Here is a 63,028-nt window from a genome sequence, read left to right on the forward strand (position 1 = left end):
CAAAACACCAAACCTTTGGTCTTTAGTGAATGATCTTTTTTTTTCCCCTGTGTTTTGCTCTTTCCTAGTCATTATTTTTGCTTGATGGTCAAATTCCTGTTAACAAAATCAGACAAACATGGTTTATTTCTTGTCAAGGCCAATAATTTTCTTGGCCTCTTGCTTCACATCTCAAAAACTTCATTTGCCATCACTCAGCCAAACACATGCCATGTAAGGAATCCATAACTGTTAATGTTGCCTTAAACTACTTTTTGGAAGTGATGTACTAATTATGTGATTCCCATTGTTTTTTATCGTTCTGATCATAAGCTGATATAAGTTTCAAAAAGCCATGTTTCTTGTTCATATCATTTGCCTCGTAGATCATTCACTAGAAAGACACTTTGGCTGTTAGATACTATTTTTATGAAGTGAGCAGTTATATGCCTCATGTTATAAATATAAACTGACTCCCTTGCTGGCCAATTAGAATCGTTTTAAGAACATTGACCCTTGCAGCATATCATACTAAAACTTTTACTATCATCAAATTTCAACAACTAAACAGGCCAAATATACCTATTATGGACTGTGTGATAGGACTTCTGTGAAGTATAGAATATAGTTTCTTGACTTGTCTTTTTCAGGCAGTATTTTAAGGTGGATTGTATCAATGATCTCTTTATCGTACAGACTTGCAAGTCTTTGTATTGACTCTCTTAAATGGCAATAAAGAGATCTGCAAGTTGTGGCACATTTCTCTAACAAGACAGTTTTTGAGAGTTATTATATGTATATTCTAGCAATTTTTTTTTATTTATGGTGTTAAGCTCTATCATCAAAAATAAAAAAGGTCCTCTTGATTTCTGCTTTTTTAAAAATCAAAACAGTAACAAAAGACACTGTTTTTCTGAGCAGCATTTGTCCTGAACTGTACACAAATATTGGATTACTAGACCATTAGGCCAAAACTATTTCTATTAAAACCATCGACCTATTTATATATTTTTATCATGCTGTGGGGTTTTTCACTAGTCACTGTACTAGGACAAAAAGTATCTACATATATCAACACATAAACCTGCCTGATCCTGCCAAAGGGAGCATAAATACCCTGTCACTTAAAAAACAGGTGCGGAAAACCTACAAACCTACAGAAAAACCTACAATTAATGATAGAGGGGAATGGTCTCAACACATTATTTTCTTCTACAGCTTTGAGCAAAAGTCATAAAGCCCTTTGAACTTCATAATACCTCCCTGCAAAGGGAACCTCCCCTTCTGAATCTGTGTTTCATAAAGCCTCACCGAAGGGAAGTACTCACCCAGATAAACACCCAGCGCTGCAGTTCTCACATTTATCTGTCACTCCTCAAGATACAGTATGTGTCTCCCCCACCCCTTCTTGAGAGCTTCTGCTTAGCCACCCTTCTCCATACATGCATCCACGCATGCAACAGCCATTCCCTCCACCCAACAGCCACCTTGTCCCTAGGGAGCATAGGAAGAGGCAGCCACATTCACCCTTTATGTCCCAGGCAGTCTGGAGCTGCCTGTGTGGCAGCCAAAGCTCCGGTCATACTTCCCTAAATGGTCTTGGTTTTTCCTGACCTATCAGCCTGAGTGAGGCTACAATTTCTCCTCCAGTTAGGGAGCACACATCCTTGGAAACTCATCTGCTTCTTCTAAAAAACACTGGAGTTGGTCATGGTACCCTTTCAATTGCCTTTTGTTATTTAACAGAGGAGAGGATTCGGGTTCAGACCAAGAGCCCAGGTCAGTCGGGTGGGCACCAAGCACTGTGGTCAGTGGAGTCCAGCCAGTAGTCCCAACGGCGCGTGGCTCTCGTTGCTATTTGGTGTCCCATGCATTGGCACAGGTCTGGCAGATGCAACACAGGATTCACATGAGATCTGCACCTCTTTGGAGCAAGAACAAATAGTTAGTCGGGACATACACCACAGTGCTTAAAATTACACTAGATATTTTTGTTTAAGCAACTATAATCTGCTAAAACTAGCTATGTTAGTGGCTAGACAAGCCATGCTCTAGGCTGTGTCTTATTTAGATCTCCATGGACTACAATGGGAGCTTTAGACAGTTTGTGACTTTGTAGATTCCTACATGTAGACACTCACGGGCAGGTGTCGTAACCTCCAGACTATGAACCTCTAAACTTTGAATCCTGTTCAAACTATGTTTACTTAGGGGCAAAGCCTTGAGACAGCGCAGTCCCTTAATTAAGTCAATTTATATTACTGATGTTACTGATAAAAGCAGAATTTAGCTTTAATTACTCCATTTTTGTAATGTGTACTGAAATATACTTAAGGTAATAGAGAAATGTAGAATACTTGCTGTTATTATCGGGGGAAAAAAAAGATGCAAAACTGAAAGAAGAAGTGAACATGTTTTTCTGTAAATGATGGCTACTAGAAATGGACAGATTTTCCCTCTTCTCTGGTGCCAGGTGTAGGTCTGCTATGTTAACTTGAGCTCCCCCTGATCTCGTGCTGTTGCTTATTGTCCTTGCTACAGCTGAGCAAGCTTGCTTGCTAGCAAAACCCACAATAAAAGGTGTCAGTCCTTGGGTCTCCACTGCAGCAGCTGTAGCAAGTCGAAGCTGTGATGGCTGATGTTTACTCCAGTGCTATTTACCTTTGAGGTCTAGAGGTTTAGGCCAGCGGAGTCAGCCCTTTATCACTATGCATGCCCAAGGGAGCAGAGCGCAGACTTTCGTCTGGTCAGTCCAGCCGAGTTCCCACATCAGAACAGTTCTCTTCTGGGAATTTGCCTCTCCTTTCCCTACATAAGGTGATCAAAGGATCCACAATTCACTTAAGATTTGGTCTATTATAAATAAAACCAAAGCCTTAACCACAAACACTTGATGTGTGCTGTTTAGCAGCATGTAAGCTACATCCCCAGTCCTTCTGGCTTTTCACAACTTGTCCAAGATTCATTTGTTACCATTCCATGTGTCTAATTCTACCCCTATCTAAAGAAACAATAAGTTGCAAGAAACAATCGAATATCACACAATGGCCCTACTTTTGTAGCTTAATGCATTATCTGACTCATTTATGTAACTTTAGTAAAGATCTTCTTGAGACAAATAAAAAGAAATTAGAGATCAAAATTAGGTACTTATGGGGACCATTCCAACAGATCATAGATCTTGGTAGTTAACTGCAGAAAATTATAACCAAAGTGGATCTGAAAGGAAGATGTAAAAGAAAAAAAAAAAAAGAATGCTGAGTTATTTTAAAGATTAGCCTATTGAATAGATTTAAGAAGAAGCATGATGGTGTACACATGAGGAAGTAAGTGCTTTCTCCCCTTTCGGTTACTGGAGGTACCTATGAAGAATAAATATTTAAAAACAGAAAACCTCATAATTCCTACCTAAAAGCTTGGAAGACTTGTCTAAAGAGGTCTTAAATGTTTCTAATGTTAATTTTCAATAAACCTTTTAACTTTGGAGAAATTCCGAAAAGCTGAATGTCAAGAGAGCTAGGTACGAAAGAGGGCTGATGAAGAAAAATAATATGTAGCCTACTGCCTCAGAGTAATATAGGTAATTGCTTTTTTTTTCAGCATTTTAAAGTATTTAGGCAAAGCTTTTTAGATGAACTTGAACATTTCTAGAATTAGCTGATCTCCTTTTTTTCCATTGCCTAATATATACTCATCATCTTCAGATCTCAAATGATTTTTAAATGATAGGAGATCAAACCTTATGAACACAAGTTATTCTTGGTGATGATGACTATAGACCAATTTAAGAAATTATCTGGGGCAGTGCTTTATTAATTCACTGTGACAAAGGCAGAAAAAGTGATGTACTTACGTAAGGTTGCCATCCATGGCATCTCCACTCCCAGAAAGACAGATCTGGCAGGGAGCTCTCATCCCAAACATGTCATCATTCCAAACTTGCTTCACTGTCATCACTTGCAGGTGCTGTCAATAGCTAGTAATAAGGTGCTTTCATAATCCTCCTTTTCATGTTTATATAATACATATTTTGATGTATATGATATACAGGGGTTTGCACTATACCACTCCTTAACGATCTGCAGGGAACATTTAATTCTTAGCAGGTAAATGATTTGTTTACTGTAAAGTTAGGTATCAAACTTCTCATTAGGTGTTGGCTTTAGTGAAAGTTTTGCTTACCATCTGGCCAAGTGCTGATTCTGCCTGGCTATGCCCTAGGGCTTCAGCATTTCCAATTCACCTTGAAATCTACAAATCTTTGGAAGATGGGTTAAAACTCTTAATTAATATGAAGTTTGCTTACAAGAAAACACTCATGGGAATACACTTAATTTTGAATGGCATCCCCACAGGAAAGGTTCAAAAGAAGAGGCATGACCCCAATGATATTCTGCTCCAGAGAATGTAGTCACGAAGGTGGTTTTAAAATATCTGGGTCCCAGATAGCAGAGCTGCATGGGCTGTGAACAGATCTCTGGCAAATGATCCAGAGAACATTTTGAAGCTAAGCTAAAAGTACCTAGAAAAACATGGTTCTTCTGTATGCTTGCTTCAAATATACTAAGTGATTTGCCAACTATTTCATTTTAGCAAAATTAATCAGTTAATTTCACCTTTACCAATCATATCTCTGTTTGGGTGAGTAGCTTTAAAATCATGGCATTTTCAAAATACTTCTTTATTTCTTCCTTTCTTTAGTAATTGCTACCTATGTTTTGAGACTTGGAATGTACTGTTTAAACTTCTTCCCTGCAAGAGCTGGAAGCATTGCTTTCCTTAATGTCATGTAATCATGTGAATACATGGCTATGGCATCGAAATTAACTCCTCAGCTTTTTTTCCTTTGTTTTGAAAACTTTTATAAGATTCTGTGCCAAAAACTTTCTCCCTACCCCAAATTCCCTCCCTCAATAAGTCTCTACTTAGAATTAGCATTGTACAGTGATTCTACAGAACAGATTTTTGAAAAAAACAGGAACTGAATGTCTAATATAGGATAGATTTTTTTTTTTTTTTTTTAGATTTTAGGTGTCGTATAAGAACAATTAAAATGAAATATGCTTAGATTTCTGCAAATTCCGAATGTTTCCTTTTGTTAGGAGTTCTTGGGTACAGCTTCAACACAAGGAATACTTAAGACATCTCTTGTGTTTCCACCTAAGAATTGCTGTTTTTTTTTTCTCTTTGTGCCAAGTTTTTCTCACTGTAGTGTGTTATAAAAGACACATTCTTACTATATTCTCTCACCAAGCTTTTATTTTCTGCTTCTGTCATTTTCCTTAACTGAAATTAGAAAAGCTGTAGCTTGCAAGAACATGATTTGTTCCTTGTATATGGAAACATAATACCCTGGTAGGTCATCTCAGTAGGTGCACAATGACTGCAGTGCACCAAAAATGCTCTAGGAATAAAAGTAAATAAACGAGATGGTTTTACATTAAACAAAACAGTGGAAAATTATTTTTAATATAAATAATGGAAGCTCCCCCAAAAGACATGTTCCTTGTTCTTTGCCAAACTCCTCACACTTTATTCTGCTTAGCTAGAAAAGTAGCACTATACTGCTTTTTCCAGATTAGTGACCATGTTATTGTAATGATTCTCTCTTATTCAATCACAAAATGTTTCAAACAAGTAACTTTGAAAATTGTAATATTACAGATGGCCCATATAGTTGCCTTCATATCAGGATATATCACTATTAGCCACATAACTCAGCCTCAGAGTTATAGTGGAAAATAGCACTAGCCTGAAATTATTACAAACTTTTCAGGGTAAAAGGGACATTTTCATTTCCCACAGCTGAAATCAGCCTGATCATTAGCTGTGACCAATATAATAATCATTTCAAATTCAACTGTAAGTCTTCGGGAACAGGAACGAGCTGGTATATTCTATTTGCCTTTGAAATAGCAAAGTATATGTCACAGTCATAAATCATGGCCCTTTTTTACAAATACAGAACAATTGTGATTCCTGCCTTTATTTATTTATTTTTTTTTGGTGTAAGTTCCATGCTCTAAGTATAGGTGTTACTGACGACAAAGATCAGGTTGATTTCCTATGGGCTGTGCATGACACTGTCTAAAATATATGACTTCGAACCAGCTGTAGCAACTCACACCTGCCTGCAACAGGAAGTACTTAATGTAGAAAATTAAACACTTGAAGATTTGCTTTGAATCCCCACCAAAGAATGAACGTGAAACGTACCACTTTCATTCTGTTAAATCAAGAAGATTATCCCCAAAAAAGATTTAGATAACCAAAAGGAGTCAGAACTTACATGCTGTACTTTGAGGGACTTGAGTTGGCAAACCACCTATTTTTTAACAAAGAAAGTACATGTATTGCAGTGACCTTTACAGAAGTTCTCTGGCTGTGTAGAATAGTCCAAGGGCTTGAAAAAACCTTCCAAAGCCTGAGATTTGGAAAGTGCTTAGCAGACTAGACCAGTTCAAATCCTGTTGCGACTTCAAAGGAATTGCCATGATAATGACAAAAGCATAGAAATTCAAGTCAGAAATATTTCATACAATGGCTCATGTCAGCATCTAGAATTTTCCTCTTGCTAACTTTTCTTCCCTAGCTAATCCAGTGTTTGGTTTATTAATAAACAGAAAGCCTTATGTTTTGAATGCAGAAAAGGAAGGCTTATTTTCTTCTCTTTAGTTTGCAATTTGGTTATTCCTCACCTATTGCCACTATGATAAGTTTCTTATCATGAATGCTCAGAACACAGTGGAAAAGGGGCTTCCTCTTCAGGAAGGATGAAGTAAGCGCTCCAAAGAACCAGTCTCTGAAGCTGAATGCAGTTGGGAATGAGAGCTATGTCCTTCTGCAAGCCTGTTCTGTGACACTATGAACTTTTTCTAGCAGTTCCATCAGCCCAGAGCTGTCGTAAATGTTTTAGTACAGTGCTTGGCTTACTAGTATCATTTCCATACATATAGAGAAGTCAACTTTAATGATGGACATTCAGATAAACCTGTTCAAAATGAAATAATTTGCCGTGTTTGGCTTTTTGCTTCGCTAAAGTGTGATTGAACTGCTTGGTGAGAGGTAGAAGCCTGCTGTGCAACGAGGCAGCACACCAAATACTGCACCAAGATAACTAAACTGGTTTAATGAGTCCAATATTCTATCTCAGCCTAAAGATCAATGCCAGTTTCTGCTCCGAGGCAGCTAAGTACTCATGTTAGATACTTAAACCTGATTTAACTTAAGAAAACACCTGTGGTAGCTAAACAAAATAAATCCAGAGTCAAAAGGCAGGGAATGCATTTTCTCACATGCATGCAGGGAACTTCCTTTCCTGTACAAAACAGGGTGGTATCAGCTACTGTTTTGTGATGGGATAACCTGTGAGAGCATCTGATGACCGAGACAAGAAACACCCCAGGGCATACCAACAGTTAAGCAGTACCATGGGGCTATGTTCTGCTTTGTATAGTTTATTACTATAGATATAGTATATGTACCTAATTTACCTAATGTACCTAATTTAAGGAAGATATATTTTTAGATTAAACCAGTTAATAGTGTTGTCTTTTTACAGAGTCACAGTAGAGGTTCAGGGCCTTCCTATCTAAGGTGTTTGATGCTGAGATGAATGTGTCCAAGGCTGTTGTCTAGCCATAAATTCCTTCTGCCTATGTCCATATTACCAAACTCTCTTACCCTCCAAAACATGATACATTCATCCATATTTCTTATTTTAAAAAGTGAGTGCTAACTTCTAAATTTTGCCCAGGAATTGCTTGGGGAAGAGCTACTTGGCCTAAGTCAAAGCTTGACAAAAAACATTCTAACAATTTCACAATAGAGAGGATCTAGTTCCAATACCCAAGGACATTCTCCAGCATGGCTTAATTTATGAAGATAAATGCAGCTGTGTCTTGGGCTCTGAAGCACTCGTCATCCCTGGAGTGGGGCTAAGAGACTTTGCATTCGAACCTTTTGTTGTGCAGACCTTTCACAACTTGCAGAGGGAGCCAGTTACAACAGCTACAATGAAAAGCACGTTTCAGAGCTCTGAGCATCTCTCTCCATTGCATTGTCTTGGTATCTAGATAAACATACTAAAATTCCACACTATCCCTACACTGTAGTACTTTTATTATTCATTAGCAGTTAGAGTCACAACAGTAATATGTTTTTTTCTTTTTTTCTCTGTACCTCCTTTAGAGGTACATTCTCAGCCAAATGTATTCAAAAAAACAAAAAAACAAACAAAAAAAGGCCTTCAAATTCTCTAAAGCCACTCTGCTCCTAAATGCCTTTTCAAAAAGAGGAGTGAGCTAGAATGCTGTCAAAGCTGAAACTATTGGATTCTTTGAACTAAGTAGCCTTCCTGTTCACAAAATCCAAACATTGCCAGCAATGCAATGACCTGAATGTGCCCATTTTTATCAGCCAGATCCTCACCACTGTTTTATACAAGCTATTCCCTTTGAAGTTAGAAAAGATTGTTCCTTAACACTAGCCCTAGAAAGCCCTAGAAAAGTGTAGGGTTTTTCACAGAAGTGTGGTAATCCACTGAGCTGGCAAGTTCATGAAATGGTCCTCATTTACAAATTCTACTGAATGAGAAATGTGAAGAGCAAAGTTTCAAAGTAAGAAGCATAGAGGCTCTTATAGTCTCTCTTTCTAGGATTTCTAGGGAAAAAAAAAAAAAAAGAGAGAGAGATTTGAAGATATATGGACCTATAAGGAGCTATGGTGGCAATTTGCAACCTCTTGCCTTACATCTCTCCAGTGCAATCCCCAGTCTCAGTCACAAATACAGGAAATATTCAGATGCTTCACAGTACCCTGAGCTTAATTGTGGCCACACTCGGCTTTGAGTTATTTCCCCTTCCGAATACATTAATCAAGTAGAGCCACATACTGGGCTCTATTACCACGAGCGCAGTCAGCAGGTCAAGGGAAGTGATTATTCTCCTTTACTCAGCACTTGTGCAGCTGCATTTGAAATACTATGTTCTTACAGTACTCATGAGAGAACTTCTTCTATAAGAACTACTACGTTCTTCTTCCAGTAGCCCAGCACAATAGTGAAGAGGACAAATCAGAGAAGATAGAGCCAGACTCTTCTGCAAACTGCACAGTCAAAGTACAGGCGATGGCTGCAAGCTGCAGTAAGGGAAATCCTTATTAGATATGAGCAACACAGTGAGGGTAATTGAAAAAGATTGCCCAGATATGAGGAATCTTCTTCCTTCCTGAACTCAACTAGACATGCCATGCACAAAACAGCTCTACTGTCTAATCAGCTCTGCTTTGAGCAGCAGTCTGAACTAGTTTACCTGAATAAAAACCTTTCTAAATTCTGTTTTTGTGTGATTTTCCGATTTTAAGTATTTACTATGAAAATAAGCACATGAATGGCTACTATCTTGTTTGCTTATTCAGTTTCAAATAACTTCTATGGTAGACCATGAATGTCAATACACAAAGGTAGAAGAGAACTTCAGAGGCCAGATTTGGCATTTGACTGAGGGACTAGTATTTTCCCTGCTCAGCTTGAGGTCCCTCTGAAAGGCAGCAGAGTCCTCTGGAATATCAGCTGCTCCCCCCAGTTTTGTATCATCAGCAAACTTGCTAAGGGTGCACCTTGCAAGACCCAGGTCACTGGTGAATAGTGGAATAGGATTAGAGCCAGCATTGAGTCCTAGGGGTGCCGCTATCTACAGGCCTCCAACAAGACTTTGTGCAACTGATCATGACCCTCTGAACTCTGCTGTTCAGCTGGTCTTCAATCTGCCTCAGCTCTGATACTTTCTTGATCTCTTGATTTTCTCCCTTTTTTCTTCCACAGTCTGAAAACCTCTATGCCTTGCAAGTTAAATTCCTCTTCATCTGGGCATCTTTCATCTGAATGGGGCGCAATGGTATCATCTGTGTGCACAAGCAAGTAGCAGAATAACCAGCGTTTCAGTGGTGTTCTTTTGTTAGCATTTTTTTAGCCTCAGGTTTTCTTAGCACTCCATCATCTGAATTACAAGAGAAAAACAGAGAAACAGGCTTTGAAAGAATTCCAGAAAAGATAAGAAAAATTGTAGTAGTCAATACAATTGTCAGAAGTCATTCTAAAGTCAACACTGAAAAGACACAGACAGGTCTGATTTACAAAAATACATACCTGGCCAGAATTTTTGGGTTAAGAACACACCAGATTTATGTTTTAAAGGTACTGTTTTCCTCTGGCTATGTGAGAACTACATGCATGCTGTTCTGATGGTAAGAATCAATTTAGTTTTCAAAAAAATCTAGTGGACTCTGCACATGGCTTAGGCCCTTTATTCCATTTCAAAACAAGAGGATTTACCTGATTACATCATTCCCATATGACCAGAAACATAAGCCCTTAAGATGTGGTAGACCAAAAGAAATATTGCTAACAGGACTAAATAATCAACAGTAATGACACAGATTTTGGCAGCAGTTGAATACAATTTACAAAATGAATCTTACAAAAAGACATGTCTTCTATTATTTTTTGCCAACTTTTTAATTAAAGTGAGTCATACTTCATGTAAATGTGCTTCCTAATTTTACTGGCTTGCCAGATTCATTGGGAAGGAAAAGAAATACGTTATCTGAAAAGTTCAAAGACTTTCACACTTCAGTGTAAGACCCATAGACTAGATCTGATAAAGGGCATTGGAATGTGAACATTTGGTAGGAGGTCTTGGTAGTGGGAACATATATCTTAAGCTTATGTTCCCTGCATAGAGAGCTATGTGTTTATGAAGAAAATTTAAAATTAAAAGCAATTGCCTACAGTTAATCAGTAGGACTCCATCTAGGCAGGTGTTTACAAAAGTCTCTTATTTTCTGGAGTTGGATTCTTGATTGAGATCACAGGAATGCAGTATCAGGTATCCACAGCTCAGAACCATCTCCTAAGCATTTGCTTAAAAAATAACTATTCTTTAAAAATCTGGGAAGGGCCCACTCTTCTTTCAAAACAAAGAGGGAGGGTCCAGAAAGCAGGAAACCAGTTACTTCCCTGTGAAGGAAAGAAGATACATTGCCTACCTTAATTCTTTTGGAGCTGTGCAATTATTCAGCAAAGGGCAGACTGATGTAGTCACAAAAGGAAAAAGAAAGCAAGAAAGCAGGAACATAGCTCATGCTCATTTATTTGTATGAGTAGGCAGAAACAAAACAGGAAGATATATACGATACATGATGCAATGTTTCTAGCCAGGAATACAATCTAGTGATTAGAGCACTTAGCTGTAAAAACTCCTGGGAGTACAACTCCCAAGAAAAACACCAAGCAGAGGCCCCCAGTTACTGTCCTACAGACGCTGCAGAACCAGAGCTGGCAGCAGGGACTTAAACCATGACCCACGCTCGCTGATTCCAAGTGGTTTAACTCCTGACTAAAGAATAACTTTGTAATCATCTAGCTAAGAACACCATTTCCAGTTCTGGGCATTTCAATAGGCAGAAATTCACAAAATACGTATTTTCAGATTTTTTGCCGAAGGACTGGAAAAAAGCCAACGTCATTTCAGTCTTCAAAAAAGGCAAGAGGGAGTAGCCGGGAAACTACAGGCCAGTCAGCCTCACCTCTGTCCCTGAAAAGGTGATGGAGCAGCTTATCCTAGAGACTATCTCCAGGTATGTCAAGGAAAAGAAGGTAATCAGGAGTAGTCAGCATAGATTCATCAAGGGAAAGTCGTATTTGACAAACCTGATAGCCTTCTACCATGAGGTGACTGGCTAGATGGACAATGGGAGAGCTGTGGATGTTGTCTACCTTGACTTCAGCAAGGCTTTCGACAGTCTCCCATAATATCCTCATAGAGAAGCTCACGAAGTGTGGACTGGATGAGCGGACAGTGAGGTGGATTGAGGACTGGCTGAATGGCAGAGCCCAGAGGGTGGTGACAAATGGGGCCAAGTCTGGTTGGAGGCCTGTGGCCACTAGGGTCCTGCAGGGGTCAGTACTGGGCCCAATGCTCTTCAACTTGTTCATCAATGACATGGACGAGGGCACAGAGGGCACCCTCAGCAAGTGTGCAGATGATGCGAAAATGGGAGGAGTGGCCGACGCTCCTGAGGGCTGCGCTGCCATTCAGAGGGCCCTAGACAGGATGGAGAGTTGGGCAGAGAGGAACCTCATGAGGTTCAACAAGGACAAGTGCAGGGCCCTGCACCTGGGGAGGAATAACCCCAGGCACCAGTACAGATTATGGGTTGACCTGCTGGAAAGCAGCTCCCTGGAGAGGGATTTGAGAGTCCTGGTTGACAACGTTAGATATGAGGCAGCAATGTGCCCTTGTGGCCAAGAAGGCCAAAGGGATCCTGGCCTGCATCAGGAGGAGTGTTGCCAGCAGGTCGAAGGAGGTGATCCTGCCTCTCTACTCAGCTCTGGTGAGGCTGTTGTGTGCAGTTCTGGGCTCCTCAGTACAAGAAGGACCTGGACCTTCTAGAGAGGGTCCAGCATAGAGCCACGCAGATGATTAGCAGACTGGAGTATCTATCATAGCAAGCAAGATGGGCCTGTTTAGTCTGGAGAAGAGAAGGCTAAGAGGAGATTTGATCAACGTGCAGATGATTTTGTATCTGCCTTTGTGCATCTGTGTGAAAATGTCAGTGGTGGATATACTTTTTTTTTTTTTTTCTGAATGATGAGGAAAGGCTCAGTTTCTCTAAGTTACTATATTCCTAACTGAAATATGAAATATGTTCTCATATACACATGCTTGCCTTCACATTTTCAGGAAACAAACTCATGTCAAGTAAAAATAACAGCACATCCATTACATTACTTCCTATTGTATTTATTACTTCCTATTATAAACAGGATTGTCTCTTAAAAAAAAAAAAGCTATTGAAAAATAAATTATAAGCCAATGTAGGATCACCAGAACCATCAATAATAACTTTAAAAATGGCTAATGATATTGAAATTGTGAAAGAAGGGTACAAGTCAAAGGAATTAAAATATATTACCAGAAAGGGTCTTCATTGTTAAAGAACCAAACTGAAACTCAAGAACTTAGAAGTGTCAACCTGGTTCTGTTACAACCTTTGTGCAACTTCGGCAAGTCACGCTATTTATGCTATTTATGTTCCATTGGTAGAAATGAGATGATAGTATTTCCTTACTACATAGGAGTGTTAATGAAGATATGTAAGTTAGCGAGGAAGGTTACTATATTACTGAGAATTCTGGAAAACTCTTGAAGTAATTAAAAGAGAATTTGCATGTATTTTCTTCCTTTCAACTAATGTTTAACAGTTTAGTTATCAGCAACAGAATACTTGTGAACAAGTGAGATATGGACCTAGCAATCAAGTGACTTAGAAAAACATTTTAATTTCAAATTAGAGGTCTTATTTTTTGAATGTTGCTTAATAGTTTAGCCAAGAAAAGGTAAATGACATGAACAAAACAAATGATTTTAGTGAATTTCTTTTCAGTTTCTGAGGAGAACATTATCTTTTTCTGAAGAATGAATTCTCAGGAAATGCATAGGTGACACAAGACTTATTTGCTTGAGTTGACTTGACAACTGGCAGGCAGTCAAGGTGTGTTTGCTACCTGCAGTGCCTGTCCTGCTGGATGCAGGTCAGCTGTAAGCTCTACTTGTCAAAGATTGTGTAACAGGACAGTAGCATAGCAGGAAGTAGATATATGAAAACACAAATCACAGAAAAGTAAAGGTAAAGATGAAAGACAGTGTCTTTATCCTCAGCTAGATCTGAGGTACTGTAAAATTAAAACAGTTATTAACATCCATCAGTGTATCCAAAGATGCTTAAACTAACGATTTCCTTATTTCCTCATCCTGCAGCCTGCAGTAACAAGACATCACGTAGCTGTAGAAAACATGAGATTTCACCTTTTACACCAGAAATATCCATTTCCTCTTCCCTCTGGCAAAATCTGACTACCAGCACTTGTGCTTGTTTTCTTGTCTTTTCTTCTGTTTTAATTTTTGAAAAAGAGCAGAAGGTACTGACGCAAACTGGGGTTTCACAGTTCCTGTCTTCTGACACATTCTTGCTCAGACAGGATCCTTCCTTCAGCCTTATAGCTTCAGAAAAGAAATGGGCAATATTTAATGGCTTAATGATGAAAAGTGTGGTTGATATTCACCTCCATAACAGTTACATGAAATCACTATATGGTGAGAATTTACCTCTCTGTCTGTTCTACCACTGTCAGAAAAAAAAATTAAATGGCAGGATTTGAGAAGTGTGATTAACAACATAGGACTTAGAGTACTCTGAGTTCGGAAGGGAGGTGAGGAAAAAACATGCAATATTATACAAGGAATCAGAACCCAGACCCATGATACTAGGCATTGTAAAATTTAAGATTGATCATTGATATTCAGCCTTATTTGATAGCCAGCATTATTTCTTTTGTTCTGTATTTTTCTCTACTTTCCTCCCTTAACACTAGGTTTAATAAGATAATAGATTTTCACTGTGATTTCCACAAGTGGATTTCACTCACTTTTTTTTTCTCCTGAACCCTTTCTTATTCTAGAAAATACTGCCTGTTTTTAGCAGTAGCGGTCAGAAGCCTTTAGCAAAGAGTTGGGTCTTGCAGCCTTCTTCAAAGTCAATCATTCTGTTGCTCTGTCTGAACTCCTTCTACTTTGCTAGAATCAAAGACGATTTTGAAGAATGCACTGATAATACTCTCCTACAGTCTGACAGTTACAGTGAGCAATAGTTTAGCACTGCAAATAGCAAAATGAAAACGACATGCCACCAGCAGACTGCTTCTTGACATAGCTGGGGCTGTGAAAGCACACAAGGAAGCAGTAAAGCTTCATTTGAAGGAGATTTAGGATTTTTCCTTCATGCAACAGTGCACCAAGATGGAACCATAGACTGACCATGACAGCAATCCTGTTTATCAGAGTATGCGGTTAAAATCCCGCAATAATCAAGTTACTCTCGTGCTGGGAATCTCATGGACAAGAAGTGCTGGTCTTAGCAAATGCAACAGAAATGGTGCTGACAGAATCATATCCCTGTGTCCATATTGTGTAGATAACATTATTTTCTCTTGTATGTCTGCTTTTGTATACTGCTTAATTATGCTGCATACAGCTCTTCCCAAGCTTTGCTGATGATTAAATCAAGAGAAGAAGGTTCTTTTCTGTTGCAGCTTAATTTCCTGGGGGAGTTAGACGGTCTCTAGTGAATGAAGCAAGGCACTTCTGGAATAGAAATGCCGATCTTAAGGCAATTGAATTTTTTGTTTATCCGTTTTGCCTGCAGCCTCCCTGCAATTGTTTTCTGCCTTCATTCCTTCCACAGAACACCTCGTGATGTTAGGCTCTCCTTTAGCAAAGTTTTACAAATGATCACTACATTGTTGTTTTCTGAGTGTCTTTCTTAAGATGTAGACGCTTGGAAAAAATGCTAAATGCTCCCTTGTTGCATCCCAAGTCAATAAATATGGAACAACAAATCGTAGAATCATAGAATCGTTAAGGTTGGAATGGACCTCTAGAGATCATCTAGCCCAACCACCCTGCACAAACATAATTTTCAGAAAAAAAAGGCTATCAATATTTTTTACCTTGAATAGAAGACTGTATTTCTTCTTTACCTCATTCTTAGTAATAGGTTTCTTGGTTTTCCTAGAATATTCACAAACAAACCAAAATCAGCAGAAGACTGATACTTACCCCTTGGAGTATTAGTAAATATTAGTAAATAAAACACCCCAGAGTGTTCTGTAGCTCTGAATAACCAAGTGTCATAGTGCATCTTGCAAACTAAATTTTTGAATCTCTCAAAACAGAGTGGCCCCACCTGCCTACCTTCCTGGCTTGCACTGACTAAACTATGCCCCGAATCAACTGGGAGACTGCTGGTTTGCACGGGACAAACTTGTGCCAAGATGTAGGCAGACAATTAGGAGCAAAGTCAGTCATGTGCCTTGGCGCTATTTAGCCTCATGGTGTAGATATAGTTTGAAAGATTCAGCTCAGATGATTTATAAGTGCTAAAGTTATGAGCAATTGACAGTAACATCTGATCTGCACATATGATGCACCTGTAAGGTAGGAAGTGATGCAAGTGCTAATTATCCTGTCCAATGTTATTTATTCTTTTTCAAATGACATTTGTATATTCTCTGCGAAGTTGCTGTATGGGTTTTATAAATTATGATTAAAGCACTATGGGATCAGCTTGCTCATTTTTTTTTCTATTTCATTCATATATTTCATTCAAAAAGGAAACATGAATCTGTACCAATAAAGTAGTCTGAAGCCTGCATTACTATGACAATATCACCTGAAGTGCTGTGGATGATTTACATTGATTCCATTTTTATATTTCAACACCAGTATTATTAGAAGGATTTATTCCATGAAATGTCAGTAAAGCCAGATTTGTATAAAGTACTTGATTTAATCTGCTTCAGAAACATCTGGTGTTTAGACAAGGTAATAACAGGAAAGCAGATTTAACTTTGTTTAAGCATTGTAATTCCCATGGTATTATTCTTAATACTGTATCGACCTATCATAGCAAAAATATTGTACACCTAAACAGCACTTTTCCAGTGAAGATTGCTTAAACATTTTAGAAATTATCATTATTTTCACTACAGAGTCTTTCTGAAATTGCCTCAAGCATTTGACAAGAGCACAAGTCAGTCTGAGGAAGAAAAGAGTATCTTTCTGCTCAAAATGGGCAATAGTTTTCATATTCAGGATAAAGTCACAGGAATCAGACTCCAAAGCAGTCTCTGGAATTAGCATCTAGGACCGCACTTTTTGTCAGTCATACATGGCACAAAAGCCTTCATCTCATTTTGGGGTCCTTGCTTATTCCTGGGCTTCTGAGTTGCATATTACTCAAACCCGTACCTGAATAAATGGCCACTGTAGTTGCACTACTGATGGATTAACATGAACAAGAGCAGTATCAGACTTGCACAATCGCAAACACTATTTACAAAACCCTTTGATTTGTTTTCAATACGGTTAATGGATGCAAATCCCTTTGCCTCTGATACCGGTTAAAATCACAGTCTGATGTGGCTGTAGCAGCTCCAACAACAAAGTTACTGAAGAAGAGAGGTTATATTATTTTAAAAAATACATTTATTTTAAAATATAGTTTAAATCTTTTAATGGTAATTCCTGAAAGGTGTAAAATACACCTACCTACTTGTATGATCAGATGTTTACGGGCAGATTTCATAATGCCTACTTTAATGCTATAGTACTTGTGAAAGTTAGTGCAGAGTAAGAGTAACTTTAAAAGAGAAAACCTATGCTAGAACAAGGCATGTGAGGGTGAGTCACACAAGTTAGCTCATCAAAAGAGTTTAAGTAATTAAACCAAGTACAATCAGTAAGGTAGTGGCTGAGTAAAAAAAAAAAAATCTGTAACATTTCCCTTCCAGTTTCCTAAATTAATTACTGGAGGGCATTGCTTCATAAAAACTCCTGCTAACTAAGAAATGTATTATTATTTATGGTGTTATTCTTAATTCCCGTGGTGTCCCATTTCAGACACAAGGAGCCTGGGAATACTTTTACACTGGCAAGAAATGACTTTTATTCTCTGTATATATTAGAAATGCGAACAGTGGTAGTTTCAAAGAGGCTATTTATGCAGGGGGGCTACATACAAATAATTGATTAAGAAAAAATAGTATTGTTACCTACCTCTCTACAGTGAAAGTGGACATGGATTGCAGCATGTTACTTTATGAATGATCTGTGAGTACATTTGTAATTTAAAAAATGAAGTTGCTTACAAGCGATTTTCGGAGGATATCAAGCCAATGAGCTATGGTTTTTGTTTGTATGCAAACAAGCCAGTGCAGATTTTCTTGCTAAGCATCTGCATGAGCTCATGTCTGAAAGTCAAGTTAAAACCTACAACAATACCAAAACCCTTTCTTGTTCCCAGACGTGGTGGGAATGTGGTGGGATGTTTGTCTGAGATGTCAATCTCCAACACAATCAATTGTCATTTCAGTGCTCTCTGGATCTGGGTGACATCTTACTAGATTCCTTTCCTGTTTCATGCTTATTTGTAAGCGAGGTCATATGCAGCACAGTTAAACTGTTTCTCTCTAAAGGTTATTTTAGTTTATTTCACATTCAAGTATGCAAAAGTTCTACATGAATTATGAAGCTGCAGGCCTGATTCTTCAAGGTTTTGCACCTTTGCAGCAATGATCCAGCTGAAAGCTGAGAGGAAAAGACCTGACTGAGAGAAAGGAACAGATCACAGGAACCTCATTCCTAGACACCCCTTTTCTATGCAATATTATACAGTGATACGTCTCTGAGTCAATCTATGCCACCTGCTGTTGGCTGCTAGAGATTATTGATGACTTTGGGACTGCCAGAATGCAATGTGCTCCTATCACACCACACTGCAAAGTTGCCTTCTAATCTACAATTGCCAAGAAGCTTGTGGTGTTCAGAGGTAGACAGAGGATTAAGGCATTCAGCAGATTAAGAGAGAACATTTTCCAAAACTCAGCTGAAGCCATCAGGTCAACCAGGGAAGTGAGTTTGACTGCCAGGGCGATCTCCCTCAGGATATTTCAGGGCTGGTTCCTCCTCACACATTACTATCTCATCACTAAGTGAAGTTATTTCAGGGGTGACCCAGAAGAGAAGAGAGCCTTTTGATGCCAAATGCAGATGTTCTAGAAACTCTCATCCGAGGTGATCCAGACCATCTCAACTGATAAGGAAATAATTGAAGTAAAAGGAGTTCTATGGGCAGTTGGACTCTACCTGAGTCCAAGAAGGACAGTTAACCGTAGGTGAGCGATTAGAATGCTAGTACAGAGTGCGAGGAGAACGGTTTCAGACATAGACTGTGAACAGGTGCACTCCACCACATTTTAACTGCAATACTAGTTAAAACTCAACCAAAAGCAGGCATTGCATTTTGCCCCCTTGAGCCACTCTCAACAACAACCCTTCTGTTCTGAACTGGTTCAATCTATAGAAATATTTCTTTAAATAACCCGCCCAAACCTCCACAACACAAACTTTCTTTATCTCCTATCTCACCAGTTCAGAGGTTGACTTCCAGTACTGGTTCCCTTATACCATATGCTGTATATTTGATTCCATCATACTTCAAATTAAATAGCCTGGCATAAAGTTTGGCATGAAGTCTTAATCTTCTTGTACTTTGACATACTTCATCACTTCAAGTGTTAAGTGTTTGGTTTTACTTCTATACTACTTTCAAATCACCATATTGTGAACTTTAGCTGAACTTGTTAACATCAATTGCTGTGATACTGCCAAAATCATTTTCTCTTGTTTCATCAAGTTACAGTCCAAGTGCCCAGGTCCCAACACCTAGCATTGGGAAACCATCAGCGTCCTTAAAGAGACTGCAAGTTTGAGGGACTGGAATGTTCTCTGCAAGTTGTAGAGTAACAATGAATTGCCTCATACTTCCATGAAACTGAAGTCTTGAAACAAGGCAGGTCCATTAATATTCACTACAATTCCATTGACTTATGAGTTCTTGATTTGTCTATGTTTAATGTTAAGCATATTTTTTTTGAGATGTACGAGACTGAGTGTTCACATACCACCTACACTAGAGAGGAGAGTATCTCATATAGACCTGTACCTAACAGGCCTGTTCTTGTTCAACCTGAAAATCTCCTATAGAAAGACTTTATGGAACAGAGTTTTGAAGTACTCAGGAGGCTTCTTCTGCTCTTCTAAGACACCCTGTATTTCTTTCCTTCCTTCCTTCCTTCCTTCCTTCCTTCCTTCCTTCCTTCCTTCCTTCCTTCCTTCCTTCCTTCCTTCCTTCCTTCCTTCCTTCCTTCCTTCCTTCCTTCCTTCCTTCCTTCCTTCCTTCCTTCCTTCCTTCCTTCCTTCCTTCCTTCCTTCCTTCCTTCCTTCCTTCCTTCCTTCCCTCCCTCCCTCCCTCCCTCCCTCCTTCCTTCCTTCCTTCCTTCCTTCCTTCCTTCCTTCCTTCCTTCCTTCCTTCCTTCCTTCCTTCCTTCCTTCCTTCCTTCCTTCCTTCCTTCCTTCCCTCCCTCCCTCCCTCCCTCCCTCCCTCCTTCCTTCCTTCCTTCCTTCCTTCCTTCCCTCCTTCCTTCCTTCCTTCCTTCCCTCCTTCCTTCCCTCCTTCCTTCCTTCCTTCCTTCCTTCCTTCCTTCCTTCCTTCCTTCCTTCCTTCCTTCCTTCCTTCCTTCCTTCCTTCCTTCCTTCCTTCCTTCCTTCCTTCCTTCCTTCCTTCCTTCCTTCCTTCTCATTGTGAAGGTATAATTAGAGCTTTACTATGAGATTTCAGATCTTACAGGCTCTGTCAGAAAAAGTGTGTGTCTCATACGTACACATTATTCACCAGAAGACGGGGATGATAGAAGTCTTTATATCTGAAAGAAGACAGAAAATAGCAGAAGTTATCATTCCGGCTGAAACAAATGGAGATATGGCAAGAAAGCCAATACTGGGATTTTTTTTCTCTCTCTGCATGCACTGTTGTCACCAATAAGCTTATCACATCTTATAAATACCTGTTAAGGATGGGAAAAAGAGGCCATGTCGGGCAGCTGACAAGACTGCAAGATCATTTTTATAGACTTTGGAAATTACGTTTTACAAAAGAGTAATAAAAAAAAAGGATTGTTCTACATAAAAGCAAATCCAAGAACAGTCTTGGGAAGTCAAGGATGACACAACACATACGTTTTGTTAGATTTAGACTTTAAGTGCTTTGAACATGAATTAATACTAACAAGAGTTAAGAATAACTATTACTGCACATTCATAAAGAAGTTCCCTCGTTCTCACCAATACCAATAGCAGTCTCAGCAGTGTGGAGACCCATAAAACATTGCTTTTGGCTTTTAGGATGTGTCATAGATCTACTGTAATGGAGAGAGGTATAGCACTGCACTGGAAGTCAGCAGTTCCTCCCTTCTGATATGGGCTCTGATACAAATTTTCTTTTTAGCCTTCAGCAATTCACTTAATCTTTCTGCTGCATATTCCTCATCTGTCAAATATGAAGTTACCGTATTCAGCTAACAGTAAAGAAAGGTTATTTTTTCTCTCTTCCAAAAATATCTCCCTGTAGGATATACCAACCTCATAGTCACATGAGAATTGAAAGCTATCCTGTGGATCTTAAATGTTTGAGCTTGGGTCAAAATTTTATCCTTTCTTGATGCTATGGAATTCTTCTCCACAGAAATACCCACTGGCAAGCTCAAAGCCTGAATCCTGGGTACAGATGGGTGCACATCTGGCCCTAATACAGACCTAAACATAGATAATGCGGATGCCTTGCGAGCTTTCACTTGAAAGTAGAAAACAGAACCCTTAAGAGACAACATAGATGCACCTCTTGTAGTTGGGAAGACTCCCTCAGTGCAGAAATGCACAATGTTCCTTGCACAAATCTGTACTCTATTGAATGATTGTACACCAAAAAACACGAAGGGAGGGAGGGAGGAAGGAAGGGAGGAAGGAGGGAAGGAAGGAAGGAAGGAAGGAAGGAAGGAAGGAAGGAAGGAAGGAAGGAAGGAAGGAAGGAAGGAAGGAAGGAAGGAAGGAAGGAAGGAAGGAAGGAAGGAAGGAAGGAAGGGAGGGAGGGAGGGAGGGAGGGAGGGAGGGAGGAAAAGAGAGAAAGAAAAACTCCAGATTATTCACTTATATGTGCATATAAAAATCTCATTATCTTTATATTTTTATGTGAAGCCACAGGAACAGCTGGTCTTAGTACCACAGAAAACCCAGTGCAGCATGCTAATACAATCAATACTCGTTTTACAAGAAACTTGTCCATAGTCCAGATAAATCTTTTACAGAAGAATAAATGATATTTTTTATTTCAGAATTAGTAACAATATTAAAAGGATAAATTTGTGCATTTGTGTGTTCTTTAAATAATAATGAATTCTCCATAAATGACACTACCAAGAACCCAGGAAGTGCAAATGAAAGAGTAAAATATACTCAGAGAAATTGCTCTAAAACCATTTGGCAGTAAGGAATGGGGAGGTTTCCCTGAGCAGCTGTGAAGTCCCATGCAGATATATACATGTTCTGTCCTCAACATGGTATCCCAAGTGCATTAGAAAGAAAAAAGGACTTGCCAGCAACAAAAATTCATATCCTTCTTTTCCTCTGTACTGGTTAATGACACAGGCCAAACAGAAAGGTCTAAGCTAGCCACTGTGAAAGGAGAAGTACTAAGTCCAGCTTTGACGGCTCCTCCCAAACTAATACCACAATTTCATCTCTCTTCAGTATTTCAAGGATTTAAAAAAAAATGTGAATGAGCCATATAGTGTCTGCTCCTTCCTGTGTGCGGGGCTAGAAATGAATATCTGATTTGTAAACTGGATAAAGGTATTTGATCATCAAACCAAACTGCACTCAAGCTCTATTCATCCCCCAGTTTGTCCAGGAAGATGAGGTGCAAAGGAGTGGAGCCTCTGACCTTCTGGCCCTCTGTCATCAGCCAGTCACTAAAGGATACACTTAACTTTTGTTTAGATTGAGGAAATAAATGTTAATAAACATTCCTTTGTGGGGGGACAGATTCTAATCCTAAAGAATTATAAACTTCTCTAACATTAGTCTGTCAAATCTAGATCAGTTTCCTTAGCTTCTACATCTTGACAGCAAAGACACTTTAGGTACTTTAATCTTGTTTAATTTTACTGATTTCATGCAAAATCTAATCTGAAAAATAATCTCTGTGCCTCCATCAGTTCTACTTTAAATAATGTTTACTTCTACTACTTGAAAAATCACTATTTCCAATGTATACTGTTGCCATCTAGTGTCAAAAAACAGTAACGCTTTTTAAGTTCCATATTCCATGTTAGGAAGCGAAGCACTTTGTGTTCTAATATTTAAATTCATTTGATTGACTTCTGGGGTCATTCCCTTTTCCCCTTACCAAGCATTCTGCAGCAAGGCTGCCCAACTTCTACTGTGTCCACTGCATAATTTCTCCAAGGTCAATTAATGCTCTGGTTTCAGCCAGGCATGGAACACTTGGCACTATGGTTTTAAGAAATACAGAATATCCTCCAGGAAAATAAGGGCCATCACAGAGGGAATATATTTCACATCACTATACATATCTGCAATGTAGACATTTATCTTTTAGGCTCCTTTTCAGTCATTGGAAAGAATAAGTCATCTCATCCTAAACTCGATGGATGAAGAAGGTCGAATTACTGCCATGCCTTAAAATCACATATTTTCTCCTACTGACTATAAGAAAAGTCTCAATAGGCAAGTTCAGGTGAGGATATTTAAGCTAGAGATAGCTAAATTCAGGTGAGACAAATGCTACCTTACCTCATGAAGTTGGGACAAAATTTACTAACAATCCAGATTTGAACTTGAGTCCATCATTTAAATAGCCCTATTCCAAATATTCTTCATGAATGTTAGGAGATTTTTACAGTAATGTGTTCACTGAGGATACCTTGTATCATCTAGATCTTATCATTTCAAGAGAGAGTTCTGCAGAACACCAGAGGAAGAAGGCCAGTTTGAATATGTTATTAAAGCGAGAACACTACAAAGTTGCCAAGACAATCCCTTTAGACCTAGAACTCTGAAGCAAAACACCATCTAATAATTATTCATCATAATGGTGAGTAACTTGAGAAGTATCCAGTTGTGGCATTTTCCTGTAGCATTTAGAAAAACAGCAGACAGGTGTTTTATTTTTATTTCGTTCTGTTTTTTAAGCCAACATTTGTCATAGAATTGAATCCGCATTAAGAGAGAAATTCTGGCTCACTGAAGCCTATTGGAATTCCTGCCATCGATTTTGGAGCTGCATTTCAGTATTATTGCTGCCTATCCTACTGAGCAGTTAAAACTCATGGAGCACAGTGAAAAATGAAGGAGCGCATGAGGTGAAAGCTTAAGTCAAAAGGCAGAGTGTCTTGGAAAGAGTAAGATTCAAAGAATGTGCAACTTTTTCCCTCTTTTCTGTCAAGTGTTGCTGTCTGGCTGCTAAATGTGTGCTCCCAGGTCTCATAATTCCTATGACTCTCCCGTATGTGTTTAAATTTCTGTAACAGTTAGTCGTGCTTCCATATGGCACAGTGGTGGCATTTCATTGCTGTGATTAACTCCAAGCATTGACTGAGAAGGTAAATGAAAAGGCACGTTTTCTGCTGAACCAATTCATCAGTGAGGTACTGCCAGCCATATGTTTCTCTAAATCTCCTTCCAAATATTTGTGCCGATGTTGCTGAAAAGCCTTTCATCCAAGGAAAAGGAGATACATGATAGACCGTGTCGTGATTAGTGAACGAATATAGCACTTGCCTGATGTGTTTTCATCCTCTGAACTCAGAGCTTTAAGCTACTGAACTGCAATTGCCACTAGAATTCAGCAACCCATTCCCCGCACACCCAGGAATGACAGTTAGGGGGTCCCTCACATTCGTGCTGTGCTGGAAGCTGTGGAGGCTGCGCTAAGAGCTGTCTCTTGATATACTTTAGGTTCAGAGCATGTATGTACTACATAAAGTTAAAAAAAAAAAAAAACAGTGCCTGGCCTTGCATTAAATTAGACAGATGGCCTCAGGTAATAGTAAATAATTCCAAACTGTTTTTAACTTAATAATTTTTTGACATGAAAAGATAATAAATTCTCCTGGCTGTCACAGGTTTATTTAAGAAATCTTGTCTTTATCTCTGTAGGTCTGTAATTAATCTGCTGCCTGTCTTTCTACCACATTTAAATCAGCAAGGATACAATAAAAGTGGGGATAGCAATGCACTGGTTTGGGGCTAACAGGACAAAAATAACACGGAACCCTCTATCACTCTATCACCTGTCTCATTTCTCTCTCTTCACCCAGATGAAGATGTTACCAAAATCTGGGTGCAGGTTACGAGCAAAAATGCAGGCAGTGCAACTCCATCAACATGCTGCAAGTACAAGCACCAGGCTGCAGCAGGCACTGCTGGACACCGCTCCTGGTTCTTGTCTGCCTACATTCCTTGCTGGGACCTCTAAAAACCATGCGACACTGCTGGCCACGTGGGCTACCCACCTCGGACAGGCACGGGCAGAAGCTGCCCTCACCCTCAGTAGGACACTGGACTAGGAAGGGCACTGGACTTAGGGCAGCTATGTCAGTGTTAACTTACTTTCTGTCATCCCATATGTCCCAAGAAAAATGTCATTAGCTGGAAGCTCTAGAAGTGCAGCTGCTCCAAGAGCCATGGGATGTGACTGAGAATGAATAGAGAAATAGATGGGGGCTATTTTAGAAGCCCATAGGCTAAGCCTTGCCTCCACATTTGTAAACACTGGGCTCCATAGCCTGAAGAATACATTAATTCTGCGAGCAGAAACCTCACATATTTTGGCAAACAACTTTTCCAGTGTCAGAGCCATAATGTTATGGAATATCACAGCCTGTAGCCAAAAAATGATGCAGCTCTTAATATCTTACAAAGCACATAGGGGCCAATCCTCACTGTGCCAAATTCTGACTGAATCTACTGAGATCAGTAATTTCTGCAGCACCACTTTATTCCAGTCATTATCCAGCACCACTTTATATCCAGTCATTATGGATTTAACACTCCCTAGCACAGGTCATTGTCATATAGCAAGCATGTAAGTGACTAGCAAAGGAATGAGCATCCAAAATGGTAGTTTCCAACCATTCACCTCTCACCTTTATTGTGCTGAAAATAGTTTTGTCCAGGCAGCAACTCTGGATCTGAAATATCTAGTACCTAGGGTACTTCCTGCATATTTTTTATTTAATTAAATGAATGAAATCTAACTGCTCTATAAATAGAGACATAAAAATAGTATGTGGCATGCATTTATATTTTAGAAATGTCAGCAAATTCAATCAGGAAATGATCTCTTTAATATAAATGAATACAGGAAAGCAATTAGCTGTTTTTAATTTAGCAACAACAAATTGTAACATTTTTCAAACAGATAAATCAGCATGGTGCAATAACTCTAACAATCAATAGGTAATTGCTGCATCCTCCCAAAGCTGAAGAATTAATCTAAGTGTGGAAGCTAACAGCTACAATTAATTATTAGTACCGTCATAAATTTATTCTATTAAATATATTAAGTATGATCAACACAGTTCACAGAACAGAATTCGTTAGGGTTCAATGCTGCTACTACCACGTAGGCAAAATTCCTTTTAGCTTCAGCACTGTTTTTGCTAGTGCCAGCACCACAGAACTAAAGTTTTACAAGAATTAGAGAGTATAAAGAATCTGACTGGGCCACCTCTGATGACACTGACGCAATCTTGGCTGAAATTTGCTATATCTCTACTGTACTTTAGAGAGTGCTCTGAATTCCATTTCACCCCCAGGTTCCACCGGTGATATTCACTGCTACCCGTTCCCCCCCCACTCCTCCATTATGTTCATCCTTCAGCTTTGAGAGGCAGAAACAACCGCACACAGAAGCCACCGCACATGGCCCTGCTCCCGCAGGCAGTCTGCAGTCAGGTTGCTTTCCAGGAGGGCTCTCTTTCAAGGGAGAACTTCAGGTTGTCTTTGCTGCTTGATGGCATCACTGCAAGAGCAACTGGACTGGCTCTGAATTTAACTACAGAGTTTACAACTTTAATTGCACGTATGCGGATGCTTTTCTTATCTATGAGCAACCACTCACTAAAGAATTGCAAAAGCAATTTTTGCACGCAATTAACTTTCCTATACAACTATTCCTGATCTGTTTCCTGTGAAATAAAGGTCAAAATCCTCCTTGACTCCCTGGGGGTTGGGATGGCACTTGAGAAAGGCTGTCATAAAAAGTGATGTTCACATTAGTACAGTAAGCAAAAAATTAATAATGAAACAGAGGCAGTTAAACCCATAAAGCTTTATGGACTAGTTCACAACAATCCTAGCATTCCAGAGGGCAATGTGAGTTTAGGGATTGTAAGTAAATGATGAGGAAGGCTGTGAATAAGGACAATCAGTGTATATTATGCTCCAATTTCATAAAATAATTTTTTTCTTTGTTTAGCACTTCCAAAATGAACTCTACAAACATATATTATGTAGGATTATTAACCATATGGATTACCAATCATGAGGTATAGGATTACTCATCATAGTGGATTTTTAGTAGTCAAATTAGCCGCAAATAATGCAACCCACATCATAGTCAGGCTTTAGCTTTTAGTACCATTCCTTTGCTTGTCTGCATGTCTTTCCAAGCAAGACGCATTATTCTGAACCCTATGGTTTACCAGCTAAAGGCTTTGTCAGCTTTCTTGCTCTTACATTTGTGTCAGACTGAAAGTCCATCGGTAGCACTGCCCTTTGGCAGCAGTGCAAATTACTCTATTAAAAAGAAATGGCAATATATTAATTATAACCACATGTTATTTCTCATAAAGGTTTACATGTGTGTAAAGACTAGATAAAAGTTAATTCCAGCAAGTGTGAGGGACTGGAGAGAGCGCACTTTAAATTTAATAGTGACTTCTTTGGCCGGAGCCATAAACAATCTGTGCTCAAGAACAAACCAAACCTGCATTCGGAAGGGAAAGCTGCTGTGACTCAGAACCTCCTGAGAAAGGAGGAAGTGAAAATGAGAGGATTCAAGTGGTTTCAGGACACATGAAAAGGATGAAAGCATAAACTTACTTATTTTTCATGACTAATGATAGCAAAAACACATCTTAAAGAGAGTTGCCATTAAAAACCAATCTAGTATACAAATACCTGTGACAACTCAACATCCTGAAGTTGCTAAAGCATCACTTCTTGATAAAAATACACTAGAAATTTGTTTTAAATTTTAGAATGAGGTAGCAAACATAACCCAGCGTATTAACTACTTTTTTAATTAAAAAAACCTGAGCAGCAGGCCAAAGCCTCCATCTGAGAGAGGCAGATGTATTCACCAGCAAAATCTACAATGCTTCAGTGTTCACCATCTGGTTATGTCACAAGCCTAATTCTTCTACCAATCTCTACAGAAATAACTGTTTTCATTTCACATCTCTCTTTCCTCCTTTTATCCCCTACCTTCTTCTTCCCCCTACCTCTTTCTAGCCTCCACTCCTCTACATTGTCAAGACTGCAAGTATAACGTAAGACATGGAAATCAAAAACTACCAAAAAATAGTTTTTAAAAAGCCCTTCAGTTCAAAATCTAAAATTTCCCAGACAAAAATCCCAATAAGAATGGAAGATTTACTAATTCGGAAAAAATAACACAGGAATAGTATCAAAGTAGTTGAAATAAGAAATTGGTTACCTCATTTCAGAAATTACTCTGGAGATTGCTAATTGCAGTGGAAAGGCATGCTGATTTTAAGAGGATCGGATTGGATCAGATTTTTCATCATCTAAGACCTTTTTTTTTTTTTTTTTTCTTACTATGTTCCAGCAGTTCACTTTAGAAAACAAACTTGAAATGGGATTTTTAGGTAGCTGAAACTACATTACACTGTCATCAGTGGACTATACTGCAGTAACTGAGCGCATGTGTTAACCAAGAACACAGTTGTATCCAGAAATATTATAAACTAGGATTCTGCACCTAATGTAGATGGAATGTTCAGTGATTAAAATGTTTGCTGGTTGCCATTAAAATTTTGATAAGAGAGTCTGATTTTCCTCCCACACTGTCATAAGTAAGACTACATAAGCTGAAACTGGAGCAAAACTAAAATCTTTTTATCCAAATGCTTTTTGTGTTCCCTAACTTGTCCTGTTTTTCCAAAACAAAAATATTACTGTGATATCTGATGCAACTTCAGCTGTTGAGTTAAAGGCAGTTATTCACACCACTAGTAACTTAGTCTGATTTTATGCAGTTCTATTGGACTGTTACTTTACAGGTAGAAAGGATAGTAATGTAATATCCACAGATATTTTAATTATGACTAGATATAGAAAAGAAGGTAAAAAAGGACAGCTAAGTTAAAACAAAGCATCTGCTGACAGAGACTACAAAGTGGGAATATAAGAACTGCAAGCATAAGGATTCAAAGAGATCTTGGCTTAGTACACAAGGTACACAAAATTTCTTAAATAAAATAAGACATCTCATTTAAGAAAAAAAAAGCAGAGATTTAAATTTAACTATAGTCTGAAAAAGTATAGAATGCTGACAAATTTGTATTTAATATGATCTATATTAGGATTAGTTTCTGCCAAAACTTATATAATTCTTCTCTCATGAAAGACTTCTCAATAAATCATTAAATTTACAGAAATATACTCTCCACCTGCATTGGGGATATTCAGCATCTTTCACAGGGCACACAGGCACCAAGCTCCATGAATTATCCTCTGTCTGCTTGGAGAGGAAACCACAGCCTCCCCTTCCAATATACGGCCAGATTTAAGGAAAACAGATGTCACAAGTCTTGAGACCTTTGAGTCTCTTGGGACTAACACCATACCTTCCTTTGTGGCTTACCAAGACATGACAATGGAATAGCAGGTCTCCTGGTTGATATTTCACTGCATTGGGGTGCGCAGTAAACAGGAAAGAAACCCTTGTCCACAGCTGTCTGCTGCCAGGAAACCACAAAGAGCAAAGAACTGATGTTTTTCCCTCCCCTTCCCAAAGAGAAAGGGGTTGAAGTAGGGCCTCGAGATCTCCACCATGATACATCCACTGTGTTAGGGCTAGGATATGGCCCTAACCAGTCTAGATACAGCACTAACCCTGCACTGAACCCTAGCCCTAACCCTAACCCAAGCCCTAACTAGGCTAAGGTGAGGGTTGAGAGACAAAGCAAGCCTAGAGCCTCATGGGCAGTGGGGCTAGAAAGGGCAGGCCAGAGGAAATGTAGCGCTAAATGGAGACTGGTGCTAGGACCATCTTTGCTGTTTAGCCAGCACTAGGCCTGGTGATCTCAGGATTAGGGCTAGGATTAGGGGGTTAGGGCTAGGGTTTGGGTTAAGTCTAGAGCTCCATGAGCCGTGGGGCTAGACAAGACATGCCAAAGGGCATGGCTTTCGCTCTCTCTACACTTCCTTTGGCATACCCTATTGTTGATTTATGGATAATTTATCATCAGTATAGTTCCTCAAATCCTTTTTTTTATGACCTTAGTGGTTATCCCCCACTCTTCCAAATATTTTTTGTCATTTTTACTATTTTGCAGTATCTGTATGGAATTTCATTCTGTTTTCAGACCACGTCTTCATTTTCAAAACTTACCTGTCATATCATTCATATCTTTCATATCTTCCTACATTCTCACAGATTATCACAGTTCTTTTGTCTACAGATTTACCATGTATATTCCATAATCCACAGTGCTAAAGAGAATATGATGATTACAGACTTTTCCCCCAGAAACTGAAACTAAATAGATAAATTGCAATTTCTTGCTTATGTCTTTTTTATATATTTTCCCTTTTCCAGTTTTGCAGCATTTTCCATATCTTCCGTATGTTTTCTAGACAACTATCGGGATTTTTTAGATCTCTTACCAACTATGTAACCCAGTTCATGACGCCCAGCTAAACTGATGAATACCTACGTACTCTCCAGGTACCTCTCTCTTAGAGTAGCCTGGAAGCTCTTCTGTTGTTACCAGCAGTTCTGTTAGCCCTCTCCTTCAGTTGAGCTTTTCAGTTGAACATTAACATGGAACGCTTCGCTGAATAGCAGACCAACACTTCCTTTAGTCTTCCTGTTACCTCTAGCAGTTTGCACTCACCTCCCTACAGTCAGATTCAACTACATCAGACAGTGCCTTTCATAAACTGATAAAGTTTCTCTTTAAAATGTTATATTTGTCTCAGTTCTTCATAAGGGAAAAGTCGTTCCAGAGCCTTTCTCTTGTAACACTTGGAATTGGGTACTAGGAGCCCAGGGCACCCCTGGGCTGGCAGGGCAGGGGCTCCGACGGTCAGGGTCTGTCCCACTGTCCCCACGAGGGAGCAGGGAGGCAAGGAGATGGTAGGTGAGTTCAGCCATGGTTCAACATCTGGTAACAAGGCCCGGCCGAAGTCAGGCCAGGCAGGCAGTCCGCAGGTCCGTGTTGGGACCTGGAAGAACAGGTTACGCAGCCAGGCCAGGCTGATCCCCCCAGCGCTGGTGGGAGCCTCTCCTCTTGGGCCCAAAGGGAGGGGGCTACCTGCCCTCAGCTGCACCAGCCCTGAGCAGCCCTGAGCCCCAGCAGCCACATCTCCAGTGCCAGGGGACAATCGCACCTCCAGCAGCAGCGGGCAGATGCACCCAGCACCTTTACACACTTATCAATGCACGTTAGAGCAAACAAAGCATCATTACCTTAATTATTCACTACTGTCTTCTCCAAAATATGGCAGAGTAGCAAGCCTGATGAAAAGCAGCTACATTAGCTCTTATTTTCACAGCGCTCATCATAAAGATTCAGAAAAATTGATTCCAACGCCAGAAGAAAAACCCTCTCGAAACTCGTGTAATATACTAGAAAATGCACATTAAATACTAATCAGGACAATGAGGCTTTTTTCCAATCTTTATTCTTTATTCTTTTTCCTTTTTCTTTTTTTAGCAGTTTGAAGCTTTCTTGAAAAGTGTAACTTTGAGCTATTGACTCCCTGGAAAAAATACAAATACTGGGATTATATGTTCTTTTCCACATCTGGTTTTCCTTTAAAATACTGTGACTTCTGTCTTCATTAGCATCGTGAGCTCCCTTCTGCAGTCTAATGATTTATTGCTGCTGCATCACGTTCTTGTTTCTTTTTGTTAGCACTAAACGTTGCTAAGTAACTCAGTCAGGTTGAGGTATTATTTAGCGTAACTGTTGTATTCTTTCAGATTTGAACAGAGTTGACTCAGCAAGCTGAAAATGGCTTTCCCAAAGGCAAGAAGGCAATTTGTACCTATGACAGTCCTCATCTTCAGAAGATTCTCAGAAAGGCTGAAAGTGAATTTTGTAAATGTGATGGTGCAGATTTCCATGCTAGGCATTTCAGAAAACACAAGTTTTGATGTAAAATAATCACACCTTCTCCACAAAGCCTATCCTAAGTCACCATGAATAACAAGAGTTATTTTGCTTTTAATTATGTGTCTGGGCTGTTAAAGACAAAAAACAAACAAACAAAAAAAACCACACCTTAAAAGCAAAACAGCTTCTATTCCATCAAGCTCATTTTGAGAATTCATCTTTAGCTATGACTTATTAGCTAGAAATCATAATTTAAATAATTTAATACGAAAGAAATGGGAGAGGTGGAATATGGAACTTTATTTAGCTCTCCTAATTTCATGTTAATGTACTGCCTCATCTGTATTGCTTATATGGACAGGCTGTCACAGCAATTACCAAGTTTAAAAACAGGAGACAATATGGGTTTAATGTAATCGTCATTTTACATCCCTCTGATAGAATCAAAAGCAGCAGCAGTCACACCCGAGATCAGTTTTATCAATTTCCTGCCCCAAAAGAACCCTGAAATAGCTTTAGTACTAAATAAAATAGAGAAGATCTACAAAGGACTGTTACACTAGGAAAGAAAAATCCACACAAGATTTCGAGACAAATATTCTGAACCAGAAAAATCTCCAACAGTATGAAATTATTCAAAAATTGTTTGAATTTCTTAATTCTCATTACTTTGTTTGAAATCAAAAAAAAACCCAACATATTTCATTTTGTATGTATTTAACCTAGAAAAGTGCCTTAAAAAAAAAAAAAAAAAAAAAAGAGCCCACATTGTTGCAGTTACCTCTAATGTGTAATTAATATAAATAGGCTCAAGCCAGCAAGGAAAGTGCCGTAATAGCTGGGTCTGAGTCGGGTGAATAGTGAATATTCAGGAAGTAGAGGAGTTGTCATGGAAAAAGCAATTACTTGTGTACTTATGCTATGACTGTATTAAATTTCAGGGCAAATGAAAACATGTGATTGCCCAAGCTGGGAACACACACTTGTTCTTGCCCTTCTAGTACCTACAGTCTCAAATGCATCTCTGTAGCCTCTACATACTTTATTCCTTCCATGGCAGGAGCTTTCCAGGGTTCCTATCCACCAAAGGGGCTTGATAATCCAGGGAACAAGTGCAGCCTCTGGGGGTACCACCTCTGCGTATGCATGGCAGCTACAGCTTGCGCCTCAGGACTTCTCCTTTGGCACCTCATCTTCCTTCTTCATTGTTTAAGAATTTGTGAGTATGTGTAAGTGCCTGCGCTTCGGCATCAAAAACGTGTCATCTTCCAGCATTTGCTGCCTTGTCCTCAGCCAGATACTAGACTAGGGTATCACGCCTTCCGACCTGAGTCACTTCCGGAACAGGTACCTAGCTCGTGAGGGTTCTTCTACTGGCCAAGCCCACCTATCCTAAAAGATCAGCACCCCAAGGGCTGCAAGGTAGCTGTGTACTGGGCATACGTCCAGGGGAGGAAAAAGGAGAAGGAAGTGTTGAGGTTTGAAGGGGGGGCAAATTTGGTAAGAGATGAATCCCTTGGCATTCCAGTTGATCCTCAGAGATTAGAGGGACTGCAGGCGGCTGGACTCATCTCTTAATAGGGATACCAAATCCTGTGGTAGCTATAGGCCTGACTCTGGCTGCCCCGGATTCATGAACAGTCTGTTGACTGTAGGTCTGACCACCTTCCAAGCAAGTAGTTGGGTTCACGAATAGCATGATTTATTCAAATGCAACATTGACAAAGTAGGTTTCAGATGTCAGTACAGGGAATTCTACAGTGTGGGGTTCTTAGCTAGCTTTGCTGTACAGATGTGCAATCATCACTCACCCAGAAGATGGGAGAAGGCTCTCAGTCTTGAGGAGTCTCTCCAGGCAGTGACCTGACCCGAGGGGACAGAAGGGGTTCAACCTGTCGACTGATCCAGAGGTTACGATGGAGTTTTCCCTCCAACTTCCCCCTCCCCTTTTTTCTTTTTTCTTTTTTTTTTCTTGCATTTAGGTGGAGCTTGAGTGACTCTAGTCATACTACTTTTGCTATGGATTAGTGAAAAAGTCTCTCGCTTTCATTCAAAGGTATAGTCAATTGCCAATCTATACAGCATGCTCAGTGAGGAGTGGTTGTACCTCAGAGGCAGCTAATTTTGGGGATGGAGTGTGCGTTGGCATTATAATGAGCTTATAATGAGGAAGAGTTCAAGCAAAGTCCATCAAAAGGGACTGCTCTGCCACCGTTGTTGGCCCCGCACCAGACATCTTATCGTACCGCGCGGCTCATCAGCTGCACGGCACCATCAGATTGCCACCTCCGCAGGGAAGCCAACAAAGCCTGGCCGTGGCGTCTCCGTTCGGCTCCGCTCTTCCTTGACTCCCAGTACCATGCGCCAGGAGGGCAGATTGTGTTGCCAAGGGAATCGTGGAGAAATAGATTCCGTTCATATCAACCATCCTGGAAGTGGTAACTGTCTCTCACCCCAAGCAAGCCTCTGCAATGCCATAACTTCTGTTAGGCTGTAGTTTTTATCTAATTTCCCCTTTCTTGAGCATTTTTCCCACAGTAAGTTAGAAAGATAAAGGGTCTTTATTTATTTATTTATTTATTTCCTGCAAAATTCAGTAAATTTCTAGAGCTAGATCCAAAGAAGCAAAAGAAGAGCCTTTTACGAGAAGCTGAGCAAGGAGATTTACAAGTTGCTGGCCAACTAGTGTAGCAACTAAGTGATGTTTTTTTCCTAAATTTGCTAGCTCATCTTTCCTTTTCAGGACCAGGAGCACTGGAAGCCTCAGGCAAAGAGAGGAGAGGTGCACCCTGGTGCCACTGCCACCTCTCTCAGTGGTGACCCATGCTGGATATCTGCAGCACAGAATGCCCTCCTGGGTCTTCTTCCAACTGCTGAATCTCATAAAACTTGTGGGAACCTGACCATCTTTGAGATAACCATTTCGTCTCCAAACTGGACTGAAGTAAGTGAATGGGTTTCAAAACTGAAGCCAAAAACTATCAGTGAGCACCATCTTCCTTTTTCCCTTGGGCTCCTAGAGAGGCTACAAAACTCTCTTGCCCGGAACTGTCACACAGCGTGCACGCTTCTGCACTTATTTTTAAACCCCCATCCGCCGTGCTCTGGGGGTGCCACGGCCGGGCACCCCGGGCCGCGCTGCCCCTCACGGCGCCCGTTGAGCGGCCGTTGAGCGGCCGTTGAGCGGCCGTTGTTCCGGGCCAACTGCCCCCGCCGCCCTCAAAGCCCCGCCCCCTACGCCCCGGCCCCGCCCCTCCCTCCGACCAAAACATTCGCACGTGCTCCCAGCTCCCCCCGCCTCACGTGACGCGGCCGGCCCGCGCCCGCCGGTGACGCCACCAGCCTTCCCAGCCAATGGCGGAGCGCGCAGCCGGGTAGCAACAAACGCCGCGAGCGGCAGCCAATCAGCGGCGGCGGGGGCGTGGCCAGGGCGGCCCCATGTTACTTCCGTCAATAGCCCCGCGGGCCGGGCCTAGCGCGAGGCGCCGTGCGGGGCCGCCAGGTGCGGGGGCGGCGCGGCGAGCACGGCCGTGTGCGGGGACGGAGACAGTGTGGGGCGGCCCTGGTGGCGGTGTGGGGCCAGTGTGAGAGATGGGGGGCTGCGGGGGCGTGGGGCCGGGGTGAGGGGAGGGGGTGGCTGTGTGGGGCTGGGGTCCGGGATGAGGAGGTCGGAGGCGGTGTGGGGCAGGGGCGAGGGGGCCGGAGGCGGTGTGGGGCAGGGGCGAGGGGCCGGAGGCGGTGTGGGGCAGGTGTAGGGGGGTTTCAGAGGTGGTGTGGGGCATAGCGGGGTGGGAGGTGGTGTGGGAGGTCAGGGCCATGTGGGGCGCACGCGAAGGAGCAGGGCTGCTTGGCCGCTCAGGGCTGGGAGAGCAGCAGGTTGCGGGAAGAAGCTGGGTACAAAGTTCGCATGGGGCGAGCGAGCAGGTTGACGCACCTTATTTGGAAGTGAAAGTCGGATGGACTGGCTGCCCTCGGGCTGCTCAGTGGGCAATAACAGCCAGAGTAGGGGTAGAAGCAGGAGCTTGTGCGGCCAGGAGCCCGGTTTGGCCTGGGTGTGTGGGGCTGGGAGGATGAGAGCTGGAGTGGGTTGGGTGTGAGGGGATGGGTATCAGAAGTAACGTGGGGTGTGGGGTTCGGGATGATGCGGGATGGAGGTGGAGGCAGAGCTCCTTGGCACAGTAAGGGCTGGATCAGCAAGTTGCGGGAAAGCAGCAGAGGTGCAAAGTTCAATGGGGGTGAATGGGCAGTTTCACTTAACCTTGTTTGGAAGTGGGAGACGGGCTGGTTGCGCTTAGGCTGCCCTATGGGGAGATAGTGGCTGGAGTAGAAGTGGGCAAGAGGAGCTGATGGAGGCAGAGACAGAGGTGAGAGGTGGAGAGGATCAGATGCCAGGAGGGGCCAGAGTCAGAGGTGGCCTGGAGTGGCTGTGGGGGGCTGGGCGGGGGGCAGCGTGGGGCCAGTGTGAGGGCTGAGGGGCAGAACAGGGTGGCTGTGGTGGCTGCGTTCAGAGGCAGAGCTGTGGGCGAGTGAGTGGCGGTGTGGGGCAGGCGGGAGAGCCGGGGGCGCGGGGCGGTGTGGGGCAGGCGGGAGAGCCGGGGGCGCGGGGCGGTGGGGGGCAGGCGGGAGAGCCGGGGGGCGCGGGGCGGTGTGTGGGGCAGGCGGGAGAGCCGGGGGCGCGGGGCGGTGGGGGGCAGGCGGGAGAGCCGGGGGCGCGGGGCGGTGTGGGGCAGGCGGGAGAGCCGGGGGCGCGGGGCGGTGTGGGGCAGGCGGGAGAGCCGGGGGGCGCGGGGCGGTGGGGGGCAGGCGGGAGAGCCGGGGGCGCGGGGCGGTGTGTGGGGCAGGCGGGAGAGCCGGGGGCGCGGGGCGGTGGGGGGCAGGCGGGAGAGCCGGGGGCGCGGGGCGGTGTGGGGCAGGCGGGAGAGCCGGGGGGCGCGGGGCAGTGTGGGGCAGGCGGGAGAGCCGGGGGGCGCGGGGCGGTGTGGGGCAGGCGGGAGAGCCGGGGGGCGCGGGGCGGTGTGTGGGGCAGGCGGGAGAGCCGGGGGCGCGGGGCGGTGGGGGGCAGGCGGGAGAGCCGGGGGCGCGGGGCGGTTGTGGGGCAGGCGGGAGAGCCGGGGGCGCGGGGCGGTGGCGGATCAGGACCATGTGGAGTGCACATGGAGCCGCAGCTGTTGGCAGAGCGAGGGCTGGGAGAGCAGCAGGTTGCAGGAAGAAGCTGGGTACAAAGTTCGCATGGGGCGAGCGAGCAGGTTGACGCACCTTATTTGGAAGTGAAAGTTGGATGGGCTGGGTGCCCTTGGGAGGTAACGGGCAGAATAGTTAGAGGTGGAGGAGCTGATGGTGCCCAGGGTGAGAGGCGCTGTGGGGAGGATGCGAGGGTCCAGGGGGATTGGGCTGGTTAGGGGCGGGTGTCAGAGGGTGTGTGTGAGTGGTCAGGGAGCCTGTGAGGGGCAGCTGAGAGGGCTGGAGAGCTGAGGTGGAGTGGGGTGGGTGTGAGGACCAAGGGCAGAGAGGTGGGTTTGGGGGATGGAGGGCCACGGGTGGCATATGGGGCGCCTGCACGGGCGAGGTGGGGCTGCGAGAGGAGGTTTGGGAGGGGACTGCAGAGGCCGGTGGGGCTTGAGCTCCTGGGCCGGGTGCGGAGCAGGTTGGGTACCCATGGCTGGAGCAGTGGTGTGGGCAGATGGTGTGGGGGGAAGGGTGCCTGGGGCCGGGAGCTTGTCCCCAAGGGCAGGGCTTGGGAGCACCAGCCACGTGCACAGGGAGGGGGGCAGCAACAGGCTGAAGGGAAGAAGCACAGAGAGTATGGGGTTTGTTTGGGGTGAATGAGGAGGTTAATGCAGCGGGTGGGGAAGTGAAAATTGCATGGGCTGGAACCACCTGATTGCTCTGTGGGAAATAACAGCTGGAATTGCGGGTAGATGATAAGCTTGTAACATTGTGGAAGCTTGAGGCTGGGTTTGGAGTGGTCATTTAATGTGAAGGAATGCATGGGGCAGGATGGTTGGCTGGGTGAGCTCCTAGAGGGTGGGAGGATGGATCTGCCTGCAGTGCAAGTGTAAAGGGGCTGTTTCTTTTGAAAACAGAGCTGCTGAAGAAAGGATTTTGTTAGGGTAAGGGGAGAGATGAGGATACTGTAGGAATGTTAGGGGGAATGGGAAGGACCTTGCTTATTCCCAAAATGTTGGCTGTAGTCCCAGTACTGACCAGGGTGGTTTAAATCCAGACTATGCATTCCTAGGTATCTGGCAAATCTTCCCCATTAAAGGGGCAGAGTGATAAGATGTATTGCTGCAATTTTTAATATTATTATAGTGGTGTTTATTTTTGTAGTGAGTTGCCTGCCCCACTGAAAGCAGCTGCCTTAAGAAGTGCAAGGGTGAGTAGAGCAGTTACTGCAATTTCACACTGTAGTCAGCTTCACATACACAGCCCTCTTCTATACTTCTTGGTGGTTCTTGTTTCCTCAATGTTCTTTGCTTTTTTCCTCCCCACTCTTAAAGAAGGGTGTGTGGTGCAAGATGAAGAGCCCCATTATTCTGAAATATGGTCAAGTTATTTTTCAGGGGTAGAGCAGAACTTCCTTCTTGAAATTCCAAGGCTTCATGTGTGTCAGAATGAGTTTCCATTTCAAAAGGGGTAGCTGAACTCCGACCCACCTGTGATGACTGCATGTCTCTCTGGGTACACACTGAACCATTGGCTTCATATTGCAGCCTCCCTTTGTCCTGGGTGTCCAGTTAATAGCTCAATTTGAGGTGACCCTCGGCAACTGAAAAAAGTATTTGGGAGAATGAGGCTTCCCTTGCTGGGAATTCATTGTATTTCAGTGTAGTGCTATTTCAATATTTAGAGCTATTACAGAATAAATAGAAGGAGCAGTATGTGCTTGTGCTTGCTAAACTTCTCGACACTCATTTGTTAGTCAGATCTCAAAATTGCTCATCTGTTTGTATCCTGTGTAATCTACTCAAACGTGATTGACCGTGCTCTTTTTGGTATCATCCATTTCCTGGGTTACTGTGGCACTTTGTTTCCTAAAGAGCTAGGGAACCTGCTGGGGTTTGACACATGCTGAAAGAGATTCTTCTTCAAGAAGAATGAAGTCACAGAGTCAAAGTACTTAGGAAGCCTTTGAATCTGTTTCCTAGCAGAATGCTCTACAGAAAACTTTTTCCTCAGTGTAACCATAACTTTCCTCTAAGTTTGAAGAGAACACTAGAGTAATGAAATAATGACAAGGTGCTCTGTAGCTTTTGTCAATAATTAAATACTGTGCAAACAATCTGCTTGCTGTTTTTAGAGAAACCATGCCATTTTTGGGCCAAGACTGGAGATCCCCTGGATGGAGATGGGTTAAAACTGCAGATGGATGGAAACGATGTGAAACCTTCAGTCCCCCAACTGAAGATGGGAATAGTCAGCTTAGTGACATCAGTCCCACTGTGTAAGCTCCGAAATACGATTATCTCGGGGGATAATGGATGAGAAGGCAAAGATTGACTTAATTTGCTTTCATACTGGGAATGCTGTAAGACATGATCTTGTTGGCATATATAGGAAGCATAAAAGCACAACGGTGTGATTTATTTAACTAGGCAGGTTGGATGCTTCTCTAGACTCTGTTTACCTAAGCTTACACCCTAGGCTGTGTAGAGAGCTTTACTATTTACACTAGGAGAATTGCTTCATGAATTATTTATGTGGCAAACCAGATGCCATACTTATTTTTTTTTTTAAAAAAGGAAAATAAATCAATTACTACTTAATGATGAATGTGATCTTTTGCATTTGGAACTATAAAAATGCTTATTGAAGTTTGCTGATTGTTTAACACATATGAGAATATATGCCCTTGTAGAACAGTTAAGAATTATATTGGAGAATAAAGTAAAGAATACTCGTAGCAGTTACTATAGACTGATATAAGTGATTTGTCCAGGCAATTTCCTACTTGATTTCTTCACCAACAAGCAATTTTCAGAGGTGGCATTCCTGATTATAAATTCCAGCTTAATATGCTTGTAAAAGGGGCATTCAGTGTTCTTCTTGGTAGCCTAGTGGAAGTCCAGTAAATGATGTAATTTAGAGGGGATTTCTTGCTAGCTAGGACCTGCTGAATTCATACACCTGTTTTCTAAATGTATGAAATTAATTTCAAGTGAGTAATCAAATGGTGAGTAATTCTTATCTTATTGAGCCTTTCTTGAACCATTTTCCTCATGCCCTTTTTATTTTTGTGCTCACCTGCTCCTGATAGTATTTAGTCTCTTTATTTGTTGACTTTATTTAGGACTCTGAATATGAAAGACTGTTTACGTGGCTGTTTGTGTGCCTCCAGATTAAAAGCTGACTTAAATATCTGGGGGAGGGAAAAAAAAATTCCTTGTGTATATCCTTACAGATACAGTTGACAAATGAAAGGCAATCTATTTTAATTTTGATACCTGTTTGTGTAGGCACTAAATCATTAATTTTTGTTGTCTGCTTTAATGAATATAACTGGGCAAGTATGACAAATGATCCTAATTTTTGTAAATATTTGTGTAAATTGTCAAGGATTTTGTTTTTCTGATCTGAGTTGTATGCTCATCCTTTTTTCCTGGGAACACAGTAAGTTTTTGTATTGCTGACTCCCCCCCGCCCCATTAGCCCTTAAGTCTTGGAGTTGTCCTTCTTTCCAGAGGTAGATTTAAACAGCTCTTTTTGGAAAGAGATCAGAATCTTAAAAGTTCAAGATTAAAATAAGAGCATTAGACAAATTTGAGGGGACTGGTCACGAAAACAAAGTTTTCATGGTATCTAATGTGGTCCATGACTTGAATTTCTGAAGCTGGTTTGGCACCTTTTCAGAGTCTCAAACTGGGGTACTACTGTGGTCTCAGGCAGGCACCTTCATCCGTGAAGCTCCTGCATTTCCCCATCTTCCTCCTACACATCTCTACTTACCTACGCCAAACGGCAGCACAGCAGCTGTGCACCTTTCCCTTTTGCTCTGCTTCTGTTAATTCAGTCAAAATTACATGGCGTTTAAACCTAAACGGCAGAATTTAAACTGATATTTCTTGGTGTAGTGGTACTCACTACTTTGAAGTAATTTTACTACATTTTGAGAACTTTGAATCTGCGAGTTGCTTGCTTTATGCTTTTGATGCTTGTTTACACAATACCACAGATTAAGTTGGAAAGTCTTCTGGACCTCGACCAGTCCAAACTTCCACTTGGAGCAGGGTCAGCCAAAATCAGGTCTCAAACGGCCTGTTTGGGTTTCATACATCTCCAAGGATGGAGACTCCACAGCCTCTCTTGGCTGCTGTTCAAAGTTTTGTTAGCCTTGAAGTAACCCCCTTGTTGGGGGGAAGAGCTGGACCCTGTAGTGCATTCAAGGTGTCCAACCACAGGGTGCTGATCACTTCTTTCAGCCCGAGGGCAGCACTTGTGTTAATACAGCCCCAGGTGAGCCAGTCTTCAGTGCAAGGGCCCCCTGCTGCCTGTGTCCAGATGTGTCCACCAGGATCCCTTGGTCCTTGGCTGCCCAGCGGCGTCGCAGCCTGTTGTGCTGCATGGGTTACAGCGTTAGCACTGCATGGGGAGGCAGAGCGGCAGGTTGTGTTCTGCTCGGTAGTTGTACTGTATCATCCCAGACCGTGTGGAAACAAGCATCGCTTTACAGCTCAGCTTTGGATGTATTGATGTGATGTCATGCTGAATAGAAATGAGGCTGGGTGAAATGCAGAACAGCTTCCTTGTCGAAGAAGCATGTAGTAAACACTATGTAAATATTTTCATGTGTGCTTCCTGGTTTGACTGTTCTGTGAATGTCCTGTTGTATAAAGTCTTGTTGTTCCACCAGGTTTTTTATTTTAATTAAGATAAGGTGCTCTGTTCACCAAAATATTCTGTAAAAGCTATACTGAAGCAAGCTTTATGGGTATTGTAGCTCAAAGAGCAATGAGGATGCTTTTTCTTTGTTGCATAGAGGGAAATTCAAGCTATGTAGCCGATTGATACTCACTTTGCTTTTATTCTGCTTTTATTGGATGGAACTGTTTGGCAAATCTTGTCAGACAACAAAGCTATTACCTGCTGTTGAGCTCCACGTTCAGAAGTTTAGTTGCATGTTCCAGGACTTAAACTGGATAATTCAGAAGAAACAAAATATGCTGGTTGAGTTTTCTCATTTTCTGTATCTTTAACCTGAGCTAGCATTTTACTGGTTACAGCAATTTCCCAAATGCTTTTGTATAGCATGTTGTCATTCTTATGAAAAGACGTAATCCCCTCCTGGGCCTGAAAATTTTAACTATATCAATTAATAGCAATAGGTATTGCTATATGTTGCTGATAGATACATGCAATCTAATGTCTAGATGCAAGTTTTTGAATCCGGCCTTGTATTTCAGTTTGAAAACATTCAGCCATGGGCAGAGTAATTGAAGTTTAACCTGACACAGGGATAAATTCCCCTGACGAACTTCATAATGTTTTCATGAATAGTAGTGAGCTGTGGGGAAAAGGCTCATATACAATTTTCTTCTCAAGTAACGACAGAGAAATAAAGTAGTTTTAGAGTTGAGCTTCAGTTGCACGTAGCCTTAGTGCTTATCTGCACAGGGCCGCTGCCTTCATGAGAAGACGGGTTCCTTTATCTGTGTGCTGGAAATACAAACGCCGCTTCTTATCTGTATTGTGCTTCCTTATAATCATCTGTGCAAATGGAAAGCAAAACCTTAATTAATGAAGCTGTAGGTGTTTATGTAGCACACTAAGCTTTCCGAAAGTTTTCGAAAGGTCAATTTATACAGCAAAACTGTTTTTATGTTGCAGTTCTGTATAATCCTCTGTCAAAGTAGATGCTTCTGTCACTTTGAGAAATAGCTGTAGATGATCCTGTGTGAGAGAGAAGGCGGATGGATTGTCTGGTTCGTGACGTCCTATCAATCACTAGAAAAACAGTGCGCTCGCTCCCCAATTATGTACGCAGTTGTGATTAGGGTATTTATTTGAAATATTCATGCATTTATCCTTCTCCAAAGTTTCTTTGTTTGCCTATATGTTGTCTGTAGTAAAAGTAGGGTTTTCCAGGGCTTGGTCCATTTCAAATTGTGTTTTTCTTTATACATGAGACTTGCGGAGAGCCAGCTGTTCAGCCAGGATTGTTGCCTCATTAGTCCTTCCTAAATATCACTAATAACTGACTTGAAACACAAAATAGAAAAACACTTTAATTGCTTTGACAAAAAAAAAAATGAACAACACTTGGAAAAAAAGAACAAGACAGGTTCTCACTTAAAATAGGTACTGCAGTAAACCTTCAAGGAGAGGAACATCTTCTAAAATATGTTTTTTCCAACTGGTGGACCCTTTTAATGCAGGAAGTTATAAGCTGTAGGCTGTTTATTTAAATCCTTGTCATTTTAATTAAGTGTTTTTATTTCAGCATCTTAACTGATGATGATGATGAAGAAATGTACAGTACTGAAGACTGTGAATTTGCAACCAAGAAAAGGAAAAAAGATCACTGTAGGAATAACACGAATTCACAATGCAAGTCGGGTTTGTTTTCACTTGTTTTAGAAGACTCTTAGGATCAGCAATGCTAAATATTCATATAATGGCCATTCATGTAAGGAGCAGTCCTCTTATTCATGTCCACTTCTGCTATGAAACATTATTACAGAAGTGGCATGTCTTAGCTGTAGCTTTGATCATCCATTATGTGGTTTTTCAAAGATCCAAAGATAACTAATTGAAGAGTTTCTGCCTACATAACAAATGTCTTCTGATACTAACCTATTACTTTGTAGACAAAATTCTTATGTGTGCTCCTGGAAGCTTTTCCTTAAGGAGTTTTATTATTGATTTTTTCAAATTCTGATTATTGAAGCAGCCCTGGAATTAGTTCAGGAGTAAATATCTTTATCATAATGCCTATGGTTTCCGTTAAAGTATATATTTATTGATATTTAATTTATATATAAAAAAAGGATTAACAAGCCATTTGTTCTATTTTTTTTATTATTGAAAGTTGCTGTAGTTTACATTGTAAATTCACCATGATGGTGAGTAAACTTAAAGTAGATAATTCAGCAAAGTAGGTGGGAAAAAAAGTCTTCCCAAACTGCTTTTGGAGTTTTTCATACTGTTGATTTTACATATTTGTACCCCCCAAAACTGCAACAGAGATGATCTTGAAGAAAGCTGCAAGCCTCTTGATTGGGCTTAAAAAATGTTGCTAATTATCAAAACTGAGAGCTGATATGTAAGAACACTTTCATTCGTTGACATACCCAGAAACACAGAAGTGAGAGGTCTGTGTAATTGCCTTTGTTAGTCTTCCACAGGTGACCCCCTGCAGCATCCAGAAATGTTTGTAATGGCTGAATACAGATCATTCACCTTTACAAAAGAAAACAGGCTAGAAATGCACAGGCTTCAGAAATAAAAATTACTCATTTCTATTCCTTTCTGTGTTAAATGCTGAGAAGTCTTTTTGACTGGAAAGAATGAGGAGTTTTGTGAGAAACTGATTGCTTTTGGTAGATAGTCAACAAATTGTATTAAAGCTGCCAATTCTCAAGTGTCTGATTTATAAACCTATTCTACTTTTCCTTAGTGTGGCTTTTAAGTACATCTGTCCTGAAAATTTGAAATCATTCTTGGCAGACTTTGTAAAATTTCTTCATTTAAACTGTTATAATACTTTTCCTCTTGTGAAATAGTTTGAGGATGGTATATTTTCTTCAATTAATTTATAGAAAACACCATCAGAAGTGAAAATTGAAAATGTTTGTTTTTATTTTAGATTTTTATCGTGAAAAATGGATTTATGTTCATAAGGAAAGTACTAGAGAAGTAAGTCCTGCATGCTGCCTACTTCTGTTTTCTCCTCATGACACCTGTACTGAAGCACCAAAAGGCAATGCTATTCTTTAAATTGTGGCTAAATGTCTAACACAGAAAATAAATTCCAGGTGTTGAAGCACTGGTCCTATTCCAGGAGCAAATGGTCCTGTTCTTACCCTAAATATGAGCATAAATTGTTGCATACATATAGTCAGTGAATGCTTAAAGTTGTAAGCTCAGACTGCTGCGTGTCTTACGGCACCTTCTGCCTTGTGCTGACATGAACATAGGACACGGTGGCCACAGGATAGCAGCAGCAATGTGCCATGTAAAAATGGGGTGAAATATCAAGACATTCAGATGCCACTGATTACAGATTCCAAGATTTGTAAAATTCAAAGGCCTTGCATCAAGTGAATAGTGCTTCTGTGCCTGCTAGCTCTAAATACAATTGCTGTGTTTTCATCTGCTCTATGGTAGTTTTCAGTCCAGATGCATTACACTTCCAGAGAACGTGGTATGCAGATACCTCAGCTGCATGCCAGAGTGCTTTCCTGAATGCAAGTCTTCACAATTGTTGAGCTGCTTTTGCCAATTTTATCCTTCTTTCTTTCTGTTTAAAATGTGCATATTCTTCCTCTTAGAGACATGGCTATTGCACTTTGGGAGAAGCTTTTAATCGCTTGGATTTTTCAAGTGCAGTTCAGGACATCAGAAGATTCAATTACGTGGTCAAAGTAAGTCTCATCTGTATGTGCCTTTCAAAAATGCATTTGGTGATATATTTACATAAGTAAACAGCTGGTGGTTTGCAACTCCATAAATGTCCTGTTTTATATAATCATTTACTACCGCATGAAATAACCGAGCTTTTCTATTATACTGAGTATTTTCCTTTGAAAAATGCTTATATTATTTTGTGAAAGTCTGTAGCTTGACAAGGGTGGTAACAGACAGTACTCTGTTTTGATGTATTTACAGGCAAACATAGATGGTGGTCTCAGCTGTTATCCTTGGGGTGATGAACTCTCTTTAGAGACAAAGTGATTCCTATACAACCAAAAATAGCAAAATGTAGAACATCTTACAATATACTTAAAATAGCAATTTCCAAAATAGTTTGTGTAAATATTCAACAGCACTTGTTAAAACGGCTGTGTGACTCATTGCACTCCTTTTATTTGTGTAGTATGTCTCTGACAAGATATATAGGCATTTACCTCTAACTTTCCTTAGAATTTACTTTTGGAAGACAAAAATGGAAGACTGAAAAAGCTGGAAAGCCTCAAGTTTTATTCTGAGTTGTCTTTCACACATAATGTTGTAATACAAAGTGTATAGGAATAACTTCCATTTTAATGTCATAGTTCTTTCCTGACAAGTTCCCTTTCCACTATATTAGTTAGCTTCTATGGGTTAAGTGCCAGTCAGTACTGCCATGTGCCTGTTTCCCACAACTACCTATCCTTTAGGCTAGGGAGCTGTGTAATGTGCCCCAACTTCCCAGGTGCCTGAGCAGCTGCAGCCACAGTTGCCTGTTGCAGGAGATGCCTGACTCGAGGCTGCAGTGCTTGGGGTCCTGGCTTTAGGCAGCAATGTGTCTGCCTCCTGTTTCTCAAAGGAGCTCGAAACATGAGGTGTCCTCAGGACTGCAGCTCAGCTCTGCGGTGAGGGGGCTCTCAAGGGAGGTAGTGGCTGGACTGTGTCCAGGGAGGAGACACACAGAACACTTAGTTGAACAAGCATTTCAGCACTGCTGTTAGGCCATGGAGTGAAGGCACATTCTGACCAGCCTTGTAAAGCTTGGTTTCCACGTTGGTGGTTAGAGTTAACTACTAATTCTGGACTGGATGGGGTATGGATTTGAGATGGAGTTGGTGGGGAAGAAAGGGTTTGACTTTCCCTGTATGCTTTCTGCCACAAGCTTGAAGAAAAGCTGTGGCAATATTTTTTCTGTCAAACAATATGTTAAAGACTTATTCTAACCATGATGAAGGCCTATTCTTGATGTAACTCTCCTTAGGCCCTCTGAAGGGAGATTGTGCTGTTACTGTTAGTAAAAAATAATAATAATAATAATAAAACTAACACTAAACCCACTGTTGGCATCAATGTGATGATACAATGGGGAATTACTGCTTTTTAGCTGAATTTTCTTTTTCTTTTCTTTCTTTCTTTCTTTTTTTTTTAAGTGAGCAAGCAAGCTACACTTGAACATATCTGCAGGATTGTTTTTCCATCTTCTAAGTGTTTGTTTTATAATCTTAGAGTCTTATTGATATTGCATACAATAATTTACCTGTAATTCCAAAAATCCTTAAGAGATTCTAGCACAGAAGTTGCACAGTTTGCCTTATTTTCTTGCCACAATAGGAGTGGCACTACAGCAGCGAATCAAAACATGCAGTAAATGTTCAGTAAATATTAAGTAAGTGTGAAATAAGGTATAATGGGAGGAACAAAAAACCATGCTGGCATCGTTAGGAAATGGTAAATCAACTCTGCCAGTTCAAAACTGCAGACTGTGAATATCAAATTGCTATTGCAAGTCAGTAATTTGGCTTTTTATGAGGTATTACATTTTCAGGTGGATATTTGTGAACAAAGGGATATTCAGAGGGCAGTGAAAGAATCAAAAGTCGAGTGGGAGAAGGGCGGTGAACTCACAGAAAAATCAACCAAACAAAAACAGGTTTCTCATCCTGTGAAGGAGATCAGCAAGCAGGGGATTGATTAACATTGTACAGAACAGTGAGATTGGAGGGAAAAACAGTTCCAGGTTTTCTGTGCTTCCTCGCAGGAAAAAAATGGGGTTAAGAGCAACCTTTAATCACCGACAAATTCATAAACCAAAAATCCATTTCAAACAACACGGCTGAGAAAGGTTGGTTGCCACATGCTCCACCATGTAGATGAAGCTAATACTTGCACAGTAGTCTGAAAATGTACATCACAGCTTAGTCATGAAATGCCAGTGGGAATGCTTAGCTTTGGCATTTGTCTTGTTTCATTTCCTTAACTCAGTAGTTATATTTTAATGAGATATAATGGTCGTGCTGCAGGTGATCGTATGTCAGGACTCGTGTTCATAATATGTTGTATGCAATGTCTGTGTGCATTAAGTCATCTTTTACTGTTGCTCTAAATTTTAATTCTTTATCCTAGCTTTTGCAGTTAATAGCAAAATCCCAGCTAACTTCACTAAGTGGTGCAGCACAGAAGAACTACTTCAGCATTTTGGACAAAATTGTGCGGAAGGGTAAGACCCAAGGTTTTGTCATCTGCTTGCTCAGATTTTATTGCTGTGATTGGATGTTTTCTTGTGGTGGCAGTGGGGTTATTAGTTGTCTTTTTATGTTTACATTGTTAGACAAATAACAGCATATTAGTGAAAGGTCTGGTACTTCACATGCAATTTTAATAAACTGTTTTCTTTTGATTATTGAATCATGTCTGAAGTAGATTTGTGAAGTCATGTGGCAACAAAATTATATTCAGAAGCTATTGACTACTATTAATTTTTCTCCACAAAATATGAAAACCTCTTAGATGAAACAACTGTAATAAGATTAATATGATTATTTTTCCATTTGCATAATGTACTAAAATGTAGAAGTACATAATTGCTTTTTGCATGCAAAAGAACTATTATATAATAATGTTGACAAACTGTTTAGTCTGGTAACCAGACTGAGTGGAGATGCAATACTGTCAGCTTTGAGCAGAGAATCTCATAAGTTGTTATTCAGCATTATGTTCATTAAATACATAACAAAACATAAATTTTGCTTGTGAAATTGTGTTAATTATTGATCTTGCACTTATGGAAGAGCATTAATGAATGTCATTGTGGGGATTAGGGCAGTTCAGCTGAATAATGTTGATTAGCTTGGGTTATCTGTGTTAGAAATTGAAATAGTATTTTGTTTTATTTTCTAGTCCTGGAAGACCAATATAACCCACGATTAATAAAAGATCTACTACAGGATCTTAGTTCTACTCTCTGTACACTGATTAGGGGAGTAGGAAAATCCGTTCTGATTGGGAACATCAATATTTGGATTTGCCGACTAGAAACTATCCTTGTGTGGCAACAACAGCTAAAAAACCTTCAGATGAACAAGGTGTGTTGTTAAATCATGCTACTAGAGTAATGAGGGGAGAGAAGTGTATTAAAAACTGGTTTCTGATTTGTAAATGAACAAAATTTCAAATGCATCTAAAACATTGCTTGATTTCAATATTTTTGGAGAAGTACTACAGAATTAATTAAAATTTGAATCAGCTTTCTTAATATTTTAATAGTCCTCTTCTAATGAGTATTGCTACAATGCCTATACTGCTATGTCTTTTCTGAAGTGTTTAAGATGCAAGTTTACTACAAAAATTTCAAAATAAATTTCTTTTACATTTTCCATTTCTATCAAAGCAAATGTTCTGTTACTAAGGAAATAGATATCTGAAAAAAAAAAAAGTGGATATAGACCAGGAATATGCAAGTAAATGTAAGTAGACTGTTCAGCGTAGCAATTTTACAGCTTTATACGTTAGCTGAGTTGCTTTTTGTGGGGAGGAAGAAAAAAAAAAGTTGATAACTTCAGCATCTGGTCTTTAATCACACAGCTTTCTTTAAAACATATGGTATGCATTGCTCTAGGCTGCTCTAGTGGAATCTTCTGAAGATAAGCAGAGATTTTTAAGTCTCCTGTGATTCTAACCTGCCTGGGGTAGTCCTGGAAGAGGAAATGCTGCGGGATATTGCTTTCAGTAAAGTGATGAAGCTGTTTTATCTATTTGCTTGTGGCTATGAAATTTTGAAATTGTTCTTGCTGGGTATCTGAGTAGAACAGCTAATTTTGGAATAGAAAACAAGAAACAGGAAACCCAATCTCAGTGATTCTTTTTTATATATATAAATATGCCAAACCACCACATGTCCAGTTTTAGAAGTTGTAGTTGCAGCATTTGTTTCATTCCACTGTTAAATTCAGTCTGAGTTTTACATTGGTTGAGATAACCAGTGAGAAATCATCCATTTGTAATGCTCACGTATCCCTGAACAGCACGGTAATTCCAGAGGTGTTTCCAGGAGGTCCAGCCTGTGGGATTATGTGAGTTTACTTCATGGCTCCCATGAGCTGGAGCCTGTGAGGTAGAATACAGGAGCTCAACTGCTGCAAGGGACTGGGTGGCTCTTTGGGGCTGGGCAGCCCTTCAGGGAGGGCCATGGTCCCCCAGCAGCGCTGCCCAACGCTCTGTGCTGCCCTGTACGCTCAAGGGGGGGACTATCTTCAGTCTCCTTTGCACAGAAACTCATCCCTTAGGTTCAGTCATATGATTTGTGCAGTGTGTTTGACCCATTAACAAAAACTTTAAGCAAAAAAGGGTGTGTGCTCCTGTTAGAAACCACCTCAGTGCTTTGATCCATCGTTCCTGCAGAAGTGCTGATTTGTCACATGCAACTGTCTTCAGATTTTATAGCTATCTTTCAGATTGAGAAATGACCCTTCTTTATGACCTTGATAACACTTTCATTGTGTACTTGTACTGTTCAGTCCTATATTCAGTGAAATATACTTAAAATGATGCATACAGTGCTTTGAATTAAAATTGAGAAACTTGTTATCCTGTAAGTTATAATAAAACTAAGAACTGATTATTTATAGTGAAATAAGTTATAGCTAGGGTTTTGGCACATTTCTCAAAGTGGGGATGAAAACGCTTTAATTCTTCAAACTATTTTTTGATTATCTAGGGAATAAGTTATTTCAAATTTAAAACTCTTGAGATAATATCTAATTCTTTTATTATTTTAGTGCTAGGAAAGATGCAAGTTGCAAAGCTATATTAATTATCTCTTTTTATACCTGTAGTCATCTAAGCTCTCAGCCTCACATATATAAAAATGGCAGCCAAATAATCACAGAATCACAAAAATAAAAATAGATATTACTCATGCTTTTTAAGACCTAAACTGAAATGTCAGATACTTTTAAAGAAAAAAAAAAAGTTCTTCTACCTTATCCTGGCAAGTCTGTCAAGTGACTTTTTTTCTCTCTCTCTCTCTTTTTTTTTTTTTTTTTTTTTTTTTTTTAGCAAGTCAACAATGGCCTTACACTTAGTGATCTACCTCTGCATATGCTGAATAACATCTTGTACAGGTTCTCTGATGGCTGGGACATTATTACTTTAGGTCAAGTGACCCCAACTTTGTATATGCTCAGTGAAGACAGACAATTGTGGAAAAAACTCTGCCAGTACCATTTTGCTGAAAAACAGGTAATCAGTTTTATCACTTGTGTAAATCTGGCTCTTGTCTCTATTGTATTTATACAAATAATGAAGTATGAACCCCCTTGTCTTTGAGATAAAAATGGGGCAGAATGTGGCAGAATGTTTCTTCTGTTTCTTCTGTATGAAGAAATCTTGCAATGTATTAGCATAGCTACATGTAGTGGAATGAGATATTTTATAAATACAAGCTTTATAAATCTTGTCCATGTGTTATGCTGGTTTAGAAGTAGCTGTTGTGCACCAGCTACACTTTATTTGCAAATTTATGCTCAAGTAGTATGTTAGTTGTTTATTTCTGTGTTTCTGAAAAGGTAAGTATGTGTAAAAACTATGTTTGAATTGAAAGACCAAGTATTATTTAAAGCCATAGTTACTGCCTTAACAGAAAAAAAAATGCTAGTTGTAGTAGTTGATCATTTTTTTGTCTTTCCATTTTTTTTAAAAATGGTAAAATGAATTACTAGTCTAAACATTGTTTTTGTTATATAGTTAGCATTGCGTATAATCAAGATAGAGTGGAGCTGGATCAGCTGGGTATGGCCTATTTTTCTTGACAGATTTGCATTCCCTTAGTTTTAGTTTAGCTTTTTCCGTCTAGAGCTCTATAGCTGTTCTTCAGAGATGAATACTTGTCAGCCTATTGATTTCAAAGAGTTCTGGTTTTAAAACTTCAATTTAACTGTCTTTTTCAGTCATTTGCTGATTTGACTAGATCTTTAACTATGTTAAAGGAAGGTATTTTTATATCCAGTTTTGTAGACATTTGATTCTATCAGAAAAAGGCCACGTTGACTGGAAGCTGATGTATTTTGCACTTGAGAAGTATTATCCAATAAAGGAACAGTACGGGGACACTCTGCATTTCTGTCGACACTGTAGCATTCTGTTTTGGAAGGTAAGAGCTTTGAAATAATTAGAAATTAGTGCTCAATCAGCTCCTGATGATTATTTGAAAGGGAAAAATACTAACGTATCATTCAGCTTTTTCATGTGAAATGTGATTGTTCAACTAAAATGTAAGCTTAAATAATCTATGAAACTTCCAAGTAAAACCAGTATTCCAAATTTGGTTAGCATATTTATTTTTATACCTGATAACTTCAATATTTGGAATTACAAGGAATACTACCCATTTGAAGCTAGTGCAATTCTTTCTCATCCTGTCCCTAATACTGCACAAGGAATAAGGAACATTGTAAGGAACTCAGGTGAAGTTAGTTATTTTATTAAATCTCTTTTCTAATGATGGCATGACAATCAATAGATGTTTCTAATGAAAACTTTAAACTGTCATATTCCTACCATGTGGGTATGAAATTGCATGTATCTTATAGGCGGCTTCTGTCACATTAGAAGTTGGGAAGAATGTGTGAAATTTCTAAAATGTATTTTATGCTTATTTTAATGGTTTACCGTGAAGCATATTCCATCTTAAAACATGATTTTTTTAGTAAGGTACTATCCCATTTAATATTCATGTAAACTCAGTCGTGTTCTTTTGGTTGTACCATAATCTAGCCTTCTTGTCAGATTTATTTCAAACCTCAAAGACCAGATGTGAGTATTGGCAAGTGGAAAATAAAACAAGAAAGGTTGGAGAAATCTTGCAAAGTCAATCTTTCTGGTCACAGAAATGATTTGTTCTTCTGCCCGCTTTCTACAATTTTAAGTCTAACTGCATCAAGCCAGCAATGCTAATGTGAGGCTTTTTTTTAATCTTTTTTTTTTTTAAAAAAAAAAGGTCTTTAGCCTTCATGAAAATGGCGTGGTCCTGAATTACATGATTTTATACTAGAATTTCTTTGATATCACAGGAGCTCTTCCAGCTATCAGTGTATTTCTTAGCATTAAATTAATAGAAGGTAATCAGATAGTTGGTTTCTGCTTCGAAAAGCCTGGGCACTTGCTGAAGAACTCATGTCAAGAATGACCAAGAGCTGTTTATTACAGTGAAGTAAGCCTTATAAAGTGTTGTCTATTATTCAGAGTTTTTTTCTCTCTCTCTTCAAAAACAGTAATTTGAAAGGTAAGCACACAGTTTGCATGCTGGGGATGGGCAAGAGTTTCTCATATGTGGGGCCTTGTGTGCTAAGGCTTTGCTGTGTCAAGGAATAAGGCTTTTTGCAGTGCTTTTTCTCTGATTCTGGTCTTGATATAGTTCTGATAGTGTGGCAGTTGCAGTATAAGGAATAATTAAATGGTTTTTGAATGCAGTGTTTAACACATCAGTGGCCTGGAGGAGGCACCAGAGTGCACTCTAACCAAGCCTGCAGATAACACTGTCGGGGGAGTATTCAGTACCCTTGAGGGCCCAGCTGCAAGGGAGAAGGCTCTAGGCAGCCTGGAGGACTGTGTGGGTTGGATTTACCCTCAGCTGTGCAGTTCCTAAATCCTGTGCCTGGTAAGGAGGAGTCACAGGCAACACAGGCCTGGGAGCAGCTCTGGGGAACGGGAGGCAGTTCAGGGGAGGGCAGAATGGCTGGGAGGCCGCAGCGCCCTCCCTGTGAGGAGAGCTGGGGAAGAGGTGGCTCCGGGGGCCTCGCAGCCCATCCACGGGGCAGCGAGGAGGCTGAGGAGATGGGATCGAGCTGCTTGCGGATGTGCTGGGCAGGCAGACAAGAGGCAGCAGACAAAAATTGAAGTAAGAAGCTCAGATAAGCTGTAAGGGAAACATTTCTAATCATCAGGACAGGCTGTCAAGGGAGCCCTGTGGTGAGGGAGACTGTCGCCATTCTCCAAGGTTTTCAGCAGCTGGTGGGATAAAGCTCTGAGTGGAACGGGCTGATCTCGTAGCTGGCCCTGCTTTGAGCAGAAGGCTGGATGGGAGACCTTCTGAGGTCCCTTCCAGACAGTTTTTCCTGTGAGTCTATGATGCCAGGTCTCAGAACCTAAATGGTAACTTGGTTTTTAAATAAGTATTTGCTCAGGGTGAAATAGGCTGTGCCAGAGAAATAGATTTTTGCACCAACTGGCTCACTGATTGGCAGAGATGCTAAAAGACCAGTCAAAGGTCTGAAAAGTAGTTCCTCTGGGTGCCCTGGCAGGGCAATGTAAGGTAGTGCTAGTCATACTGAGCTCATGGAAGGAAAAAAAAATAGTTCTGCTTTTTTAGTTATCTATATATATGTGTCTATATCCTCTCAAGGTTCTTAATAGCACAGAGGACTTCATCAATTCTAGTAAAATTCAATGTTAAGTGAAAATACCTGCCTTAAGCAGAAGAAAGTGCATGAGACTTTAGCTGTTCTTATGAGCTTCAATAGTGTATTTGATTAAACAAATTATTAAAGGAAGTTAGTGGTAGACATGATTGTATGTGTGTATAATACATTGGTTCTCTGCTGAAGCTTTTTTCCTCTATATGTTTAGTGGTATTTTAAGGAATCTTAAAAAAAAAAAAAAAAAAAAAAAATTAAGCTTCAATGAGAAATCACAGATACCTTACAGGGAAAAGTAGCAAGTGTCCAAGTCTTGAAGCACTAGATTCTTGAAATAGTATGAAATAGTCTACATGTAAACTTCATTTTTGGTACATTTAAGAGCTGTCTGTTTTTCCAAGTATATTCAAAAGCACTTCAAAAAAAAAAAATGGCTTACTTGTTTTGGGAATTACACTTGCTTTTATTCCTGCTAAAAAACAAAGCAAAACATCAGAAACAGAGGAGAAAAAAAGTATTTTTTTCCTCTGTACTAACAGAGTACAAAAAAATTAGTAAAGCTCGTTAGTACAAAAAGTACTAACAAAGGTTAGATTCATAGAATTGTTAATTTCTTTTAATTTAAAGCCAAGCAGGAACATGACTGCTTTCCATAAATTCTTCTCGCACAGGGAAGGGATGATGAAATGTGTGACTAGAGAGGAATTATTTAGGCTGAGGAATATTCTGCATGCAGATAGGTTGCGCAGACTACCTGTGGGCAGACATATGCTGGGAATTAAGGGTTTCCGAGAATCAAAGCAGCAAGGTCCTGGAACAGCCACGAAGCGCAGGCCTCACTCGTTATAAGAAGAATTTTCATTGTTTATGAAACAGATAATATGATGTAGCTGCCAGTGACGAGAGAGGGCTAGATCCGATGACCTGAGAAGTCCTTTCAGTTCTGCATTCTCTGTCCTTTTAAAGACAGACTCGCAGAAAAAGAGTGAATTGACCAACAGCTGAAGCAGGGAAACAATTTTTTACTTTTCAGTATGTTATAGTAATCTTACTTGTTAAAAGTTATATCAAAATCTTTCAGATCTGTGAACAAGCAGCATTTGAGGCATTTGTGTTGACAGTGTTTAAAACCTCTGACCACAGTAATACTAAAAAAAGTATAAGGGAGATTACTGAAAATTCATCTATAGGAGCTACAGTGATAAATCAGCTAGCTTGTATCCTGTATTAAGGAAGGAATGACTATAAGCAGAACTCTCTGTATCAGATGACCTCTGTTTTTGAGAAGAGACTTTTTATTGAGGGATTATCCACACCGAAAGTGAGCCAAATACATAATTTATCAGTAATGTAAAAAGAATGACATCTAATGTTAACTGATGATGCTTGTTTATGTGGTGCTTTTCCTAACTCTCTGTTCCACTAGGCAGCATTACGTTTGTGGGCAAATCCTCTGTTTTTCTTACTTGGCTAACTGCATAATACACCTTAGTTAACCTGAGATGGACATAGAAAATAGTTGAAATGTCTGTTCTGTCAAGATCCAGGGCTTTACGTAATGGGATAATTGTTTAACATATGTGATATGGTCCACGCTTGGTTTTAGTCTTACTGGAGTTTGTGATGGTTTGGGTTTTCCAACCTACTGCTTTGCTGCAAAAAGTACTTGACATTAAATGTTTTGTAGAAGACTTGGAACAAGGGGCACAGTTCAACAAACCTTAACTTTGCTTCTTTTACTTTGCGGCTCTCCTTCCTGCTTCCTTCTTCCTGATCTCAAAGGACTACCATCTTGCTTTGTTACTCAAGGTATTTCACGTGTGTCTCCTCTCTGCTTTCACTGCTGGTTGTTCTCTAATGTCAGAGTGAACAGGCTGTTCACTTCTAATTGCCCAGGCATTTTGTTCATATCAGTTTAGCAGCAGGAATAGTTTGTTCCTTGTAACCCAATCAGATAAGGTAGTGATGAATTTCCGTCTTAGTTTTTCTTCATCTTTTTGTTATTATTGAAGTATTTCCCTTTATTTAATGCTCTTTAAACTATAGACCATAATTCAACTTCTTACGAAAACAGGTGCAGGTGTCAGTGAAACTAGATTCACCGAGGAAGAGCTTTCCCTGTATTGAGCATTTGAAACTGTTTCTGTGCTCCCTGATGTTTTCAGCTTTAAGTGCTAAATTAAGTACAATAGCATGGATGTCAAAGAACTTTCTCTATGCAGGGGTAATAAAATGAATTTTACTGCACTTGGAATACTTAAATAATGGTTAGGCTTAGGAATGATTAGCTCTGAAAAGAATTCCAAACAAACTACATATGGTTGGGGAGGGATAGGGAAGGAGGGGAGGTAGTTGCAGCATTTTCTGAATGAGGAGTTTGTATGAATAACTGCCCCGGGAAGGATTGTAGCTCCAGAGTTGTGACAGGAACTTCATTTGCACTTAGGATAATTTGAGAAGGAAAACAATTTGTCAGCAAATACTTCTCATGGTGAATTCTTTTGTTAATTAAAACAAATTCTGTTTTTAGTTTTAAGCAGATTTATTGAAAGTAATCTGATTTGAGTGTAAAGAGCAGTATTAAATTTAGTGAAACTTTTCCTCAAAGAACACTCAAGGCTGCATGATTCCTCTTGATTTTTAATGGAACTTCCAATTCATACCGCTTCCCATTGAATTGCTCTTTCCATTTATTAAAAAAAAAAAAAAAAAAAACCTTAACTGCGCTTTTTTTTTTATCAGATCTGTACTTCCTGACTGAGCAGAGCTTTCAAAAGTGTCCTGTGATGTGCAGAATAAAGCACCTAGCATGTTACAGGCTAAAGCTAAAGTGTACACTTAGAGTTATGAGTATAAATACTCAGTAAAGGATGAGTGGAAACCCCAACTTCTTTCCCAGGATCCAAACTCTGCTGTTTTCCCTGGGAACTACAAATTAAACCCATGGCAATGGGGAGAGGAGATAATAGCTGTTAGCAAGTGCCTTTGAGAGTGTGTTTTTCTGCCACTGAATCTTTCCCTTGCAAATGTCATTTCAAGGTGTAGGGGGTGGTCAACACTTTTGGTATTTTGGGGTCTTTGTTTTTCTTTCCTGTATCTATGTTGTGTTGGCAGCACCACTTGGCACCTGATTTGTCTGGTGCTGCCCTTTTTTACAGTGGTTCTTTTACCTGTTTGTCATTAACACCTGCTTCTTAGGCACTAATCAAAAAGTGGGAGGATGGGGAATTCTGGCTGCATGACAATTTCGTGTTGACATCTATAGGCCAAGGAAGGCACAGGACCTGTGAGGGGTGCCTGGCCCAGGCTGGCTCTATGTACGTTCAGGGTGGAGATCCTTAAAATAGAGTCACAAGAGCAGAAGTTTGCTTCTTTGTCGGCTTCTCCCATAGGCCAAAGGAGCTACGTGAAAGTTTGAGACAATCGGCACAAAGAGTTTGGCCTACAAAGTTTCCCACGTTATAATTCATGCATTTGAGCTTATTTTGCCTTGACTGCTTGTTGGTTGCATGGTGCAGTAAAAGATCTGCTTCTCACTGCTGCTTTGCACCAGGTACTGAGAGGACAGAAATAGGGCTGACACTTTTTGCAAGTGGGTTGTGCTGCTGTTTACAATTTTGTCATTGCAATGAATTGCAGTCCTGAAGTCATTAATGTTATTAATTTGTTCCCTGCACTGTTAATGGAATAAGGAGAGAGTAGAACAAAAGGTGAATTTTGTATTCTTTATCTGATGGCATTAGCTGTACAGAGCCTGTTGCTACAGCTATAATAAACTGAAAGGAAGTTTAACTGTGAGGAATAAAAGATGAAGGAATTAATGCTCCTACTGCACTCATTTTTACAGATCTCACCTCCCAATAATCTCTGCTCAGCAAGACCTTTGCTAAAAAGATGCCCCTCAGCCTGCTGCCGGTGACAGTGGCTTGAGGCAGTTCCTTCCTCTGTCTGTGAAAGAGGAGGGAAGAGGCTGGTGAGGAGAGTGCCCAGCAAAGAGGGGCTCTCCTGCTGTGGGCTTGGAACAGGCTTCCTGGGGAGGCGTCTGCTGCCTTTGGCTCTGACAGACAGAGCAGGAGCATTTGGGTTTTGGACTGGGCAAAGTCAGTGCAGGTTCAACAAGGCATTTGCTCTGTAAGACACCTATTTCGTAACTGTTTCAGACAAGACTTTTGTAGAAAATGGACCCTTCCAGTTTGAAGGTTGTGTTGTGAGACAGCTTCAGATGGCAACAAAATGACCAGCCTCCCCTGCTTACAAACATCTTCAGTCAGAGCTCTTGGGTGAAAAAATCATATCTCGACCCACTACATTTCTGTGTTAGCTATATTTCTCAAAACTAATGGGTCAAGATAGGAGTTTTTAGCAGGGAGGATGAGCTTACTAGGTTGCCTATAGTGGATGTACTTGCATGTGGCTGTATGTGATCTTTGTTTTTGTTTTAGTGGGGAGTGGGACGGGAGGGAGTGGGGCTGTAAAAAGGGAACTTACATTTTTTCCTTTTTCATCTTGCAGGACACAGGACATCCCTGCACAGCCAGTGACCCCGACACCTGTCTCATGCCAGTGTCTCCTCAGCATTTCATTGATCTCTTCAAGTTTTGAGATGCCCAGTAGCCATGTTCCTGTGTTTGTGGCTGTTTGTGTGAAGAGTCAGGCAGGATACGTTATGCTTTTTGTGCAATATATTAAGTGTTATGTTTTGTTGTGGTTTAAAGTTATGTTGGGATATTATTGGACAGGCTTATTCTGTGTGAATTTTGCTCAGAAAAGAGCTGAGGAGAGGGACATGTACTAAAGCAAAACAAAACATTGCTAGGAAATGTCTGCAGTGGATGATTTCTGAGTCCAAGGAGGACTGTTTTAATCTCGACTTGAAATCCATTCTTTCACTGCCTTAATAGCTGGTCAAAACTACGTGCAAGAGTTCAGCTATTCTTACAGGGACCAAAGGAATTTTCTGTTAGTCCTTTCTTCTTTCTTTAAGCCACCGTTTTCAAAGCACTTCCATATAATTTTTACCATTATGAAGACTAGGCTGGTATTGTCTTGGACTCATAATGTCTCAGTTACCAAGGTGGCACTAATCATTGTGATCTAGTGAATAAATATAGCTGTGGTTATCTGTTGTTCAACCTATAAATGAAGGAAGCCAATATTTGTACATACATTATGCAAAAATATTTATTTTTCTTATAAGGACTTTATTAAATGACATATAACCTATCGCAGCACATCCTATATAACCCAAGGGACAGGCATGGGGCTGCTGCAAAATAATGCATTTTTCTGACAGTAGCAAAGCCTTCATTTATACTCTGTTTAGTGTTGAACTGATGCATCTCCGAAATAGGAGATGTTACTGAAATTTAACCAAAATTGAGCTGCTTGTTTCTAGGCTGGTACAGTGGCAATACATTAATGCTGCCAAAGGATCTTCTAACCCAACAAGTCTTTATGAGCTTTGGGAAACCCCAGAAGCCTGTCTGAGCTGAAGTACCCTGAGCTGGATAATCAGATAGTAAATTCTCTAGGGAGCTGTTTTCTATCCCGTAAAATGAGAGTAATTGTTAGGCTTAGGCAGATTTAGAAAAAATTTGTGGAGTTTTGATTTTGTCAATGAAACTTTATTGTAATTTTCAGAAAGAATAAATAATGTGCTATATTCTGCACTGTCTTGCTTTGAATCTAGTTTTGTATACAGTGTAATAAATCATGTTTTTATTATTCCTAGAAATGTCTCTGGCATAGAGATGAATCCACTTGCATCTGGTAACATGGTCTTTAGTGGCTAACAGTGACAAGAATGCAAGTAGCCTGAGTGACCCTGCTTTCCTCTAAACTGTTTCATTTAAAGACCAGCTATCCTTTTTTGTTTGTTTGTTTCTTTGTTTTCTTTTTTTAAAAAAAGAACACTTAATAGGCTGTAAAGGAGGAAGCAGCCTCAGAAGAAACGTTAAGTATTGAGTACCAGCTGTCCTGGCTATGTGAGGCAGCCTTGAACTGAAGAGGGTGAGGGAGGAGGCTGATTCTGATTCTCACCCTGGTTCACTTGCTGTGTTGCTGCCAGCCTCCCCCTCAGCTGCAGCTGCTGCTGTCCGTGTGTGGGGTTAGTGGCCCTTATTTAACAGTGGTTTCTACCTCTGTTCCATTCATCCAGAGGTTGCAAACTGAGCTTTTGCACTAAAAAGTTTGGAAGGCCAGTGGTTTCAGCAAGTAACTTTTAGGTCTCTTACAAGTGTCACGCTACAAGAATCATCCTTTTGTATGCCCTGTTGCTGCTGAGCTCCCTCTTAGCAGGGTGGAGATGGAGGCTGGAGCTTCTCTTGTGGTGGAGGCCATTAAGGGCAGTGGAAACATCCAACCCTGGGGAGAGGGTTTTTAGTGCTCTGCTCCAAAGAACTTCTACAGGCAGATAGATTCTTGAAGCTGCTCTTACTGGAAAAGGGAGAGGTGAGCAATGCACACATCCTACAAGCAGCAGTTCAGTGCAGGCTTATATTTAATTTAAAATAAAAAAGGCTTCAAGGGCAGGATCACAGTGTCACGAGCAGCTTTGCATGTGTTCAGAGCTCTGCAAAGCTGAGCCTTGGGAGCTGTTCCCCAGTGCCATTAGGAATGCAGAGAGGAGTTTCCTTAGCCTGGGCAAATACTGTAGAGCTTGATTAAAAGTGATTACATGGTGTGAATTTATCAGCTGCATGACAAGATGCATTTTAATTGTGTCCCCTAAGCAAAAGGCTAAGGGAGTGATTGTGATCAATAGGTTCCCCCCTTAATAAGGTAGAAGGAGGAGAGGGTTTCAGCTTCAGGATAATGATCTTCTTAATACCTCACCTGTAATAAAGAACATGTTTTGACAACATGCATTAATCTCATTGCCCTTTCTGCACTTACTCATATAACTTCAAGCAAGTGCCATAAGTGATTGGGATGCTGAGTTAATAAGCCCTGCAGTGAAACCCACACCAGCTGCTGTCCCCTCTGCTCTCCTGCCACCTCCAGCAGAGGCAGGCTCCTGCAGGCACAACCTTGCCACCTTTCTCCCAGCTTTCTGTTGCTCCATGGCTTTCATGCAGAGACCTGGATGTGTCGTATGTAAGTGTGTAAGCATACAGAAGCATGCAGCAGCATCGTGGACGCATCTTCCAGGGCCCAGCGCAGAGTTGTGGCCTGGGCTCAAAGTGCCACGGTAGGTATGCGGGCAGGGCTAGAGGCTCCCAGTGGATTCAAGTCAAATAAAGAGAGATTTTGGGGGTGGAGTGTCGGGGGGAAATAACTGGCGCAGCTCCGGTCTTCCTCAGCCTTTGTTGCTGAAGATACTCCACTTGTATCCAGCGTGGAAGCGTTCCCGGGGGGAAGGATGAGGGGGTGGGTGGCAGGGTGGCCCCTCAGGCTGGCCCAGGCTGAGCTCCCTGCTGAGCAGCAGCGCCCGGAGAGGGCCCTGGCGTCCGGCCCTCCCCCCTCTCCTGACCCCCATAAGGGGTCCTGCCAAAGACTGGGGTTTCTTACTTTTTACCTCTCTGAGTCAAGCATCAGTGTAAACCTAGACTCTTAATATTCAGTTAAGACAACAACTTAAAGTCACAAATATTCCTGTAACAGGCAATTACAGTTCAGGATAGTGAACTTCAGCAAATTATAACCCTTTCTGTGCTTTCAGCTGCAAGGTTCGGGGCTGAGTGCAACTTAATTCCTTGTTCCTAAACGTTCAGCGGGACAGAGATGACTTTTTATGCTTGTTAAAGGCTGCACCCAAAGACCTGAAGGACCCATCGCTTCCAAACACGGCTGAGGTGAGACAGCCCCCACAGCTGGTTCCTTCCCTTCCAGCTGCCAGAGTCTGGGCTGTTTTTCAGGCATTTTGGTGCTGATGCTCAGCCAACAAGTCATTTTCCCTCAGGTTGGTTTATGTGTACATCCCTGTACAAATGTGAATAAAGTATGCTCACTTTTATATTGGTTGCACTTTGCAGGCAGTTGGTCATTGTGCCTTCAGCTGAAAAAGTCTTTCTGACCATTCCAAGGTGGACACAGCTGCTACTTAATTCTGAATTTACCTAAGGCTAGGAGCATTATTTAACTTTCATACACTCTTTCCACCTGGCTGCTCTCCATTCTACACTATGAAAGCCTAAGCAGTAATGCAGAATAATTCATTTGCTGAAGTCAGTTGTCCTTCCCTGCTATGCTTAGATTATGGGAGAACATTTGCATGCTTGAGGCACTTCTCCCGCATTCAGTCACCCTTATGCCCTCAGACACAGCACAGCTATTTATAGACCTTACTAGAGACTTTCAACGTTGTAAAGCTGCAGTCTCCTTCTTAACATGACAATATCCCTTTAGAACTTTGCTATTCCTAAGAGAAGTACTTTTAAAAGCCACTGGAAGTAACAATCCTTTTGTGTCATGCAGCAGTTTCTTCAGATCCCTCCTCTAGCCCGTGTTTCCCTTGCTGTGGTTCCTTGCTGAGCGCTCTGCTGCGTGCCCCGATCCTCCCTTTCCCGCAGCCCTTCTCCTCCTCTCACCCTCGACACGGGGCAGCCCGTTCAGCAGGTCGGTGCTGCTCGTGCATGGGGTCCACACGGCAGCAAATGAACACGGACCCCTCGAGGGACAGGCCTGTCGCTTTGGCCCCGTTAAAGCCCCGCGAGGCCTTCAACTCCTTGCACTTAGCAGACACCAGGGCCCCTCCACACAGCGCTGCACACGAGGCTCTTCCACAGGCACCTTTTGAAGAACTGTCCCCCTTTGTAAGCCACGAAGACTCCTCCTTTAGTTTCCAATTGCTCAACACTCCATCAGGAAGCAGGAGGGGGAGCCCAAGGACACAGAGCCTTCTGATCAT

General features: G+C 41.0%; 1 protein-coding gene across 3 annotated transcripts; it reads left to right on the top strand.

The window, feature by feature from the left end:
- The first annotated feature begins 35,311 nt into the window (after window positions 1-35,311).
- FBXO25 (F-box protein 25) lies at window positions 35,312-59,776 on the top strand. Of its 3 annotated transcripts, none has more exons than XM_088530560.1 (11): window positions 35,312-35,387; window positions 39,186-39,329; window positions 43,323-43,438; window positions 44,688-44,737; window positions 45,373-45,465; window positions 47,894-47,987; window positions 48,668-48,852; window positions 50,825-51,007; window positions 51,774-51,917; window positions 55,963-55,989; window positions 58,693-59,776. In XM_088530560.1, the coding sequence occupies exons 2-11, from the start codon at window positions 39,193-39,195 to the stop codon at window positions 58,780-58,782; spliced, it is 1,119 nt and encodes a 372-aa protein (XP_088386686.1). In that variant the 5' UTR covers window positions 35,312-35,387; window positions 39,186-39,192; the 3' UTR covers window positions 58,783-59,776. The 3 variants fall into 3 exon arrangements, with proteins under 3 accessions (XP_088386686.1, XP_088386685.1, XP_088386687.1); XM_088530559.1 differs by lacking the exon at window positions 35,312-35,387 and adding an exon at window positions 38,199-38,261; XM_088530561.1 differs by lacking the exons at window positions 35,312-35,387; window positions 55,963-55,989 and adding an exon at window positions 38,199-38,261.
- Window positions 59,777-63,028: the final 3,252 nt, after the last annotated feature.

The sequence above is a fragment of the Tinamus guttatus genome, unplaced genomic scaffold (genome assembly GCF_059628265.1).
Source record: "Tinamus guttatus ecotype Peru unplaced genomic scaffold, ASM5962826v1 Tinamus_guttatus_pri_ptg000383l, whole genome shotgun sequence".
In the NCBI taxonomy this organism is placed as follows: domain Eukaryota; kingdom Metazoa; phylum Chordata; class Aves; order Tinamiformes; family Tinamidae; genus Tinamus; species Tinamus guttatus.

Excerpts from the sequence above, each read along its gene's own strand:
- FBXO25 (XM_088530560.1), top strand. The coding sequence starts at position 39,193 with ATGCCATTTTTGGGCCAAGACTGGAGATCCCCTGGATGGAGATGGGTT. Across the intron at positions 51,008-51,773 it reads ACCATTTTGCTGAAAAACAG|TTTTGTAGACATTTGATTCT; the intron begins GTAATCAGTTTT and ends TTTTATATCCAG. Across the intron at positions 55,990-58,692 it reads ATCTTGCTTTGTTACTCAAG|GACACAGGACATCCCTGCAC; the intron begins GTATTTCACGTG and ends TTCATCTTGCAG.